Source organism: Lindgomyces ingoldianus (assembly GCF_010093535.1).
Source record: "Lindgomyces ingoldianus strain ATCC 200398 unplaced genomic scaffold BDR25scaffold_19, whole genome shotgun sequence".
Taxonomy (NCBI): domain Eukaryota; kingdom Fungi; phylum Ascomycota; class Dothideomycetes; order Pleosporales; family Lindgomycetaceae; genus Lindgomyces; species Lindgomyces ingoldianus.
The window spans coordinates 257,764-318,711 of NW_022985180.1; the positions used below are offsets into that span (position 1 = coordinate 257,764).

The 60,948-nt window shown below is 47.3% G+C and overlaps 21 protein-coding genes across 21 annotated transcripts in view; 10 read left to right on the forward strand and 11 right to left on the reverse strand.

Moving 5' to 3' along the window:
* Positions 1-1,235, reverse strand: part of BDR25DRAFT_343469 (uncharacterized protein) — a 1,327-nt gene extending 92 nt beyond the window's left edge. The window contains exon 1 of the mRNA XM_033693827.1: positions 1-1,235. This exon is cut by the window's left edge and continues 92 nt beyond it. Within this exon, the coding sequence (XP_033546608.1) occupies positions 94-1,197 (1,104 nt within the window). The 5' untranslated portion in view covers positions 1,198-1,235 and the 3' untranslated portion in view covers positions 1-93.
* A 563-nt stretch (positions 1,236-1,798) lies between these two features.
* BDR25DRAFT_343470 (uncharacterized protein) lies at positions 1,799-2,764 on the reverse strand. The gene is made up of 3 exons (XM_033693828.1): positions 2,516-2,764; positions 1,987-2,453; positions 1,799-1,934 (listed from the first exon to the last, which is right to left on the reverse strand). The coding sequence occupies exons 1-2, from the start codon at positions 2,737-2,739 to the stop codon at positions 1,988-1,990; spliced, it is 690 nt and encodes a 229-aa protein (XP_033546609.1). The 5' UTR covers positions 2,740-2,764; the 3' UTR covers positions 1,799-1,934; position 1,987.
* A 3,007-nt stretch (positions 2,765-5,771) lies between these two features.
* On the reverse strand, positions 5,772-6,682 carry BDR25DRAFT_227629 (Extradiol aromatic ring-opening dioxygenase; the record flags this gene model as incomplete). The annotated part of the gene is made up of 2 exons (XM_033685252.1): positions 5,772-6,244; positions 6,316-6,682. 2 exons carry the CDS (start codon positions 6,680-6,682, stop codon positions 5,772-5,774), a joined length of 840 nt encoding a protein of 279 aa, XP_033546610.1.
* Positions 6,683-7,323: 641 nt separating this feature from the next.
* BDR25DRAFT_181666 (uncharacterized protein) lies at positions 7,324-7,861 on the reverse strand (the record flags this gene model as incomplete). Its single annotated transcript, XM_033684218.1, has 2 exons — positions 7,324-7,683; positions 7,745-7,861. Coding segments are annotated over 2 exons (477 nt in total), but the record flags the coding sequence as incomplete, so codon positions are not given.
* A 2,324-nt stretch (positions 7,862-10,185) lies between these two features.
* On the forward strand, positions 10,186-11,884 carry BDR25DRAFT_304216 (orotidine-5'-phosphate decarboxylase). Its single transcript, XM_033690161.1, has one exon. It carries the CDS (start codon positions 10,198-10,200, stop codon positions 11,392-11,394), a length of 1,197 nt encoding a protein of 398 aa, XP_033546612.1. The 5' UTR covers positions 10,186-10,197; the 3' UTR covers positions 11,395-11,884.
* Positions 11,885-12,218: 334 nt separating this feature from the next.
* BDR25DRAFT_227380 (iron transport multicopper oxidase FET3 precursor) lies at positions 12,219-14,227 on the reverse strand (the record flags this gene model as incomplete). Its single annotated transcript, XM_033685245.1, has 5 exons — positions 12,219-12,732; positions 12,790-12,963; positions 13,012-13,232; positions 13,329-13,823; positions 13,883-14,227. 5 exons carry the CDS (start codon positions 14,225-14,227, stop codon positions 12,219-12,221), a joined length of 1,749 nt encoding a protein of 582 aa, XP_033546613.1.
* A 1,054-nt stretch (positions 14,228-15,281) lies between these two features.
* Positions 15,282-17,026, forward strand: BDR25DRAFT_304218 (plasma membrane iron permease). Its single transcript, XM_033690162.1, has 6 exons — positions 15,282-15,429; positions 15,500-15,624; positions 15,673-16,118; positions 16,168-16,279; positions 16,327-16,413; positions 16,465-17,026. Exons 1-6 carry the CDS (start codon positions 15,405-15,407, stop codon positions 16,753-16,755), a joined length of 1,086 nt encoding a protein of 361 aa, XP_033546614.1. The 5' UTR covers positions 15,282-15,404; the 3' UTR covers positions 16,756-17,026.
* A 207-nt stretch (positions 17,027-17,233) lies between these two features.
* Positions 17,234-18,969, forward strand: BDR25DRAFT_263143 (uncharacterized protein). Its single transcript, XM_033686804.1, has 2 exons — positions 17,234-18,010; positions 18,057-18,969. The coding sequence occupies exons 1-2, from the start codon at positions 17,341-17,343 to the stop codon at positions 18,710-18,712; spliced, it is 1,326 nt and encodes a 441-aa protein (XP_033546615.1). The 5' UTR covers positions 17,234-17,340; the 3' UTR covers positions 18,713-18,969.
* On the reverse strand, positions 18,795-19,605 carry BDR25DRAFT_356026 (uncharacterized protein; the record flags this gene model as incomplete). The annotated part of the gene is made up of 6 exons (XM_033695561.1): positions 18,795-18,894; positions 18,927-19,036; positions 19,100-19,258; positions 19,303-19,369; positions 19,401-19,514; positions 19,544-19,605. The coding sequence occupies 6 exons, from the start codon at positions 19,603-19,605 to the stop codon at positions 18,795-18,797; spliced, it is 612 nt and encodes a 203-aa protein (XP_033546616.1).
* Positions 19,606-19,822: 217 nt separating this feature from the next.
* On the forward strand, positions 19,823-20,826 carry BDR25DRAFT_325952 (uncharacterized protein; the record flags this gene model as incomplete). Its single annotated transcript, XM_033692243.1, has 2 exons — positions 19,823-19,982; positions 20,033-20,826. The coding sequence occupies 2 exons, from the start codon at positions 19,823-19,825 to the stop codon at positions 20,824-20,826; spliced, it is 954 nt and encodes a 317-aa protein (XP_033546617.1).
* A 29-nt stretch (positions 20,827-20,855) lies between these two features.
* BDR25DRAFT_356028 (uncharacterized protein) lies at positions 20,856-24,067 on the reverse strand (the record flags this gene model as incomplete). Its single annotated transcript, XM_033695562.1, has 22 exons — positions 20,856-20,930; positions 20,969-21,059; positions 21,165-21,260; positions 21,329-21,449; positions 21,485-21,658; positions 21,695-21,747; positions 21,771-21,856; positions 21,950-22,103; positions 22,162-22,181; positions 22,230-22,301; positions 22,363-22,448; positions 22,500-22,541; positions 22,770-22,855; positions 22,900-23,024; positions 23,111-23,133; positions 23,206-23,263; positions 23,308-23,443; positions 23,473-23,525; positions 23,628-23,683; positions 23,715-23,770; positions 23,854-23,897; positions 23,978-24,067. 22 exons carry the CDS (start codon positions 24,065-24,067, stop codon positions 20,856-20,858), a joined length of 1,797 nt encoding a protein of 598 aa, XP_033546618.1.
* Positions 24,068-24,092: 25 nt separating this feature from the next.
* Positions 24,093-25,173, forward strand: BDR25DRAFT_356029 (uncharacterized protein; the record flags this gene model as incomplete). Its single annotated transcript, XM_033695563.1, has 7 exons — positions 24,093-24,191; positions 24,229-24,255; positions 24,294-24,469; positions 24,499-24,562; positions 24,604-24,856; positions 24,895-24,986; positions 25,138-25,173. The coding sequence occupies 7 exons, from the start codon at positions 24,093-24,095 to the stop codon at positions 25,171-25,173; spliced, it is 747 nt and encodes a 248-aa protein (XP_033546619.1).
* Positions 25,174-28,510: 3,337 nt separating this feature from the next.
* On the reverse strand, positions 28,511-32,609 carry BDR25DRAFT_356030 (uncharacterized protein; the record flags this gene model as incomplete). Its single annotated transcript, XM_033695564.1, has 18 exons — positions 28,511-28,559; positions 28,618-28,779; positions 28,845-29,220; positions 29,313-29,356; positions 29,402-29,470; positions 29,524-29,626; positions 29,693-29,766; positions 29,798-29,881; positions 29,923-30,046; positions 30,111-30,667; positions 30,791-30,897; positions 30,928-31,047; positions 31,133-31,205; positions 31,246-31,602; positions 31,668-31,813; positions 31,865-31,905; positions 31,962-32,483; positions 32,531-32,609. 18 exons carry the CDS (start codon positions 32,607-32,609, stop codon positions 28,511-28,513), a joined length of 3,087 nt encoding a protein of 1,028 aa, XP_033546620.1.
* A 606-nt stretch (positions 32,610-33,215) lies between these two features.
* BDR25DRAFT_304220 (uncharacterized protein) lies at positions 33,216-35,074 on the forward strand. The gene has a single exon (XM_033690163.1). It carries the CDS (start codon positions 33,661-33,663, stop codon positions 34,648-34,650), a length of 990 nt encoding a protein of 329 aa, XP_033546621.1. The 5' UTR covers positions 33,216-33,660; the 3' UTR covers positions 34,651-35,074.
* Positions 35,075-35,354: 280 nt separating this feature from the next.
* Positions 35,355-36,185, reverse strand: BDR25DRAFT_370412 (uncharacterized protein; the record flags this gene model as incomplete). The annotated part of the gene is made up of 2 exons (XM_033697140.1): positions 35,355-36,041; positions 36,093-36,185. 2 exons carry the CDS (start codon positions 36,183-36,185, stop codon positions 35,355-35,357), a joined length of 780 nt encoding a protein of 259 aa, XP_033546622.1.
* A 1,183-nt stretch (positions 36,186-37,368) lies between these two features.
* Positions 37,369-38,994, reverse strand: BDR25DRAFT_263150 (3-isopropylmalate dehydrogenase). Its single transcript, XM_033686805.1, has 6 exons — positions 38,949-38,994; positions 38,866-38,885; positions 38,707-38,793; positions 38,554-38,649; positions 37,865-38,492; positions 37,369-37,817 (listed from the first exon to the last, which is right to left on the reverse strand). The coding sequence occupies exons 1-6, from the start codon at positions 38,977-38,979 to the stop codon at positions 37,582-37,584; spliced, it is 1,098 nt and encodes a 365-aa protein (XP_033546623.1). The 5' UTR covers positions 38,980-38,994; the 3' UTR covers positions 37,369-37,581.
* Positions 38,995-40,233: 1,239 nt separating this feature from the next.
* BDR25DRAFT_304222 (uncharacterized protein) lies at positions 40,234-42,771 on the forward strand. The gene has a single exon (XM_033690164.1). It carries the CDS (start codon positions 40,330-40,332, stop codon positions 42,652-42,654), a length of 2,325 nt encoding a protein of 774 aa, XP_033546624.1. The 5' UTR covers positions 40,234-40,329; the 3' UTR covers positions 42,655-42,771.
* Positions 42,772-44,790: 2,019 nt separating this feature from the next.
* BDR25DRAFT_356034 (uncharacterized protein) lies at positions 44,791-46,470 on the reverse strand (the record flags this gene model as incomplete). The annotated part of the gene is made up of 13 exons (XM_033695565.1): positions 44,791-44,916; positions 45,003-45,057; positions 45,122-45,236; positions 45,288-45,298; positions 45,376-45,392; positions 45,456-45,582; positions 45,625-45,720; positions 45,790-45,836; positions 45,900-46,038; positions 46,073-46,191; positions 46,227-46,269; positions 46,324-46,431; positions 46,460-46,470. 13 exons carry the CDS (start codon positions 46,468-46,470, stop codon positions 44,791-44,793), a joined length of 1,014 nt encoding a protein of 337 aa, XP_033546625.1.
* A 44-nt stretch (positions 46,471-46,514) lies between these two features.
* BDR25DRAFT_227832 (uncharacterized protein) lies at positions 46,515-47,252 on the forward strand (the record flags this gene model as incomplete). The annotated part of the gene is made up of 2 exons (XM_033685259.1): positions 46,515-46,916; positions 46,974-47,252. Coding segments are annotated over 2 exons (681 nt in total), but the record flags the coding sequence as incomplete, so codon positions are not given.
* A 1,057-nt stretch (positions 47,253-48,309) lies between these two features.
* Positions 48,310-50,846, forward strand: BDR25DRAFT_288189 (uncharacterized protein; the record flags this gene model as incomplete). The annotated part of the gene is made up of 3 exons (XM_033688375.1): positions 48,310-48,678; positions 48,766-49,285; positions 49,412-50,846. Coding segments are annotated over exons 1-3 (2,277 nt in total), but the record flags the coding sequence as incomplete, so codon positions are not given.
* Positions 50,847-56,293: 5,447 nt separating this feature from the next.
* BDR25DRAFT_356038 (uncharacterized protein) lies at positions 56,294-58,468 on the forward strand (the record flags this gene model as incomplete). Its single annotated transcript, XM_033695566.1, has 20 exons — positions 56,294-56,323; positions 56,358-56,410; positions 56,490-56,525; positions 56,557-56,575; positions 56,612-56,695; positions 56,770-56,815; positions 56,850-56,896; positions 56,920-56,932; positions 56,999-57,207; positions 57,242-57,344; positions 57,370-57,430; positions 57,487-57,553; positions 57,580-57,657; positions 57,729-57,786; positions 57,838-57,852; positions 57,898-57,928; positions 57,986-58,080; positions 58,141-58,283; positions 58,315-58,408; positions 58,458-58,468. 20 exons carry the CDS (start codon positions 56,294-56,296, stop codon positions 58,466-58,468), a joined length of 1,293 nt encoding a protein of 430 aa, XP_033546628.1.
* Positions 58,469-60,948: the final 2,480 nt, after the last annotated feature.

Sequence of the window (60,948 nt, forward strand, 5' to 3'; positions counted from 1 at the left end):
TTCATCCTTCTCTCCTACGCTCTTATCATCACCCTCGTCTTGTTCACCCCCGTTTGCTATTAGTTGCACTGCACTCGGGTAGTTGTCCTCCATTTATTGTTCATCCTCATCCACGTCCACCTGCGTGTCATCCAAGCCAAATCGGCGGTGATTAGGATACCGGCCCCAATTATCCTGCTCTTCCTTGTTGAAATAGAGGGGGTTTAGGATCTTCGGTTGTGGCCATTTGCAGAATCGGGGACAGTGCATGTAGTCGTTCACGGAACGCAGCTGTTTCACTAGGCCTGTTGGCAGAGTGCACAGAAATTGAAATATCTCTTTGTTTTCCCTTTCGGTATGGTTCTTAATCCTATAAACTTCGCCACCAATTTTGATCTTGACAAGGTTCTTGTGTTGTTCTGTTTCCAATTTGAAGGTTTGCTTCTCTTGAATACGGAAGTTAATAAGATGAACCTCACTCTTAGTCATTACCCGGATGCGCTTGGTCCTTTGAGTGGCAACCCTCATGGGTGTGGTCTGGGCTACTTTCGGGACAGAATCCTTGAATTGCTGAGTAGATTTCCCCGCTGGTTTCAGCCTACCCGCTTCTGGGACCAGCTGGTTAATTCCTTGAAGAGAATGGGAGTAGAAGGTGCCAGTCGCTTTGAAAACTTCCACGTTTGCGTGCTTAAAGCGCTTGCGAAGGCACTCGGGCGATTTATTTTCCCCGTGCAGCTCGTTCCATGTCTCTGCAATCTTGGTGAAGGGAAGCGGCGTACCCTTCCATGGCGCCCGCAAAATGTAAGCACCTTTGAGTTCGGCAGACATATTAGCGAGCTTAGTTACAGCCCAGTCAATGGGACATTCGTCTTGTTTTGAGGTTTGAACTAGGGTTGGCAAGGTCGGTGCCTCAGGCAGCGGAGTCAGTAATTGCTCTGGCTTGGGCACAGTCGCTGTTGTCGATGCTTGGGTTGGCGTTGGTAGGGTTGGGGTTGAAAGGGAAACAGGGGGTTTAGGGCTTTTGTGTAGCACCTCCTTGGACTCGTTGATCTTTTGGCGTTTCATTAGGGGCGCAGTGTGATTTTGGCCTTGATCGTCTTCTGATGCAACATCGTCTCCACGGTCTTTGCGCTTGAGCGATGGGCTTGGAGGCATGGTGGAAGGGGTCTGGCTGTCAGGGCCATGTTGAGATACTACACCTGGTTGCGTTTTTTCCATGTCGAATGATAAAAGGTTTCGTAGCGCACAGAGAGGGTGTGTCGTGGAGGGACTGAAGGAAGGAGGCTCTAAGTACTGGAACTGCGGGGAGCAGGCTCACGCGGTCTGATTCTCATCCCCTCCCTTTGTGTTATACTCATAATAGATTTGAATAGGCGGCTTGAACTAGAAATAAAGGTTCACTCGACTAGGTGAGGAGCCAAACCGTTAGGGTGATCTGTGCGCAATATTGTCTCTGTACATGACTGAGGCAAGAAGCGAATTAATGATGAACTATGCACCTCGCCTTGGTGGGAGTGGATCATTCACCTGAAAATTTCACAATAAGGACTGAATGGGATGGCTGGACAGTCAGTTGGGGGATCTCCCAACCGCCACACCGCCCTCCATCACGGACGAGAACGTGACGAACAAGACCTAGAATAGTGTCTGATTTCGCGAAGCGGAGACAGGAGGTGAAAGCGGCGATATACAGTAGCTGTAGGCAAATGCACTAGCCACCTGCTTCTTTCGTTAATTCATTTTCCACATTTGTGTCGCGTTAAATCAACGAAGCAATGTAGGCAAGGTGAAAAAATTAACGTTGAGAAGTTAAATACGTGTCTTACAAATGCGTAGCTAGTACGGTGGACTGCATATGTCCCGGGGCTTCTAAATATTGAGACTGGGTATCGAACGTAGTTGGAAACTGGCCCCCTAGGTGTCGAGAGCGACCTATCATCGAAAATTGAATCATTCTGGTGAAGTTTAGCGACAGCATGTGGGGTAGGACTTGTATCAATGTCGTACATTATGCAGGGAGTTCTTGCGGAGACTGGGGGGCAGGTATTGGCACAGTTGGCGCAGCTGGGTAGTTCTGCTTCCTTGTTGATTCTAATCTCCCAAATGGAGATTTCCAGCGGCTTCCAGGTTTTTGCGTGCCCACAAACTCGTTGCTTCGCACAGTGGGCAATTCAGCCACGAGGGGTGTTGACGGAGGTATGTTTAATTCTGAACTAGGATCTTGAATCTTCTTGCCTGCTCCTGCAGTTGGATCATCGACTCTTCGCTTTCGCCCTCGGTGTTTGCCGATGATGTAGGCGGAAATTGCACCTGCAATGGCAATGACACCTAGGGGTACACCGACTCCAATACCAATCTTTGTTCCGCTGGACAACCCTGATTGCTTGGATGCCGATGGCCTGGGGTCCTTCGTGCCGGTTGGTGTGCCGGAAGTGTGAGTTCTCGTTACGGTACTTAGAGTTGCCGCATTTGATCTGATTTATGTTAGCATGCACGACGAGTAGCGATGAGATGTTAAATATATGGTAAAACGCACCTAGCGCCTGTGGGCTTCGAAGTTGCCGTGGAGCTTGCCGTGGAGCTTTCGGTGGAGCTTTCGGTGGAGCTTTCGGTGGAGCTCGCCTTTGTAGTAGCCTTCTTTGTCGTCGTTTTCGTGGCCGAAGACGATGCAGAGTTTTGGCGATGAACAATATCCGCATTCACGGCAGCCACACTCCAAAAGCAAAGGCAGAGGGCTGAAAGGAGAGTAATGAATCGCATATTAATGGAGATAGATGGAATCGCGAATTCTCAGACATACAGTACGACGAGGGTGACTTGACCTTTCATACTATTAATGGCCCGTTTTCAAGGACAGCCTTAGAGCAGTGACGTGGGGCGTCCCAGAGCTGTGCACATACAAGAACCATTCACGTCGCAGCTACTGATGTCAGGCATGTCAGGCCTCCAGCGTTGCTGTAACGGCCCCCCCAAAATACAGAGGCAAAGCAACAATGATGGCTGTGAGGCACAAAAGTGGAGCAAAGCAGGAGACGGCTAAGTTGATGCTAAACTGTACAGGGTCAACCATACAAAATATACGTATTACTATGGGAACTTAGGGCGCGAAACGAGATATTTTTGGGAGAGGGCGGTGCACCTGTCGGCATCATGCTAAAACTATTTAATATTGCTGCACGCTAGAGTTTTAGGGTTAGCTCTCCAACCGCATTCTTCGACGTCCCCTGCCTGTCCAACAGAACCCCCAGCACATCAAAACTTCAAATGCACAGTTTGAGCCAAATTACTACTCTAAATGTAATCTTTCTCAACTCTCCACTTCTATCTTCCTGCTACCGGGTCTAGAGAACTAGGCTGGCCACCAGAAGTCCCGTGATTTCGCGACTGGGTGGTTCATCGAGCGCCTATGGAGATTACTTCCTCGGGGCAAGCCATGATACCACATACAACCTCTCTCTCACCTCTCATCTCCACTCTTCTTATCTCCCTTCTTTTCAAGTATACATTTCAGCGAGAAATGTAACGAAAATAATCGCTGTTCGAGCATGCTGTCCGACCCCATCCGCTTTTGTAACCACATTACCTTTATTCGCCCTTTCATGGATCAGATAAGTTACCATTCATTGGTCTACTACTAAGCCTTGCGACGAGACTAGAACTCGACCGTCCATCCTTAAGAGATAGATCGTACCCAGTGCTGCCTCGCCCACCACGCCATCCCAGACTTGGGCTATTCAACTGCAAGGCTCGGTCTATCGCTGCATATGAAATAACCCCGCATAAAAGTATATCATGCCCTCATCATTGTGGGCACCTTTCTTTTAAGGCCTGGCAAATAGAACTGACTCATCTTTGATTTAGATCCGAATCTTAACCTCTTGACGGGGTTAGGTTTGTTTCTAGCGGTTTGAAGGATACGGTACACGAATTCCAGGGCATGAACTAGTCTACTCCGAAGCCTCTCCAAGAGGACAAGGCCGAGTCCAGAGAATGAGCGAAAGTCTGCGTCTTTGCTCTGAGCTGCATGTCCAAAGAGTTGCAGCATTTCGAAAGGTCTAGTACGTCGAGTTCTCTTTCGACACTAGCTTCTACTCTTCGCTTAAACGTCGAGGTTCATCTTGTTATAATTGAGAGCTTTGCAGCCTTCCGATTGGCACGGAACGTTATGTAAACAATACATTTGGGCCTTTAAACAGATCGTTTTGGAGATATTCTATGAAGGAAATCCACAGCCCCGGACATCGAGTATCGCCGCGTTGGTTGGATGAGAATACCCAATATAGTATAAGTGCATTATCTCAACTCCAAAAGGCGCCGTGCAAGAGGAAGAAAGATAATTTCCAGAATATCGCGAAGAATGGGATAAGACGGCAAGGAGCCTGAAGAAAGGGATGGAAAAGCGTGGGAGACACTCTGGTGGGTCTTGGTTCGGAGCTATGGTTAGAACCTCTGCAATTAAGATCGGAAAGAAGTCAAAGAATGAGAGCCTGAACAGCTCGTAAAGACATCTCAGAGTATGACGGAAGCACGCATAGTTATCAGCCCGAGATATGCTTATTCTTTGCTCACCAAGAATGAGCGCTAATCTCAGTAGGAACAAACCCGAGTTCATTCAAGCGGCAACATTCATCGGCCGTGGAAACGTCGACCAGCATCTGCAATAATTCTAGCAAAATCTCCAGGATGGACATACTACTGTGGCTCAACTGATTGGTAAGGCGTCCGGAGAAATCAAGAGTATGGTACGCGAAGAAGCAAACAGAACAATTGCGTTTCTGCATACGCACCCCCAAAAAATCCAAAATGTCGTAGCTACCGAATCCCCAGATACAAGGTGCCACATCGACTCGGCCTCGAATCATGATAAATCTATGAATATGTTGGAAGCTCAAGCCTAGAGTATTTCGGACACGAACGCTCTTCCAACCTATCCATTTGTCAGTAAGAAGTCAGAAGGTTGCCTTTCATTGGATGTTTTAAAAGCAATTGCACGGTAGCAAAGCACAAGGGTGGAATATTTTCATTGAGTGGCTTAAGCTAAAAGCCAAGGTATATTAGAATTGCGGAAAGTCTAGCGGGAGAGAGAGAGCAGGCTGATAAGATTTTTGACAGCTGAACCCCAGACAGAATCGATTTTAGAGTAATGAAGGATACCTGTCGAAGTGCTCCCTGCATTCATATGGAACGCGGGCTCGTCCATGCTTGGGAATCAGAGGGGCATTCTTGAGACCTTACTCCAGCTGGTGCTGTTGACCAGTACCCAGGCAGCTCGACATCTGCTAGCAAGCACCACAGCGTCATCGAAAGGCTTAATCTCAGATTGGGCCTTGCTTGAGCTTCCCTTGCTTTGTTTAAGTGTTGAAGTTCCACCTAAACCTATTCATATCTTCATCGACGAACTGGGTTTTGGGTTGGCCGGATGAATAGTGTTGCCATATGACTGGTGTGGCCGGGTGACTTGTGGAACATGTTATTAGCAACGTCTCCTTTGAAAGCGCTCCGGATGTCGGTACGCTTGCAAAGGGGCTTGATGTTGCGCCGAGAGCGAAGTTTGTATCGCCAGAGAGTGTTATGAATAGCCAGCGTCTTGAACAGCTAAGAATATCTTCAGCACGAGGGCAAGAACACATTTTCTGTGCCGTAGTATCCTGAACCTCATCATCTCACCTTCTCTATCAGTAGCTCTGCAACACCACTGTGATAGTGTCATAATTGGTTCCAAACAAGAAGAGTGTCTAAGGAATTCAGACTTGATTCCTAAATCACCCATCTATCCCTCGAGATTAACCATCTTAGTCCCAATAATAACTCCACATATTCAACCCCGCAAACTCGTCCGCATAGGCCTTAGCCCTCCCCTCACCCCCCGCCCCCGCACACACCACCAAGGGCAGAAAATGCTCCGCTCCGCCTCTAGGATGCATCTCATACGCGCCCTGCCACTTCCTCCATCCCTCAAACTTGCCAGCCCTCTCAGATAAATCGGCCGTTTGTACGGCATCGGTGACTTGCCGACTCCACTCCTCATTCAGCGCTTTAAACGACGGCATGCGTGTCTGCCCCGAGAACATTGCGCGCAGGTTATGCAGCGACGCGAATCCCGAGCCGACGATCGCGATATTCTGGGCGCGGAGGGAGGAGAGCGCGCGGCCAAGGGCGAAGTGTGTGGATGGGGATTCGGAGGACAGGACTGAGAGTTGGATGATGGGGATGTTGGCGGAGGGGTTGATGAGCATCATCGGGATGAAGACGCCGTGGTCCCAGCCTAAATCCCCCCGGGTTTTGTTAGCTTCTAAAACCTGACCGTTGGTAGGGTAGCTGGGGGAATTAACGTACCTCTGCGATCATCCATCTTAGACTCCAAACCCCGCTCCTTCAAAACCCCTTCCACCAACCCCGCAACCTCCTTACTCCCTGGGGCATCATATTTCAACGCATATGCCTCATCCGGAAACCCGTAATAATCATACAACAACTCATGCTTCTCCGAACAACTAATCGTGGGTACTTTGGTACTCCAATGTGCGGTCACTAACACGATCGCCTGCGGCTGCTCCGGGGTCCCGAGTTTGAGGATCTCAGGGACTCGCGTTCGTAGCGATTTTACAATGGCGGCGTGCGAGGGATCGCCGAGAATGGGCATCGGGCCGCCGCCGTGGGAGATGGAGATTACGGGCGCGAGATGGGGAGAAGATGCTGACATGTTGGCGTTAGAAGTGGTGGGCTGGGTTGGGAGGAAGCCGGAGGGGTGGAAGGGGAATTGCTGGAGGCCGTGGAAAGGATTGAGCGTAAAGTTTGAGGGTCGTAATTGAGCGCACGTGAGGCGAGGTTGCAGAAAGCTGACGAGGGAGTGAGCGAGCACGAAAGATGACTTGGGGATTCTCATGACCCATCGAGAGGGATTGAACACGGACGTGTGGCCATTTTGAAGGCACTGCGTTGGTACATGGAGTGAGAGCTGTTCGACATGTTTGTAAGATGCATGAATGGGCGGAATTGATTCCATCTCGGCAATCTGAGGTGCTGACTTATCATGTCGGGATCGGAACAGGCGGTATCCGGTCACATGCTTCCGTCACTGTGATATGTCAACAAGGGAATTACGGATGTATGAGATGAATTTATGCCCAGGCGCATGTACCATGTGCTTAGCTAAAAATACAGCGAGGCTTCCCGCTACCCGAACTCCAGTCCAGAAATCCACTCCGAGAATACTCACTCTAGCATTGATTCTGACCAGTTCCTCAAAAGAAGGAGAGAATGAACCTCTCTTTAAATCTCTGGGCTCTCATCAGTCTCTATCCAACCTAAAACCGCCTGTTTGAATTTGTACTCACCTATTCCATCGCCGCCATCAGCCGAGTCATCTTCCCCAGCCTTCATTTCGATATTCTCCTCGTTGTCCTGCATGACCTTGGCCTTCTTGGACGCTCGACCCTTGCCTTTTCCAGAAACCTTCTGGGCTTTCGGCTCAGCGGGAGTCTCCGTGTCAGCGTCATTAGAGTCACCACGCTCAGCAGCTTCGGTGGACTCGGCCTTGCGTTTGCGAACGGTCTTTGGTTTGGCGGTCTTAGACACGTCGCCGCCGAGAAAGGCAGAGAATTTTGGATACGCTTCAGCTGCCTTGCGCTTGACGGGAGGGAATATCTTCTGGAGAGATCCAGGGGTATTACCAGTCAAGGTAGCCATCACGTTGTAGTCGTACTGTAAATATAGCTTGTCAGAACACTAAAACAGACGAGAGAGGGAAGACTAGACTGCTTACTTTGTCAGGGCCAGTCTGAGCGATATACGCCGCCGCAAGCATACGCGTCTCACGGGCGTCAAACCCAGCGATGCAACCGACATTGTCAAGGGAAGCAGAGTCCTTCTTGGGAGCCATCCTGAATAGAATTGGAACTTTGATGATAGCAAGGCCGCCAGTAAATACAGCCAGGAAGTAGTTTTCTTCGATTTGCAGGTGTGGAGAAGAAGAAATGGAGACAGATCCAAGGAAGGTTGCGAGGGACGACGGCTGTTTGTCACTAATAACGAATAAAGGGAGAGCTCTATTAGTGAGAACGTGTCGAGATAGCGGTGTCAGGTGACTTTCGATACATCGGGTATCGAGGTTGTGGTGAAAGAGCGCACCCAGATGAGGAAACTTGCTCAACTTTCATACACCGCCAATCCACCTCTGCCATGTTTGCGAGGATTGTGAAAGCTAGCAGGCGGGTAAGAAATGCAGCCTGAAGCTTCTGATCGTTGAAAGGAGAGGCTTAACTTACTCCAAAAAATTCTATGGAACATTGAGCGAAGGTAGCTTGTGCGGTTACACGTGTTGCTGAAACTGGGGAAAGGAGTGAATCGGAAATTATATTTTTCTCTCGAGGGCATCATGGAGACTGCAACATACAGAAAGCATGTTCCCGCCCATCGATATCCACGACTACGAAAATGGGAGATCAGAAATGACATAAATCATTTCAAAGAAATGCGACCTACCGTTCGAGTGTCAATAGTCAAGGTGGCTGAAGGTTGTGTGACGCACAGAGCTAGTCTCATGCAGCGACGGGTCGACGATTGCTCAATGGTCCCTAGCGGAAAGACTGCAGGAGCACCCTTGAGGCTGCCGTCGAGTTGAAAACAGAGTGTGAAAGACTTCTACCTGGCACTGTGAAATCCAATAGATACTGCAGATTAGTTGAGCTGAACGCCGCTGCATGTGTTTCCTTTCCGGGAACATTGCAGGAGAATCCGAGAGAAATCCGAGAGAAATAAATCCAATTGACATTCTCGCCAAGTTCTCCTAGTGAAGACTCTGTCATAGGAATCAACGTGCTGGGCCAAGCCAGAACGAAATATCTAGCTCTGCTGCCGGGCGACTTTCGCCTTGCTTGGCGGAAGAACCAGCTCAGCGTATACCGAATACTCGTTTTGAGTGCATTAGCAAGTGCAAATGATTGGCAGCCGGAATTGTTCCCGACCCGACGACAAACGCTCTCCACACTCGGAATCGAAGTCCCAAGTCCACGGAATCCAATACAAATGCTCGAATGATAGTGATCCGAACCGACTGCACCATTTGTCGCCAGGAATTCAGAGTGGTACGATGTTCCCCACTATGAGGACAGACCGGCACCAATAAGCAAAATGGCAATGCAAAGGAGCTGCACGAGTGGGGACTGGAGATGTTTTGGTTCAAAGAAGAGTGGGTTCCAGGGGCTGAGATGTTGCGGCACGGTTGAGGATTTTGCTGTGGTCCGCGGCGAGAGCGGATGCATGCTGGTGTTGGTGTTGGAAGTGAGCCTTTGTGGTGGGTGTCAGCTGTGTGACGGGATGGGAATGGCGCAAATGGTGCAGTGGGTAGGTCCACAGCATTATTGAGAGAGGAGATGAGATGTGGAAAGGGAATGGGGGAAGATATCCAAGGAGGGGCTAAGCTGTTGCATGTTGATGCACACGACAAGACATTACCAGGATTGGGGAATCACAACGCAGGAGGTCTCCTTCCGGCACCTTTTGGCGCGTGTTGCCACAACACGCGTTGACGCGCAGAACGAGGCAGACATTATGTTGTCTTGGATAGGTCCGGATTATGGAAGGAGGATTGCTTCTGCTGGGACCAAGGACGACTTTGTGGTTGACAGCTGTCGTTCAAGTTGCGGCTGCGGATATTGATTGCACATGGCGCACTGCAGCATCGCCGGTGCCGAGTCACTCCTGTGATGGGTTTGGTCAGTGCAGCGGGGCGTAAATACTCGCCCAGCCAGTCGTTGTTGGGAGCGCCGCAGCGACTGCTCATGCTAGGCTAATGGGTGGAAATTGAGGATTGATGGTGCGGGCGATCCAACGCGGCCGATGGCTTACTTTTGGACATCTTGGACGCGATGCAGAGGTCGAAACGGGATGGATCCGCGCGTCGCGGGCCGTCGTGGGGCGTCGTGGTCCCGCAGGGAGAAAGCAATTTGGGCATTCACCGCCAAGCCCATGGTCACACCCCCACGCCGAGCCCTGCATTCTTCAACCCTCGACTCCCGCGCAAAGAGGAGGAGCGCTCTGCCATCATAGCGCTCTCTGCTCCAGCGTAATCCGACTAAGCACAGTCGGAGAATTCCTTCTGCCCTTTCATCTACTCTGCGTCGAGCTTCGTTGAGCTTTTTTCGAGCTTTGTCGAGCTCTAACTGCCCCCACCACCACTCTTCATCCCGCACCTGCACCCGCACCCGCACCCTCAAAATGGCCGCCCGCCATTCTACCTGGACGCTGTCCTACCGCGAACGTGCCGCGCATCCATCCATTGGGCCCCTCGCCCAATACCTCCTCCGCCTCATCTCCATCAAGAAGACAAACTTGTGCCTCTCCGCCGACGTTGAGACCTCCGCGGAGCTCATTGCCCTCGCCGACGAGGTGGGCGACTCGATATGCATATTAAAGACTCACTGCGACATCGTCACCGACTGGACAGAGCGCACCGCCAAAGCACTACGCACCCTAGCCCAGAAAAAATACTTTGTGATATTCGAAGATCGTAAGTTTGCTGATATTGGAGGTACTGTCCAGAAACAGTACACCTCGGGCTACCACCGCATCGCAAACTGGGCCGAGATCACGAACGCACACATTCTCCCCGGCCCTGCCATCGTTACTGCCCTCCACCAAGCTGCCACCCAGACTATTCAGAAATACAACACTACCGTGCACACCGAGATCTCAGCCTCTCCTCCGCCCTCAATAGCTAATGGCGATGACGGTGACAACAACAACAACCACAACGGTGGCGACGACGACGGCGACGACAACGATGACCAGGTCGACAACGAGGTTGCTGTCGAATCACCCCCAGAGATGGAAGGTGCCGATGACAGACGCTTGAGCATCAAGCCCATGGACCGCAAGCATAGTGTCGTCAGCATCAGCACAACTATTTCCACGCGGACAGAGAGCATATCCCCGCGGCCACAGCCTGACTTCCACCCAGATGAGGTTTTTGCCCTCGACACCCCCACGCTTCTGTCCCGGCTTGGCGAGCCACCTTTCCTGCGCTCGCTCCTCCTACTTGCCGAAATGAGCTCCGCAGGCCACCTCTTGACACCCGAGTATTCGCGGAAGTGCGTAGACATCGCACGACAAAACCGCGAGTTCGTCATGGGTTTCATTGCTCAGCGGAGTCTCAACACCGAACCTGAGGACAACTTCTTGACCATGACTCCCGGATGCCAGTTGCCTCCGCCAGGCCAAGAGGGGAAGAAGCTAGGCGACGGATTGGGCCAGCAATACAACACACCGAAGAGCCTGATCTATGACAAGGGCTGCGACGTCATCATCGTCGGTCGCGGTATCGTGAACGCGCCGAATCGGCGAGCAGAGGCGGCGCGCTACCGCAGTGAGGGGTGGAAAGCATACGAGGAGCGGATTGGGGTTAAGAAGGGGTAGAGACTTCCCTCACCCTTATTCTTATCCCACGCACTTAGAGCCCAACCCATTGAACCTTAGAAACGGAGAGGCTTGCGCTGATTATGTGCAATCCTCAGGTTTCATTCAGCAGACTATGCGCTTTTGTCTCGCGCCCAAGGACATGCGACTCGCCCAATATCCCTCTCGTTACGTAAGATGAAGAACACCATCATGCAGTCGGAAAAGGAAAAGGAGAAGGAGAAGCAGAAGGAAAAGGAAAATGGTCAAGAAAAGGAAATTTTGCATTTTACGGCGTATGCGAATTGGCGTGGAATGATTTAGCACCATGTGGGGCTAGGCCTGGGCATTGGTAACGGGAACACGCCCGCCATGGAGAGCAGGTCATGTGCTCGAAAATCGGGCACAGTTGGCAATTAGGAGGGCCTTCGGGTAGTCTGGAGTTTTAGCCAGGGATCGATCGGGATGGTGGCGGGAGGAAATGTTGATGCATAGCTGGGTAGTTCTTGGCGTTTACTTTACCATAGTTCTAGCTTTCGAGTGTATATCAAGTTATAGCATGTTAGCGTATACCACGGAATACAACTAGAGTAGATTTAAGCTGTTAGGTATGAAGTAGTTCCATATCACAGAAACCGGAATTATTATTAGACAGATAATCCGATGCCCACTGATATCGCTCACTAGTAGGTATGTATATCTATACTCCTCTACCTGGGGAATCTGATATAATGGTGGGGTTAAGAATATCCTCAAAGAAACACTTATCCTCGCGCATGCATGCTTTTACTTCCCACAACACTCCGAACCAACCGCCCTCCCGGCCTTTTCAAACTGCTTGTCCTTCACCCCGTCTTCGCCTTCACAGGCGCCATCCCATACTGCCCAATGACCGCCATTCCTATGAAAGCCGCCAGACAACTGAACACCAATGCCACAATCCCCCTCGCCGTGAAACCCGCTGGAAGGGGGCTCGGACTCTTATTCTGGCCCGTTAGATCAAGTAGATTTTTCGTATTCCCTGCGGCATTGCCTTCACTGGGCGTGTTGCTATCCTTGCACGCTTGGAGGTGGTTGGCGGGGATTTTCCCGGCGAGTTGGGCTTGCAGGGTGAGAGGGTCTTCGATAATTGTGGCAACGAGGCCAGAGGCTACGTGCCATTCGATGTGGCAATGGAAGAGCCAGACACCGGGGTTGGTGGCTCGGAAGCGGAGGACAATGTGGCCGTTCGGTCGGACAAGGACTGTGTCACGCCGCATGGGAGTTGGTGGCATGGAGGAGTCGGAGATGTAGGCGCCGGCTTCGTCTTCGGAGCGAGATACTACTTGAAATTCGTGGCCGTGGAGATGGAAGGGGTGTCTGAATATCTGGTTAGGGAGCGGGAGAGAGATAGGGAGGTAGAATATGAATGCTTACTTTCCTGGATCATTATTATTTAGGATGATCTCGACGGTTTCATTGCCCTTTAGGAGGATTTGGTTGGTATTGCCGCCGTAGATGACGGGATTGGTGGCTTCAGATCCGCTTGTGAGGACTGTGTAAAGGGTTGGGACTTTGGCTCGGACGAAGGTAACATCGTTGAAGAAGGCACTGGGATGAGGTCAGTCGCGTGTCCTCCATAGAAGGTGATGGACTTACTAGTTTGCGCCATCCCCAAGATTATCCATCTTCATATCCAGAGTGACCGAATGATCCACCTTGTCAAGAATCCCCTGCTTATCCTCCGGGACGAGGGTGAAATCATCAAAAGGCTCAAAGGCATTGATTTCCTTGGCTGCAGGCTTCTCCTTCTTCTCATCATACACCAACCAGCCGGTCACATTTGGGTTGAGACCCGCTGGAACCACATCAAAGAGATCCTAGGCGTACGATCGTCAGCACTAATTCACGCTAAAAGTCTTGAGCATCTGCGCCGAGACGATGGCAAAGCTTGATACTAAGATGCAGATTCTTACCTGATCCATACTCCCCACAAACGCAAAGTTGGCGTCGGTACTGTTCTTCGCCGTGATGAGCACGCTGTAACGCTGGGCTGCTGTCATGTATAGCATGTTGGCTTCGGTCGGCTCGGTGTAGATGCCGTCGACTTCGACAATTTTCATCGTGTGACCTTCGAACCAGACGTACTGCGCCGCAAAAGCACCCATGTTCACCATCCGAACGAGGTAGGTTTTCCCAGGTTGAATGGAGACTGTAAGATTCTGCGTGTCGTTGACGAGGGCGGCATTGGGGACAGGCTCAGCGCCAGACGGGTTCCTGATGCTGATGAAGTCGGTAAGCAACGGGCCCATCATGCCATGGTACCAGTCAGAGAAGGATATGACAATTTCCTCGTCATAGAGATCTTTGTGAGGGGAGTCGGGGTCATGGACGATAAGTGGCGCACGTATGCCGTCTGGATATTGTCCCTTCGTGTGAGAGTGGTACCAGTAGGTCCCTGGTTGATCAATCTGTGTGTCAATTAGCACTCTTCGATGGGCTCCATACAACGCAATGGATCGATGCTTACCGTGAAATTGTACGTGAAGGAGCCTCCCGGAGGAATTGGACACTGTGTGACCTGAATTGGTCCATCCATGTGGTTGGTACCAAACTGAAATAACCCATGGAAGTGAAGGCTGGTCGTCTCGTTCCCAAGAGAATTTTTGACGTTGACAACGACACGATCCCCCTTGGTCGCAGTAATGGGAGGGAGCGGCCACTTGCCATTGACTCCAATCACCGGGCGATTATAGACGCCATCCGGATTTGCATAGACCCAGGAGACGTCAAAATCGTAGGTGACGGTGGCAGCGTACACTGCGGTCAAGAAGAAGGATATTGAAAGTAGAAAGCTGGACAGAGACATAGCCATGATAGTCACGACTAGGGAAATAATGAAATTCCCATTAACATAAGCAGGAAGAGGGAATCAGCAGCGCCGACCGGGTGAATTGCTCTCAAGATGTAACAGCAGCAGCGAGGTGTATGCGGGGCACCAGAAAGGGAAACTGATGGAAAAGATTAGATTGATAACGGAAACTGACGATGATCTGATAAATTAGCCACGCTTACCAAAAGCAACCACAAATCGTGGGAAAATCCGAGCTTCGGCAGCTTTATCTGATCAGCTGCTAATATGCCAAGCAGTTTTGAGAAGGTCGGCGACGTGAAAGGAAGGGTTCCCTGGAGTGTCCCTGTGGTGATTTGCCGCTTGGGTAAAACGGAAGCCGTGGTTGGAGCAATGGGGTGGGAGAATGCCAGTCTGAGCGACGGAAAAGGGTGCAGGGGCAATGCCGCTTGAACTCGGAGCGAAGGAAGTTTAGGCGAGGTTGGGAGGAATTGACGGCGGAAAAGCTGCACCACGCTCACGGGATGGCAATGGGCTTGTTTTATCAGATCAGACCATCTGATAACTTATGCGGCATTTTGTTGATGCTTTTGGGTTCATCTGCAGGCTAGCCAAATGAACGAGGTCCAGGACAGGCGAGCGCTAGAGCACCAGTGGTCGTGTGCGCAGGTCACACACAGGTCTTGAACGGGAGGGTTCTTGGCAAATACGATCGACTTTTTCAGTGTTCGAATTTTGTTCAGCACTGTGTAGAATGTAGGAGAGGACTCCGACCCTCGAGCAGACGATGATAGGTTCCGTGTTGCTGTTGTAGCCACGTGGATGCCGCACAGCATGTATCCGGGAGGAATGTCAATGTGAATCGTCGCTGGGGAGTTTATGTGCCATCAGCTGGCCCGCCGGGGCGCCAGATTTTCAGATGCCAGAAGCAATATCGATGGCTGCAGCCGAGAACTGCGATTCGTCTATGCGTCCCGAAATCGGCCCTGGATGCATGCATGATGCGGCACTTGTGGTGCGAGCAGTCATCTCACCTGCCGTCTGTCAATTCAGCAATTGTTATCTGATCCCCGCAACGGTCGCCTTTATCTGATCGCCCCTTTCCCACCACTGTCCTTCTGCATCAACCTTTGCCCGCTTGCCAAGACCCTTTGTAGTATCAGATCACGAGCTGCATGCTCGCCCTTGGAGTCTTCGGAAGATGCCTAACGTTTTCGCAGTCCCAGGTGAGACTTCCCATTACACACGCAGGCTGGTGTGTAGCGTTCCTCCTTCCAGAGTTGCTAACAACAGCAGTCTTTTTCATTTGTTTTCGAGAATGTCTAGAGACGAGCATCATTGTGTCTGTACTCTTGGCGTTCCTGAAGCAGTCGTTGGGGCCTGAGCATGATGCTGCAGTACGGAAAAGGCTGGTCAGGCAGGTGAGTGACCACGACCTACCTTCGATTGATCCATTCTGACCTAATTAGATTTGGCTTGGCGTTATATTGGGTCTATTCATATGTGTTGTCATCGGTGCTGGCCTAATTGGCGCCTTCTACAAGGCCGGGAAACAGGCCTTCGACGCGGCAGAGTTCTTATGGGAAGGTATTTTCGCCCTCATAGCGTCCATCATCATCACTTTGATGGGCGCCGCTCTGTTGCGCGTGAATAAGATGCAGGACAAGTGGCGCACCAAGATCGCCAAAGCCCTCGAGGACAAGGACTCGTCACCTTTGCCCTTAACTGGCCGCCTCAAGAGATGGTGCCAGAAATATGCGATGTTTCTGCTACCATTCGTTACCGTTCTGCGAGAGGGTATCGAAGCCGTGCTCTTCATTGGTGGTGTGGGGCTTGGGTTGCCCGCGACTTCCTTTCCCTTGGCAGTCATTTGCGGTCTGCTTGCTGGTGCGGTTATCGGTTACTTGATATATAAGTACGATGCACCCTTGTCGATAGGGAGCTCCGAAGCTGACCAGTCCCAGGGGAGGAAACCGTACCTCGTTGCAGATCTTTCTGATCATCTCAACTTGCTTCTTGTACCTCATCGCCGCCGGTCTGTTTTCCAAGGGCATCTGGGACTTCGAAGCACATGCCGTACGTACACCTCACGCGGGCATGGCAGATAAAGCTAACCGTTACAGTGGGGGAAGATTGCAGGCGAAGGTGCACTTGAAGCTGGCTCCGGGCCAGGCTCATACGATATCCGTAAAAGCGTCTGGCATGTAAACGTGAGTCTGATATCTACACATCCGACAGAATCCGTACTAAACGTTAGCCAGTGCTGCACCCCAGGATCCAAAGGCGACGGCGGCTGGGGGGTTTTTAACTCTCTTTTTGGTTGGCAAAATTCCGCCACTTATGGCTCTGTCATTTCATACAATCTATACTGGCTCGTCATCATCGCCGGCTTCCTTATGCTAGGATATAAGGAACGAAGCGGTCACTGGCCCCTTCAGAAGCCAGCTGCTGTTGCCGAAGACGTTCAAAGCCAGAGCGATGGGAGCAGTGGAGTGGGTGAGAAGAAGCAGGAGGGTGCGGCGACTTCGAACGTCCGCGAGATTCAGGCATGAGGGGGGTTTCGCAGGGGAAAGTGCATAAGATGAGAACAAGGTCCAGCAAGCATTCGACCAAGACTTAGAGCAGCGCCAGCAGTAGCTGAGGTCGGTAGTCAGACTCTTTGCCAGACTCTAGCATGTGGGGACGGATGAAGAAAAGCGGACTTGCCGTCATTCATACAAACTAATAGGAAGCATACCTTCGGATGGATACGAATAAAAACAAAACTCTTTTAATCTGCTGCACATAGCCTAGGAATCTAGAGGAATCTAGAGGAGATACTCAGGGGACTGTTTAGGGATTACTCAAGTGGAAAGTAGAGATCGTGATGATGTAATCGAAAGTGTGGTGTGTTTTCAGTTGGTGCAGGGCGTGGTGAAGCCGTTATTGGCTCTCTCTATTGGTCGGAAGGTGTGGCGGAGTGGCGTCGCTGAGGGAAGGCAGAATTCCTGACCTGGGGGCGACTGCGCCGCCACACCGCCTTCAACCTATTCTCCAACACAGCGTATCGCCTGCTACACTACTCGACATGGCTTGGCCATATCCGTGAACGAAAACGCCTCTTCCACACTTCTCTGACGCCGTTCTGCATTGCGAATATGCTGGAAGCGGAAGATCCGATGGACATCGCCCCTGGTGGGGACCTGATCCTCGAGGTCCGTCAGGATGAAGGAAGCGGCGCGTTTTCGTATCGCGTTGAGTCCAAGATGCTCCGGCAGAACTCGCGATATTTTGACAGTCTGCTGAGTGGCCGTTTCAGTGAGGGCCAACAACTGTCTGCAGCGCTTGAAGCTCTCAAGATAGACGGGCACCCCGAGATTGCACATGCTCCCGCAGATACCCTTCCTCGTATCCCTATTGTCAACGTTGGGAGGATATCTAAAGTGTCTACGATCCAGACTCTTACCGCAGATTTTCTTAGAGCTCTCCACGGGCACGACCTCGCTGTCACGAACCCTCCCGTAGCCAACCTAGCCAACCTCGCAGTTGTAGCCGATCGATTCGATGCCCATGCACATCTTGCAAGATACGTTCAACGGAAGAAATATCTGCATGCTATTGACGCCAAGACGAGAGGCAAACCTAGCACAGGCATGTCCGAGGAGAGGGTGCGGCAGAAGCTGCTGATCGGATTGCTGTTGGATCATCCACCATGGGTCACTCGGTACTCTAAGCAGCTCATGCTGCGCGATTCAGAGCAGTGGAAACCAGACTTTGAGGCGAACGACAAGACAGCTATGTGGTGGGACATGCCAGGTGCAGTGGAAGGTGCAGTGGCCGATCCACCTGGCGAAGCCAATATTGACGCGAGCAGACGAGATGATCCAGCGACGGGAGTATATCCTCGAAACCGTCAATTCCCTTCAGTCGCACTTTCTCAAACTCTACACTTCTGGGGAAAGGCAATGCAAGTTGGGCTATGACTCTTCGATTCAATGCGACTCCTTTCAGCTCGGGGAGATGGTTCGATTCTTCACCAAGCTGGGCACGCTTCGATTGCAGGGAACCATTTATGACCCTGCCGAACCCGATCATTACTCCGGGGATATCAACAGACTTTTGGAATCCCTCCGCCAATGCTCATCTTATCAGGTGGACCGAAACCATTCCCACTGTGGCCTGCGAGTTAGGCTTCTTCCTCTGCTCGACTTGATCCAAATTCACCTTAGCCTGGACACTGGAAGCTTAGATATCGGCATCTGTGGTGAATGTTGGAGTCGCAATAGGCCATCGTATGCCTGGTCGTTAGCAAAGCGACCGGTCTTGTGGACTCAGTCCAGGTCTTTGACCGGTAATCGCACCCTCGCTTCGCTGCCCAAAAAGAAAGTCCAGACAAGAGAGCATCAAGGAAGCCCGGGTAGCTGCCTCCCCAGGCATCTTATCGTAAGGGACATGTTCATGGCAGCCGAAAGAGATTGGACTGCTAGAGACGCCGACAGCATATTAGCGCCGACGACGGAGCCTAAATAGGAAAAATTGCACTGTCATATCTCTGTTAGGTGTAAGGAGAGTTAAGCGAATGCAAATTTGTGACATGAACTATGCAAGCATGTTATAGCAAGGGCGGAACTGAGGCTGACTCAAGGCCCCGATGAGAGGATGGGTCCAGGGTTGAGCTTTCTAGATAATGGTACCTGGAGCTGATTTGCAGCCTCCCCACGAGCGAGGCTGGTCTGTGCCTTACCATTCCTTTGGGGTCAGCCCCTCAACCCTACCGCTGAATGAAGGGAGGAATTCTACCTTTGGCCCCATAGACATTTGAAAAGACTCTGATATGTACAGTGGCCCTATGGCCTTTCCAATCCGATCCTGAATTAGACAAGTAAATCTGCCTCAATCTGCCTCAATCTGCCTCACAATGCCTTGAATGGCCATTGACCAGATCATTTGCACACTGAATGGAAAGGCATAATCAGAAGCAGCTGCTGAACATGGATCGAGAGTGGATCGCCATGGTAGCCCTTTGGCAGTGCTAACCGCTGTGCAGTAGTTCTTTTGCGGATGGAAGCGGTTTATCTAGCTCGGCAGCGGCAATGGCGACTAATCAACGTTTCTTCGACAGCGTCATTCGCCAACAAGGCGATCTTAAGGGAGCTCGTGATCGCTTGTGAAAGGCTATGGATGGGGCTGTGCACGGCTCCGCCACTACTCTTGGCACGCAAACTCCTTATTGAGATCACCGCGAGAAGCCCCCGTGAAGCGTTTGCGCCACGAGCCATATGCCTGTTCAGATGACACAGTACCTGTCTGAGCTCCTGTGTCTGAAAGCAGTCTGTGGCTGGTGTTTAGCAGAGGGCAGACCCAAGGCAGAAAGATGCCCCCTCGGCGAGCACCTCGCCCCAAGGCCAGGTAGTATAAATCATGAAGTCTAACCGCGGATGAATCGGCCTGTATGTCCTTGCGACTGTATAATAATCCGCTCAAATAAACTTTTCTTATCACGAGACTATTTGTGTTTGCTATTCTCAAGGCGATTTGCTCCTGCAGCTTACAATGTCTCTCACTACCCCAACACTTTTCAACCATCACAGTCCGCCCAGGGCTTCAGAACTTCGACACATTCCAGTCAGACAACCAAGCATGTTCGGCACGCTCAAGAAAGCGCTCTCACGAAGAGGGTCAAATCCACTTAGCTCCTCTAAGTCCGCAAATCTATCGCCGACTTCTCCAAGCGGCCATCTTGCCACCCCGCGCAGCAACAATCCCTTCAGTTCAAGATCTCCAGCTACTCGTCGACCAAGTCAGTATACGCTGCTTTTCGTTTTTATGGCCAAAATTGACGTTTTACAGATAGCAGCACGCCACTAAACGAACCCCCACCTGCCTATACAGCAGGCCCTGCTGCGCCGGCCAACCGTGAACCTCCAGTGACTTCCACAGTCGATGACCCATTCCATTTTCTCAGAACCTTCAACACCATCTTCCTTATCGATGACTCCGGTTCTATGGCCGGCCGTTCGTGGCGAGAGACAGGCAAGGCTCTGGAGCTCATCACCCCAATCTGCACCCAGCGCGACGCTGATGGTATTGACATCTACTTCCTGAATCACCCTGATTCGGATTACTATAAAAATGTCACGCTTCCGGGAACTGTGGTCGAGATCTTCCAAAATGTTCGACCCAGCGGCTCAACCCCAACTGGCCAGCGTCTCTACCAGATCCTTCGTCCATATCTTAACGAGTATGAAAAAGCTCGAGAGAACGAGAAGCCAAAACCCCTCAACATTATTGTTATCACTGATGGTGAGCCGTCCGACGATGTCGAGAGTCCCATCATCGAGGCTGCCGAGGAGCTTGATCAGTGGAAGGCACCAGCCTGGCAGGTCGGCATCCAATTCTTTCAAGTAGGCAAGGAGCCTGGTGCGCGTGAGCATCTCAAGCTACTCGATGACAAACTCCGAGAGTTTTCTGGCAATCCCAAGCTCAGGGATATTGTAGACACGGTACCATTCACCGGCAACGATCATGAGGAGCTCACTGCCGCCGGAATACTTAAGGCTGTGCTGGGTGCGGTAACCAGACGTCTAGACAGGAGATCGAAGGAGCTGCATCGGGCAAAAGATTATTCTTCTTCTTACGAGTAGAACGCCGCACTTCATCTCAACTAAGGCTTTCAACCCCGGGTAATAGGCTGTTCTACACTGTATCTCACTTCATCCTTTCCGATGAATTTCCCCTTTGCTTGTATCTACTAGGGCTATGGTTTGCGGGTTAGCTTTGGCGGACAACGTATGCTTTCACACGACGTAAAACGTATTCCAATTTCCTTCTGTTGAAAATTTGTTCAGCGGGCTGAGTAACCCAGGTTCTCTGCAAACTATACCGGAACTCACGTTCTAGTATATCTGCAAATCAAGAGCTAAAATTCAGCATCGCAGTAGAGAGTCAGGAAAGCAGCGGGTTCCGCTTGATTGTTTTTCACATAGTCATCACGCTCATACGGTCCACATAAATAGAGGAACCCTTATAGGTTGGCTTCGTACCTTTCGGCTTCAATTGATCTTCATTGCATCCAAAACTTTGCATTAAAGCCGGTGTCCTCTCTTAATTCGCTGTATTTCATACTGGAATAATATTCCTCAACACCGTGGAATGGCGTAATAAAGAGGGATCAGTAGCCAGTCAAGTACTGACAAGACTCCAGCTGAAAACGCCTCACAAGGCAGATTCTCAATCGTTTTATCTCCGTCGAGATCCGTTCTCAATTCTGTCCTCCCATTTCCCCTTTCTAATTTCCGGTACCCTCTCGGCAGTAATTGCATAAATTCTTTCTTAGGATTTCATGGTTTTTCGGGTTATCTTCCATAGAGGGGTTGGTGCCTCGTAAGGCAGACTGGAGACGCGCCAGCCGTATCATACTGATATTCCTTTTGCACCAATAACAAATAACCAAGCTTTTTGCCGGGGCTACTCTTACTATTAGGAGCACAGAGTCCCCAATTTGGCGTCAACCGGTGAATATGGCATGGCCGAAAGGATATGGATAGACCACGCCGGCGCTGACACTGCAGGTGGTCGACCACATCACATGCGCCTAGCGTCTCCTCGGATAGCACACCACTTGCAGCCACGAATGTCTAGTGGTGCGATATGGTGACAATGGTCATTCGAAACCTAGAAGGTATTGCATATGGTGAGAATGCCGCAATGAGTGCTTAGGACTGCAGAAGCAGAGAATTAGGCTTCTAGATTCTGCCTTGTACAAACTTTGAATAAAAATTCGCTACTACGCGTGAATGTAACGAAGGAAGAGGCGAAAACGCTGCAGCGCGTCGAATTTTCTGTTAGGCTGATCAATATGCATTGATACAATCGTGTCGCATGTGGCTTCTCGATCTTGAATTTCTTCTCCAAGGGCACTCTCCATATGTTGGGGTGGGGATTTTCCCAGTTGGACCACTACAGTCTAGCCGTCGCACTCCTCGATGGTTTCGATGGTCTGTTCAGACCTTCACCACTGCGTCTAGGTGAAAGAAATCTGGGAGACCACCAAAGCGTGCAGCGCTCCCCAACCGCCAAATCGTGCTCTCCATCTTTTACCACTAAAATTATTCAAGAACTTCTCATTCCGTACCCTGTATATTGAAAACAATTTTTAAAACCCTCTATAATAACTCAACTTGACGCCGGGATGGTTTGACGGGAAAGTCTACACCTTTCCAATGTTTCACACCATCTATCCGAGAAGGGAAATAACCCTTCCCTTCTTGAGTGCGCGAGTTCGAGTAGGTGTTGTTTGAGTGTAGGGTTCAATGACCGACAACAGAAAACCCTTCAAGGGTATATCTGGGCTCAATAACTGTTGAGTTTCTTTTTGCAAAATTTTCTTAACTATGTTTCATTATTACAAAGGATCTTTAAAGTTAGGGAAAAGTAATAGTCGAATGTAGGGGTTTTTTGGGCACTTTCTCTAGTGGTTGAACAAAGCGCAAACAGTGAAGGCGAGGGTAACTAAAATTGCAAACACTATATGTACCACAAATAAAAGATCCCTCGTGGGGACCCTTCCCCTGTTAATATTCCTGACGGCCAGCTTCACTAAGCTTAAAAGGTGCATAATGAATGTTAGGAGAAGAGTTCATATTTCTCCCCGGAGAAACGAAGTCTAGCAACCTAAGGGGCCCATTCACGAGCACATACATGGCCCCCCCCTCTACCGGTCAGGCAAAAAGTGGAGTTGGTGATACTGCGAAGTAAGCGTCAGCATTTCATATGTGCAGTCTGCCATGACTAAGATGAGCGCCCTCTCTGAGGATGAAACACTCTCCATAGGCTTGACGTGCTATGGGGGTTCTTCTCGCTTGAGGCAACCTATCCTACCGCATAGGTGTCTAGGTGTTACCACCACCATTATTAGACATTCCGAACATTAGTCGGCGTTGAATAGAGTGCTAAAGGGAAGGCGTCGTTGCACTGGGTCTCCATTCATGGATTTCCGTACCGAAGAGGTGGTCTTTATCTACGGCTTAAATGCTTGATGTAGCGCGGAAACCAATTAATGAGCAGACTGCGGTACCCGTGCTATTTGGGGCTGCTCGTCAGTCTCTGTACGCTCTTTTTGCCACTATACTGGGTGGATAGGCCCCGCTGGGGCTCAGCGAGTCCTGTCCCCAGCCGACAATAAACTGATTACAACCAGTTTGTCCGTAACTAATTTCCTCTGTGAGACGTGCATCTTGTGCCAGCGGGTTGACAGACCCCCTCAGACAGCCAGTTTTCTGTAAGCAAACTTCAGTGCATGGTCAGCACAATCACCGATTATCTTTGATATAGGTGGGCATCTCTGCGGGTTGCATCGGGACGGGACGGCTATGAATTAAAGGACCCTCCAGCTCTATAGTTTCTAGGCTTGCCAATGCAGATAGCTCTCATCTTTTTAGTGAACGGTAGGTATGGGGCCTGCGCCGAGAGTCTTGGGGTTATAAAGCCCAGCATCTGATTCTATACAGGGCCCATGTGTGTGGAGATCTACTGTCGAAAAAACCCCGCGGGTTACACAAGTGAAAGGCTAGAGCTCCGTACCACCCACTCCGCCACCACAACCAAAAAGGTACGAATAATCAACCAAGGGTCGATTCACGTGTAGGATAGTAACTATATATATGCCTTACAATAGTGAGTACGTGGCTGGACCATCCGATGACACGTTGTAATGCTCATGCAGAATGATATAGGAAGAACAGGTTAGCAGTGAGGCCGATCCCCAAGTTTTAGGGCGACAAAGTTAGATCTGACCTCCACAGCACGAAAATATTGAGCACAGCTTTGGGGTGGCTCTGGTATTGCTTGGAAAGTCCGAGAATGCACACCGTGTCGCTTCATCATCATGTGTGTGTGGCTGTATCTAGAAATGTCTGTATTTGACGGTCATGCCAACGCGCAGATGGCCGAAAAACAAGTTCACGCGGTCCAGATTGTCGGCCTCAGAAACATCGGCAAGGGCTCTAAGGTTGACTAACTCCGTCCGTCACCGGCAATCTAAACAGCTGCCTAAGTCTCGAGGACACCGTGAAGTCAGTACCTGTAAATGACAATCGAACTTAATAATCAGCGACAGGACTACATTCCTCCCCCTTCGTTCTGCCACGTCCGCATCACCCGAAATCAGGACCGACAATGGCATCAAAATCCGCAAGGAATCTCCAAGCTCAGCTTCCCGGAGAGGTTCGTCATATTTGCCGAAAGATTTTTTGGAGCCTCTCCCCACAAGACTATCCTAGAATTAACGTGGGGTTTTCTCGGTTCCTAATTCCTAGATCATGTCTGGAGATGCACCGGGACTCTGCTTATTCCCGCCCCTGCGTCTCTTTTGAAACCTTTGTATGAGACTCAATTAATTTTTGCGTTCGGTGCAATTCTAGGTCCTGCGGGGCTTGGAAAACTTCTCTCTTCTCATTCACCTCGCCCACCTCTTTCCAAGCCTCATGACTGACTTGTCATACTCTACCAGCACCTTCTATTGCGAAAGCCGTCATTTTCCACACGCGTATGAATCTAGGATTCGCCTTGACCTCCTCTTTAATGCTGTCGTATGCTTAATGTCGCTTGACATACCGTCGTCGAACTGGAATCTGCGGAAGCGTTTCCAAGGTCCACATTCCCCAAATTGGACATGTGCGCACGGTCCTCGTCTCTGCAGGATGCACCTAAAGCTCCGATGAATATCTATCTGGTGCAAAAATCGGTGGAATTCCTTGGCAACACAACGATTTTCCCTGCGCGCGTACAAACTCACATACAAACTGTGAATTTACTTATTTTATATAAGAATTATGCAACAACTATCTAATAATTGTTAGTAAAACTTAAGGCTATACAAATATGTGTAAAGGGGTATACTAACGCGTTTTTTAGAGTTATAGTTTTATGTTTTAAGCCTATAGCGTCTCTACAAGGCCTCTCACGCCCGCGCAGGCGCGTCGCGCTTCTAAGATCCCTAGAGAGCTTATAACTAAAGGCTGCAGCCTTAATCTACGCTGGAGAATTAAAATATATTGCTTTTTGCTGCTAGGCTAGCGTTACAACTCTATTGCTAGTCATGTTAGTGTGTTGCAGTTAGAGGTGTACGCAATTAAGCGCAACTTAAAGCTGCACAGCAGCACTTGCAAACTAAGTGATCTAAACGCTATACTTAGCCGCCTACGTAAAATAGGACCTAAAGATAAGTAAGCCTTATTTAATAAGCTCTATTAAAGCAGCTAGATGTATTATAACAAGATAGCTTACTAGTTATAGATAGAAAGAGGCGTTAAAGTACACTAGTTAATAGTTACTTAGCTACTTAATAATTACAGCTAGAGTAAGCAAGCGCTGCGTCCTATCTTTATACTTTGTAATAAAGAGCTTTATAAGAGCTATTGCTGCTGTATAAGGCAGTTTACTACTGCTAATCTAGTGTTTCTAGATAAGTCTATCTTTAGTAAGAAGACTAGTTAGCGGCACTACACCTACGCGCTAATAGGCTCCACAAACTGCTATATGTAGGACATTTAACAAGAGAAAACCTAGGCAGCCTTACCTGCGTTTACTATAAATAGGTACCTGCCTTGTACAGGCGTAAAAGAGGGCTATTTTAGCTATAAAGACTTTATAGATTAGATCTGCAAGTTGCTACTGCCTACCCTTTACATAGCGTACAGTAACAAGACTATAGTTGTAGTCCTTAACAACGTCTTAATTTATACAAACTAGGAGGTTGTAAGTAAGATTAAGCAAGCTAGCTATATTATTAGATATTTGCTGCTATACTTGCTAGACTATAACCTAATTAAGCTTACCTTTAGCGTCCTTAAAGCTTAGATTTGCAGGTACTATAGCTGCACACGTAGGTAATTTAACAACTTTAGCAACTTTCTAAGGGCAGCTATCTGCAAGAGTTAGTGTAATTAGTTTACAAAAAAGCACTTTAAGCACACTGCTAATAGCCTGTATAGGATAGAGAGCAAGGAGGCATTAATAGAGGCTAGGCACAAGATGTGGAGGTAGCAGTAGGGCAAGTAAGCAGTAGAGAGCATAAGGCAGAGAGAACAAGCGTTAATTATATAATAGGTATTATAGTATTAGTAACATAGTAACATTTTTCTAAAGCCTAACACCTGCAGTCCTGTCTCCTTAGTTTGTTACTCTACTACCTGCAGTGTTGTTATTACCTATGTTTATAAGTCTTATAGCAGCAGCAGTAGCAGCAGCAGCAGCTTAATAGTGCTGTTTAAACTTCCTAAGATTCTTTTAAAAGTGCCTAACTACTTTATCTTTTAGCTAGAAGCGCTTACTAACTACTACCTTATAGAGATCTTTACTAGAGTTTAATATCTCTTATAAATCTCTAACAGTCTACTGCTCTAAGATTGCTACATCTTACGCCTACTTATAGTCCTTATAATTGTCTTCTAGCTGCTAGGTAATAATCTACTTAAAAAACTCTTTTATAATTACTTTTATGTCCTCCTTGCTGCTTATAGGGCTTAAGCTTAGCACACAGGTAGAGAGCGCTGTTGCAGGTGTAATAGGACGCTAAGCAATTAGTAGCAGTAGTAACAGCAGTAAAGGCAAGTAAAGCTGCTGTAAATAAAGAGGATAAGTAGGCTAAGAGTAACTAGCAGCAGCAGCAGGGCTGTATAGATAGCCTATTAGTAGGCTAGGCTAGCTAAATCTAGGAAAGTTTAGCTGTAACCTTATATTTTTACGCTAGAGTTAAACTATCTTGCGCTGCTCCTCTTGCCACTAGGCATTGTCCTCTGCCTTTTGCCTAGCCTACTAACGCTTACGCTTTTTTAAAGTGCGCTAAAAATTGCGCTTAGAGTTGCTCTTACTAGCAGTAGAACTATAGCGCTTTTTGCTTTTACACCTGCTCTTTAGCTTTAGCTAGTTACTACTACTAGTAGGGCTTCTTTAGTAATTAATAAGCTAAATTAGAAGCGTAAGGAGCTCTACCTTACCTATAAGAATTACATTTGCCTAAGATTTTACATCTGCAGGCAAGACTTTATAGTGCTTAAAGTTAGCAGTAACCTAGCACTAGCACTTAAAGTTTAGGCACTCACTATTACTATAACGCTAGTGGCGGTGGAGTCTCTTCTTCTAGTCCTCCTGCGTGGCTATATCCTGCAATTGCTGTACCGCTCTTGCCTTGTTAAGCAGCTGCTAAGTACACCTTAGATTTTTTTTAAGTTGCAGCGTTAATAAGTTAGGTACATTAGACAAGGGCTTATTAGCATACTAATTACACTTAAAGGCTTTCTATAAAGCAAGCGCTTTAATAGTAACCTTAATGTTTACCTCTACTACTTAAGAAAGCAGCCCTTTACTAATTTAATAGTTAACCTGCTTAAAAAACTTCTCCTCCTTAGCTGCACTAAAATCTGCTAGTAAGTGCGTCACCTTTTGCGCCCTTAGGCCTACTTAAAAGTTAATTGTACGCTAAATAATCTTGTACTTATAGCCTTTAAGTTAAGCCTCTAGCATAGCTAGCAGCTTATTTACAACATTCTCTGCGTCCTCTAGCCACTATATAAAGTAATTGTGCTGCTCTAGTGCACAGTAAACAGCGCTCCTTCTATTAACAATTAGCTTATATTTAACCTTAAGATTGTACTCTAGTGCGTTTAACAGCAACAATAAGTTAGCAGAGCAAATAGGGGCAGCTGCTATAAGCGTAACACAGCCTGCTGTTAGCAAATTTAACTTAGTAGATAGATTAATAGTTACAGCCTTAGGCTATGTTTTAAGCGTTAGTAGCAGCAACAACAGTATAAAGTTACACTCTATTTACGTAGTAACAGGCGTAGTAACTTAAGCAGGGCTTGCCTAAGCAGCCGCTAGGCCCGCGTTAGCTGTTAAAGGCTCTATAAACCGCACCTAATTGCGCTATAAGCGCGTTGTCCGCCCTCTAGTACACTTTACAGCCTTTAGTTACGCCTTTATAGCTTTTTAACATAGTTTTGCTGCTTTCTTATGTGCTGCAATAGCTGCAGTAGCTGCAGCAGCAGCCGCTGCCTCTGCTGCAGTTACAGAGGGTATACGCGCCCTCTTTGGCCTCTCTATGAGCATATTAATAGACTACAACACTAAAAACGCGTTAGTATAGCTTCTATACACGTATTTGTATAGCCTTAAGTTGTACTAATAATTATTAGATAGTTATTACGCAATTCTTGCATAAAACAAGTAAATTCACAGTTTGTGTGTAAGTTTGTACGCGTGCAGGGAAAATTGTTGTGTTGCCAAGGAATTCCACCAATTTTTGCACCAGATAGATGTCGAATTCCGTTATTGTGCGTAGCGAATCGGAGAAAAGGCAAATGGTTTAACAAATAGTCTTGGCGACATGCTCAAGGGCTACCACGCTAGAATATCTCCTCAATTTGCCGTCTTACGTGGGAGACTCAATGGAAACTTTGGCTCGTTGAGTCTCTGGGCATCCATAGGCTCTCACGGTGCTAATTTCCTGACGAGAACTCTGGATCATGCACAGCTCCATTCGATACATCGATAGGCCCATAATCACGGCGTCAGCCTTGCTTTGATGTTGGTTATATCTTTGAAAAGGGTGACGAAATTTCTTTAGTCGATCGAAACCTAGAGTTACGGTCTTTTTTCTCACATGCGCATACCGAAAACTTTATAGGAGAGAGGGCCCGCCGTGCAGGAATGAGCTTCTTCCTCCTGTTCCCTTTCGAGTCGATTAAACTTCTTAATTTGACCGCGAGCTCCTGTCCTGAGTCGCTTTTGGCCGCCGCTGTCTCCCACTTCATGGCTTTCATTTCCAGAATCAAAGAAGGTATTTCCTCCGACTATTCCATCTAGCGTATTAGCCATGAATGCAAGAAAGCAAGCCGAACTGCTAGCATCATTCACACCCTGCTCGTAAACGTCCCTAAAGTCAAGGTCCCTACAATGGCGGTTGGCTTCTATGGCCCCTGACATTTCTCCAGAAAGCGACCCAGAGGTGTGGTAGGAAAAGAAAGGCGATTGGTATTCTCACTCTTGCTCGAAGCGCTGTCGTTCTAGTAATTTCGACCGGGCTATCGAATGCCCTAAATAACAACATCGATCTTAAGAAGAAACACACTGTTTTTGCTCTTGTCAATGTCGAATCGGGCGACATCACTGCTCCTCACTCATATGCTCTCAGCATTCTTGATCAAGAAAATCCTTCACCGGGCCATAACACCCTTCCTTGCTGCTTCAATAGGGCATCTTGCTATTGCTAGAGCTTCGGTTGGAAGACTAACTACGTCATCGATCAATCGCAAGAGCTCGTGTATCTCGGCTTGGCAAACTTCTTCAACTCCTGCTTTTTATCCATGGCGGTTGGAGGGGGGCTCTCGTGTACAGCCGTGATTTCCGGCACTGGTGTCAGATCCCCCGCATACGGTCTGATGCCTGGTGTATTTGTTCTTATCGCCATTTAAGTATGAGTCCAGCGTTATCTTAGTTTCCAAAGGTGACTCTGGCGGCAATAATGGTAGTGGTATATGGCAGATGATTGTGCCCCCAAAGGTATTCTATAGATACTGGAAGACCTTGGTCGACTTCACTGCGCAATGCTATCACTCTGGGTTACTATCTTCGCGGACACAGAGATGGGCATTTAATTGCGGTTGGCTTTCACGTCGCATACTGCATCCTTTTCTCCGCCTTCGCTCACGTCCAGAGAATTAAAGAGGTTCGCGAGAAACCTCAACGTCTTGACTCGGGTCAGCTTCGCCGCGCCAATGTGACTGACGTTCCTCCAGATTGTCAGGTATTCAAGTTCACCGAGCCAATACTTTTTGCGATTGCATACCATGTAAAAGGCCGATACTTTGACCTCATTTAAACATTTAACTCTCGACTTATAGAGTCTTATGAAGGTAAGAAAACAAACTGGGGCTGGAGCGTCTCCGGGGGAACGGAAACTCGGCCGACTCCGAGCTAAAGCCTAGACGGTAGATAAGCTTCCTCCGCTGCGGCTTTTGGTTTTGGATATGTCGATGGCTGGTCTCATTGATATGATAGGTCTCATTGCACTTGCGGATCTTAAAGCTGAAGTAGAAAACTTTGGTGGAAAGGGTGCCGACATCCGATTTGTGTCTATGAATCTGGAAGTTCGGGGTCGTTTTGAGAGATTCGGATGCTGATTTCATGATATGGGGGAATAAATTCAGGGAAATGGAGAACCCTTGAACGGAAATGTGGTGTATCCATGGGTTTCTAAAGCGCTGAGCAAGGGGGCTCGAGGCTTTGTCATCGAGGAAGATATTACATTCGGGAAAACAGAGAGTAGGCAGATTGAGAAGGTTTCTGTGGAGGAAACCGAGCAAGTTTGACGGAACATAGCGAGTGAGCTCAATCTTCTTGCCTACTTTGAGATCTGCTAGCTCTGCGAGCACGGCGGCTTTACCACGCAATGCCAGGCGATGGGGGGGAGGCAACGAGCTCTCTCTTTGCATGGGTTACACACAGATGAGCCTCGTCATTCTAGACCAACATATAAGGAGCGACTATGTTGAATATCCTGTTTTTCTGCATATTAGGCTTAATGTTCCGCCCTACTAACTGGGTGACTTGTAACGCTCACTCATCTCAATCTTGGACCGAATAATTGCCTTAAATCGCTGAGGTGAGTGGAGCGATGCCACAGCACTAGCAGCATCAGTTAACGCGCTGAGAAGCTCATTTGACAGAGCTTAAAACAGGGCAACCGATGCCCTCTTCGAAGGGAGATTGCGAAACGTATCAAGCATTGTGGGGAGCCGCACATCTACAAACAACCCGTGACGGCATATTTCCCTAAGTCCTCTAGGGAATTGGAGGATGCTTGCCTATGATAAATCTTGTCCGAACAGCTCGTTCCATAGGAGGCTAGGTTAGAATCTTGTATCGCAAGATACGACAACTGCTTAGGACTTTCCAGTCACTGATGTGATCTGCCACCGCGCTGGTCATGGAACACAAGGGTTGAGACTTTGTAGCACTGTGGCTAAAGATTGTCTAATTGTGGGCTCTCTTACTGTCTGCACTGGGACAAAGTCTTGGGTAGCTCCGTGCCTATACCCCTCACGGACCCTCCTCTAGAAACTTCATGGTCTGAATACTTGTAGGTTGTACTTGTTATTGTGACTGGCGCCTCAGGGTGGAAGGGGTTAGCCGAGTGGGACAGGAGTGGGTACTCTGGTGGGCGGTAGACCTTTGAGTAACGAAGTCGGATATGCACCTCCCCTAGTAGAGTATTATGGCCTTCCATGGTAAAAACTTTCTGAGCTCTCGGTGTCACCTGGGCGGATTCTGGAAGTTGGAAGACGCAGACTGCATGGTTGGTGCGACAAAGATGATCGGTGGCAAAATTCTGATTAGCAGGGTTGGAGAGACCTTTGAGGCTTTAGGTAGATATACATTGAATGACATAGTGCGAATTCACACGTTTTTCCTCCCGACTCTTCACCATTCGTGAGTTAACCTAGGCTCTGAATGTTCACGCGGTTCAGCGTGTCCACCAAATCGGTCTTCAATAGGTCGTCTTAACGAAATCGTTTTCATGACCCGGTGTTCCAAGTTATCTCCTCCAGCTTCTTCCTCTTCGTGAAGTTGCTATTGGCTGCTCCTGCTATGCATACAAGGTGCTGATGTTCTTTTCTGTACCATACAACACCCCTCAAACAGGATGAGAGCGACAAGATTCGCTAGACATAAGGGTAAAGAAAGGATGGGAATATCGGAAGGAAGTTTAGCTGGCCACGATACACACCCATGGGAGTTATCGATCTATTGAAAGAGTTGGAGGATATGTTTCTCGAAATAGTCAGTCCATAAAAGCTTGGCGCTTTCACTGGGCTTGAAGGTGATTCGAAGGCATTCTTAATAGGCTTCCGATTGGACACGAGCATGTCACTGTAATGGAAGCTACATGTGCTGTTGAAAGCGGGTCGGGTCCCGGCGTGAAATGTCCCATTGTGACAGACCCGAACCGCGGCCACGATTTTCACCTCCAACGAATGGGAAGGAATTACCTCAAGAAATTGAGAGCGGACAGGCGTGCAAGCGAAGGACCCGGAAGACTTACGACACCACGAACCTCCTGGGGCGTAGAGGACGAATCTCCGTCCTTCCTCATTACCTGTTCGCAAGACACAGCTTGAATGCAGAATCATTGATAATAGACGTCTGAACGCAGAAAGCATCGCTACGCCGCCAACAGAATGAGTGGAGAAGAACGATATGGCCAGACCTGTGAGATCTGTGCCGCCGCACTTGGAGCTGGCTGCAGATGAGGTGCAAATTAAGTTCAAAGAAGCGCGGAGTCCGGACAACGGCAAGTCGAGGCGATGTTGCGGCGGAACTCATTGGACGCATAATGACATGAGCCTTCCTGGTCTGGAAAGGACATTTGATGAAATGTGCGTTTTCAGGAATGGATAGAGTGTCAGAGACGTGCCATGCAGGCGTGACGAAGTTTCTGACGGAGAACTCAAATCATGCTTTTATCGATAAGGGGCATCTCACCAACCCGGCGCCTCGGCATCGCCTACCACAACCGGCAAAGAAAAAGAAACTCTGGGGTGGCCATATGCAGGAACTAAGCAGACCGTCTTCCAGAGTGCTCGTCTCTTAGGGGGAGGCGGCAAGACAAGAGGCTGACTGGTGGCTTTTCCCTCACGCCCCACCTCGGGAAGCGCCAATCTGGCCCAGCCAAGCGAAGCATGAAACACATTTCAACCAAGAGTCAATGAAACACCACCACCACTCGTTGGGAGAGAAAGTCAACTGGCGGCGGGCGCTCGCGAATCGCTGTTTCGAAACACAGCCGCTCCCCTCTCTTCCTGCAGATGGCCAGGTCGCTTACGCCGTGCTGCACGGAGATTGGCTGCGGCACAGTCAGGGGTCACAGCCAGATCCACGACCGCCCACTGGGAGCTTTATGGTAGTTTTCTTTAGTGGTGAAAGGCTGAAGACACGGTCATTCCAATCCGAAGGAAGGAAGCGGGGGCTTTCTGTGGATGAACCTAGAAACGCCCTGTAAGTCATGAGGAGGCGTAATAAATACTAGGGCAGTCGCACATCGTAGGGAGAGTATCACCTTCTGTAGCACGCTCTCTTTACGAAAGGCAAGCCCTGGTGTCAACATTCACTCATTTGTTACTACAATTCTTCAAACGCAGGATCGTTTCTTCTTTGAGCTTCACATTGTTACGACGGCCACACCTTCACTGCATCCCGCACCACAATTCTTCCTCTGACAACTGACCTCACCGGCCTCCTCCAACGTCGTTGCACAGAGCCCACTCCAGTCATTCATTTGTTGCTCTGCGGCTGTAAAGAGAACGCACACTCATTCTTTCCTTTCGAATTTTCCATACTCATCACTGGATAAAAAACCCCTTCTCAAAACTCACACATCATATTTGAAACCCCAAACCCCCCACAAGATATTTATCGAAATGTACGGAAAAGGTCTCGCGCTTCTCGCGCTGGTTACCGCCGCGCAGGCACACATGCACTTATTTTTCCCACCGACGCTTAAGGGTGATAACAATCCTTTCACCAAAGGCGATGCAGATCCCCTTCTCAATTACCCGTATGGTTGCTGTGGAAAGCCCAGTCCCGGGCCCTGCAAAGGCCATCTTGGACTCCTCGATACCGACGAAGGAAAGCCGGTCGTCACGTGGCAAGCCGGGCAGAAGGCCAACTTCTCCCTGTCAGGGTTGCAAATCAACACACCAACAGAAAATCCGTATGGAGGCAATCACTTCGGCGGGTCGTGTCAGGTGGGCCTAAGCTTGGATAAAGGCAAGACATTCAAGGTCGTCAGCACCTGGCAAGGTAACTGCCCTCTTCGTGAAGGCGGAGAGGACCCTGCCAACCAAGTGTTTGACTTTGTGGTGCCGGCAGACGTACCCGCAGGGAACGCAGTCTTTGCGTGGACGTGGGTGAATCGAGAAAAGGAGTTCAACATGAATTGCGCAAGCGTCGCAATCGCTGGCGGAAATGGCGAGAATCAACAGCAACCTGCTGCCTCCTCTAGCGCTCCAGCCCCTTCAAAGACCCAGTCCGCTCAGCATCCCGAATCGACCGGCGCGCAATACACGCTGAAGAGCTGCACCTGCGAGTGTCCGTCTCAGACCTACACCGACTCGTGTCAATGCACGTGCGAGTCCCCAGCTGTGAGCCGGCGGCTTGTTGAGCGTGAAGCTCTCACCCTGCATAAGCGCCGTCTGCAGCATGCTGAAAAAATGAAAGCACCCGTCCGACGTACAGAGGCCGTGGCCTTCAAGTCTCGACCTGACATGTTGATTAATATTGACTGGAAGGATAAGGAAGACGGCCAGTGCCACTCAGCGGGTAGTCCGTACGAACTCAAGTTCCCGGACCCGGGACCTACTGTTGTCCAAGGCGACGGCGAGTATCAGCTCAAGGAGCCTACTTGCTGAAAAGAATACATCTTTAAGACGAAGGGTGTTGAGCACCCTGCCTTATGAGCGGCTGCAATATCATGTCGCGGGCTCTTTATTCGGTGGAGTAGAATGGAGTGGAATGGTATATTTGACGCATTTTCTTGTTCAATACTTGTGTTCGCTTCTCACTTCCCTTTATGTCTGGGTTTCTAGTCTTATGTAAATGACTTGTACCCACTTGTACTGTTTCTGATTCCTTCCTTCATTAAATCTTGTTCTCGTTGTAAGTTAAGTGTTTAGGTGGAAATGACAAAAGTTATGGATGGGAACTACACTTCATGAAAGTCTCCTGTCTAAATTCTCTACATAAGGCACGATTTAACTTTCGCCCAAGTCGCCCTTAGTCCCTGTAGCTGTTCATCATCATTTTACAGGGGGTGTCAAGCAGAAAAACGCATCCTGGAAGGTGTCGTAGCGTATCAGCAAAGCTTTATGTACTATAGAGACTTCACCTCACTTATGTCCCAAACCACCACGATCTTAAAATTGGGTTAGAGTGCACCTTGACGTGTATTTGCTTCTTAAAGAAATCAAAGGGTGACCGCACAACGCCACGCTAATTGCAAACCAGAGTAAACGGAGCTAGAACCAGAACCAGATATTGCTTGTCAGCCATCTTCTCCCCGAACTTCGGTCGTTCTCTGCCTCATTACTCCTCCCTCCCACCTAATGCCTCACGCTCAAGCCCCAACAAACAAACCCCTAGGCCTGCCATCAAACCCACAAGCTGCAAACCTCCACCAGTCTCCCTTAACCCTCCCAAAAACATTCCTAAGCACCCACCCTACGGGCGTCGGAATCGGTGGGAAATGATGCACCCCACCCTCAAACGTAACGTCATGATTTAACAAAAATGCCGGCAACTGGGTGGTCTTCGACATGCTTCCCATCACCTTATCCGCCTCTTTCTGCGTGAGGGCCTTGAGATCGAGAGAGTCTCCAAATTGGGAGAGGGAGAGCAGAGAAGGAATTTCATCGACGAGATGGATGGATAGTGGGACGAGGAAGACGTCCATGAGTTGCACACACTTCTCGCCGCTAAATTTCTCCGTCCCCGTGCCGGAATTCAGCGCTTTCAGCCACTCGCCCCAAGCGTGGAAGCCCGAGTGAAACGCTTCGTGCTGCTTGACGTTACCGTCCATAAGTCCTTTAATCCCCGTCGCTTCCTCGATCGCGGGGAATAAATACGTTTCTTCCCCATGGTGATGCACTTCGAGTCCCTGGTAACAAGAATAGGAGTACGAGATGAAGGATGAGTAATCGGCAGGTTGGACGTATGGGGCCTGTTTGTAGATACTGTTGAAGGCGCGGGCGATGCAGTTGTGGACGAGGGCCATTTCGGAGGCGACAAAAGTATATTGGTCGGTCTGGAGAGTGATGTTAGTTGGGCGGGGAGAAGGGAGAGAGGGCTGACTTACAGCACCGGTTTTCGAGAACGGGGTCGAGATTAGTTGCATGGGGCCGTCTTCCCAGCCGTATTTGGGGGTTGAAGTGGAGGTTGTGGAGAACATTTTGGTATTATAGATTGGAACTGAGCTGGGAATGGAGACAGAGGATAATGAGATGATTGATATAAGAGACACCTAAGAAAGGAGATATGCTGAATTCTGTCTACCGAATGAGACTCTGCTGTATTTGATTGAGGTGGTCTCCTACTCCTCGACTCTCATCCCTCTTTATATAACTCTTCTTCATCCTCTATCCTTCAGCTATGAGCTCGGAAACCTCGACACGAAGTGTATCCTTTCTTTCTTCGTGTCTCTAGCCATTTGCAGAGCTCTTGAGTGGAAGTACATTCCAGATTGGGTCCCTATCCCACACCGTTTACGAAACGCACCTGCGGGATCTGTGAGGCGTTGGGGCTTTGCTCAGGTGGCATGGTTTCTCTGTAAAATGCGTTCATGGAGCGGTGACTCGGTCTCTGGTTAACGGCCGCAAGGCCCTTGAGGCTGGAGTTGAGGCTGGGCAGGCACAAGGCTGAGCAAGCTTCTCTTGGCAATGCCAATAACAGGCTGGTTAATACCGCGACAAGTTTCCAGAAGCATACGCCAAGATTGGTGCTAGCGTTGCTGCACCGACGCTTTAAGGATGGATATACCTTGTGGCGTCGAGCTGAGCGGTCAGCTGCAACATGTAACGCGCGTAAAAACATGCGAAATGGGTGGATTGTGATGCTGTTCGAAGGAGTTGGATTATTCTTGTGTATTTTTGGCTTACGAATGGTGATTCCCAGGAGAGGAATGAGGAATGAGGCATGAGGAGGGAGCAGGCACTACAGATCGCAATGTTGTAAGCTATTTAGTGTTTCCTCTATCCTAACAAAGTTAGTTGGTTTACTTTATGCGACGATACTTGGGGAACAATGTACGGAGCATGTCCCTCTGCTCTCCAACTCTGAAAATGCATTTGGCTCTTGTGCGCATTCTGTCCAGCCCTCGCGTTCAGTTCACTAAAGGGATTCGTTTCTAGCCTCGCTTGCAGCCTCGCTTGCGTAATGAGGAGCTTGTTAGCGAGAAGTTTGTGGCTGGTGGTATCGTGGTTTACCACGGCTGTAACCAAGGATCAGTCCGTGATGGCTTCCTTTGAGCTGAAATTCAAAGGAGTGAGAAATAAGGCTTGGGAAGGAGGGACCGCGACAATTTCATGCGCCATTATGGGAAGAAGTCTTCCGGACAACCAGGAGAAAGCTGATTGAATTAAAGTGAATGGTCCAAATTTATGCAGTTTCAGTATCTCGTTAACTCGCTAACTCGTCCACCACCACAACGGTGAGGGGTGGCCGCGCTTTCTACATACAGGCTTATGCCTTGGGTTTGTCCATATAGCGCAGATGATCCATTCGCTGTGACTCGGATTACGTCCATTAGTAACCTATTCGCCGGAATCTGTCCTGTCCAGAAGCGGACTCTATTGCTTGAGAAGCTTTTCGAGCTCAGCAGCAACCGCGTCACCAACTTCTGCCGTTTTTGAGGTTCCGCCAATGTCGGCTGTTCGGATACCGTTCTCGATAACGATCTTGGTAGCCTCGTCGATCTTTCGGGCGATATCTGGCTGGCAGAGGGAGTACTTGAGCATCATGCTCATTGAGAGAATAGTTGCGACGGGGTTGACGACGCCTTGGCCTGCGATGTCGGGAGCGGACCCTGTATAGAATGAGCACCTGGATAAAAGAGGAGCGAAATGTACGTACCGTGAATGGGCTCATAGATGCCATTGATCTTGGTCTTGCCGTCCGGGATGCCACCCAAGCTAGCACTGGGCAAGAGCCCCAGACTGCCTGGAATCACGCTGGCCTCGTCGCTGATGATGTCGCCGAACAGATTGCTGGTGACAACGACTCCATTCAGTGCATTTGGGCTCTTGATCATGAGCATGGCCGCCGAGTCGATGAGATGTGTACCACATTTGAGAGTTGGGAACTCGTCTTTCATGATGCGTTCGAAGGTCTTCCGCCATAGTCTCGACGTGGCCAGCACGTTAGCTTTATCCAAGCTCCATACCGGTACCGGCGGATCTTCCACTAAAGCAAGGCTGCCGGCTAACCGCACCACTCGTTCAACTTCTTCCACCGAGTACGGTTCGGTGTCGAGAGCCTTGCCGTCGCCGTCGTCCTCCTTCCTGTCGCCAAAGTATATGCCACCCGTCAGCTCGCGAACGATGGTGAAGTTGACGCCTCTGCAGATCTCGGCCTTGAGGGGTGATATATTGACGAGGGATTCCGAGGCGAAGAAGCAGGGTCGCAGATTCCCGAATGTGCCGAGTTCTTTGCGGAGACGGAGGATGCCTTGTTCGGGGCGGACTTTGCCGGTACCCCATTTCTGCACGCCATTGTCAGCGCTCGTGAAGGGGAAAAAGGATATCAAAGTGAGAAACACATACAGGCCCGCCCACGGCTCCGAGAATGATGGCGTCTGCTGACTTTGCTGCAGCGAGGGCGTCATCGGTCAGTGGGCTCCCGTGGGCGTCGATAGAACACTAGATTGCAGGTCAGAGGACGGGTTCGATGCTCCGATGGGCAGCCAATGGCCTTACTCCTCCAAAAAGGTGCTCCTGAAAGTTGAACTTGACATCCGAGTGGGTTGCAACGACGTTCAGGACCTTGACTGCTTCTGCAATGACCTAGGCCAAATGGTGAGCTTCTCGAAGAAAAACATTGCCTAAGAGAATTATTGGGACTAAAAAGTAATTTACCTCAGGACCAACGCCGTCACCTAGAGTCTATGTATCAGCAATGGCAGCGCACGAGGCAGCAGAAGCGGCGGGGGCATTCTCACCGCCAAAAACTACAATATTGAACGAAGGCATGGCCGTAAATGCGACATGAAGAATTGTAGAAGGAGGAGAGGGACATGTGCATCACGCCCCTCATACCCCGCCGGGAGCCGCCCTGCGCCGATGTCGGAGAGGGCTGAGCCGAGGCTTGGCGCGGCTCGATGCCAAGACGCAATTCTGCCAGGACATACCGCCTTTTGAAAAGTTCCGAGAAGCCTTCCTAGGTAGGTAGACCACTGGGTCAAGCTACCACGTCATATTAAGTCCCTGCCTTCACGGAATTTGCCTCTCTGACCATTCACTGATGCTGTGCATGTACACTCTGTCAAATTGGCTCCTATCCCAATCACCGCTTGGCGCCTCACCACATCTCTGAGCCCACTACAACACCAGCGAGCGCGCTCTCTCCGCACCTTCACGTCCACCGCTGCGAGCTCGGGCTACTGGGATGCAGTGTTGCGGGGGCTGAATAAGCTAGCCCGCAAAACTCGAGAACAGGTCCAGGTCCAGGTCCAGTACTCTCCACTCACACGGGTCCGTCCTTCTCGACGGTTGCCTAACCCCGCAACTCGAAGGCAAACCCAGGCATCTCCTCCATATCGAAGGTCACGTTGGCCGCGTACCCTACTACAGCCTCTTCGACCTAATCGACGACGTAGGGAACACGTCGACCCCAAGGAAATCGTCTCCGGCTACATCGATCCAATGGAGGCGTCCATTCAGATTATCACTACCCCCACGGCTGATACTCCAGGCACAACCATTGTCCTACACACCATCAAGAAACAGTACCTTTTTGGCAATGAATCGGAAGGTACGCAGCGGGCAGCTACCCAGATGGGAGTTCGGTTGCTTAAGGTTCAGGACTTTTTTATCACAGGTAGGACGGAATGGAGCAACATGGGTGGATTGATAGGGATGATCCTAACTCTGGCTGATTCAGCCAATTCGGCATACCAGACCCTGATGGACAATTATCGGGCCAAGGCTAAGACGGCAAAATCAATTGCTGAGCCTCAGCAGCAGGTGCTGAATCTCTACGGTCCCCCAAATATAAAACAGTTCCTCGCAACATGTAGAAGATTTATCTTCCGGAAGGGTATGCCCCTTACTGTGGAGGAATTCACGGACAAATCACCCGCCAAGGATGCAAAGGGCGAGATTTTGCCTACCTGGCAGGACAGCAATATCAAAGTATGGGCATTGCCGATTCGATCCTCGATCCAAACTCACGATTCTGAAGGCGAAGCCGCGCTTGCTTCGAGAAGGGAGATATTTGAGAAATACCTCAATAGTTTTGAGGACCAAAGAGCATCTGCTTTCGAGAGTGCCGAAGACCGAGAACTTAGATATGACCGGATTCGAACGACCGTCCTTAAACACATGTTCAACTCGGACTGGAAATTCGACACCTTGGTCGAGAAGCACATCTCGGAAGTCGAGATGCCGACTGCAATATACATTCGAAATCCAGATACCAAACAATTGGAGAATTATCGAGGACCGCGACCCGGTGGAGCTGATCCTCTCCCAGACCTCAAGGTATTGACGCGAACACCCTGGCCTGGTGCGTTGGTCCAAGGTCTACCTCCAACAGTACCCGCTTCAGAGTCTATGTCCTATATTGTTCGGACCCATCCAATGCGCGGAAAGTTCGATCCTAACCGCGCAAAAGAGCTTGGAGTCAAACCAGGTCGCGACTTCGCTACTCTTACGACAGGAGCAAGTGTACGAAATGCAAAGGGAGAGACAATCACCTCTGATATGGTTCTAGGTCCAGAGCGACCAGGACAAGGTTTTGCCGTGCTTGATGTTCCTTCCGTTGAGTATATCGAGCCTGTTGTCAATCGAGAGGAGTTGCTGTCATGTAGTGTCATGCAGGACGTTCAAGCTTGCATATGGATTCTTGGACCAGGCGTCTCGGGACATCCTATTCTTCAACAGTTTATGCAGAGGCTGGATCAAGTGAAGCACATCATCTCCTCCCTTGATACATGTCCGAACAGGTTGGCGCTAGAATCTGTAGCTGCTCAAACGATTCGCCTCGGGCAGGTCGATGCAGAGAGATACCACACACCATTCCACGACAACACAGCGGTTCCCCAGAAAAGCTTACATTCCATTGCTATCCATGATGTTGTGTCACCACCTAATGCTACGGCTGCCGATAAAGGCATGAAGATTCAATTAATGCCTAGATTCTATTTCCACGAAGAGCAGGTCGTACCACTCTTAGACATTCCTGCTGTTGAGCAGGCAACCCCTCCAGAGATCCTCGAACTGGCTAAAGCGGCTCGGAAGGCAATAGAACAAGACCATGATGCTCTTCAAGAATGGAGACAGAAAATCCCGCGTCCTAATACCGAGGTCATTACTCTCGGGACTGGATCTGCGCTCCCTTCAAAGTACCGCAACGTATCAGCGACGCTTGTTCGAGTACCGGGTGTTGGAAACTACCTCTTCGATTGTGGCGAAAATACTTTAGGCCAGCTTCAGCGAGTCTTTGATCCCGAGGAACTTGTTGATGTGCTTCGAAATCTACGACTGATATGGATTAGCCATCTTCATGCGGACCATCACTTGGGAACTACATCTGTCATTAAAGCTTGGTATGGAGTAGTGCATAGCAGTGTTCCTGTTAGAACGCCCCCAATTATAGCATCCATTCCGACCGTTACTCACATGTACGGATTGTCGGTAATTTCACATGAAGGCATGCTTGGATGGCTCCACGACTATTCGTCGGTAGAAGACTTTGGCTATAGCCGCATTCTGCCTCTTCAGATCTCTCCTGTGCTGTCTGGAACCGATTCAGGCTCCGTCCTCGAGTTGTGTCCGACTCTACGACACCCAACATATGACGGCGAACATATCCTCAGGCAACGAGATTACGAGACCGTTCTTGGGCTGTCAGATATCCAAGCCTGTCTAGTCGCCCACTGTCGAGGCGCCATGGCAGTTTCAATAACATTTCCGAAGCTACTTTCTGAACCTGATCCGCTCAAGATCTCTTATTCAGGAGACTGCAGGCCCAGCATGAAGTTCGTTGAAATCGGTCGCAACAGCACGGTCCTAATCCACGAAGCGACTTTCGATGACGAGCTCCTGGGCGACGCAAAGGCTAAGAAGCATTCTACAACATCAGAAGCTCTGGGCATCGGAGCGAAAATGAACGCTAAAGCGGTGGTCTTGACGCACTTCAGTCAACGGTACCAGAAGATTCCAGTACTAGAGACAGTTGATAATGGTGAGCAAGAGGATCCACTCCTAGGTCCAAATGGTGCAGAAGATGTGACAGAAGAGGCGGTGGTGGAGGAAGACGTTGATGTTGATGTTGGCTTGATGGCAGATAATATGGATATGGTGACCGCTAATGCTACTTCATCCGCTTCCGTACGCCAACACTCACATCCGCGTCCCCATCCCCATTCCCATTCGCAACATCAAGAAACGAATCAAGAGTCCAACGAACAAGTTATCAAAGTCCACTCTAAAGACATGAAAGTCGCAATCGCATTCGACTACATGCGCGTCAAAACCGGCGATATTGCGCAACTGGAGAAGTTTACGCATGCCCTAAGTAAGCTTTTTGCGAACCCCGAGGAAGAAAAGGGTGAGAGTGATGAGAGTGAGAGGAATGGGAATGGGAAGAAGACGAGTCTGGATGGGCAGAGCGGGAAGAAAAAAAAGGCGAAAAGGAATAATTAGGAGGCAGGGATTTGGATTTGTATGATAGTGCTGCTGTAAGGATATGTATATGATATAGAATTGGATGCGTTCTTGGTGTGTCGGAGGCGGAGATTTGTGGCATTTGATAGAGTCAGCATATGATAACAAGTCAATGAGGATTATGCCGTAAATACAAGAGGTATTAAATATCATTCCAGCATCAGCCGTGTTATTGTCTACATTATTAATGGTAGCAGCACTTAGTTTCGAGAGCTCAAATACCTTCTCGTTCCCTTCCAAGGCTTGTCAATACAAGGATTCCGCCTCTTAAGACTTTGCCTGCGGCTGCTTACGACGGTATCTCCCACACCTATCGTACGTTGAACAAACCAGTTACGAATGAACGCTGAATCGGACAATGTCGTTAGAGTCAATTACTATAAAACTTGTTCTCGGAACGTTTTCGATTCGACCGGTTCAGGCCCATATGAACCTTCCGGTTCGACTCAAAACTGTTTGTCGCCACCCGTAGTCCCAGCCGATCCTTTTGGCTGTGCCTCCAATCCACTGCCTTGCCATGCTCCTGTTAGCAGTGCATTAGACGGAGCATCTTCATCTCTTACCAGCAGTCCAAACCCATACTGGGGCCTCAGCCTCTTGATCATGCAATTGCTTCGGGGTCGCGGGAGGTGGATCCATGACCAGCGCCGATGCTACTACAATGTTTAGAGGCACGTAAAGAAGAGGCATGAAGTTATAGTTGGATTATGGACTAGGAGAGTGTGAAGGTTGGTCAGCCCGCTCCAGGGTGGTTGGGGAGCAAGGCGGTTGAGATCTTCTAGCAGTCCTTACTGAGCTGCTGCTGCCGTGTCATGCAGCCTTGCTCAGCCCACCCCGCCGCAGCTCTCTTCCTACCCTCATTTTCTCTCATTAGCCTTGTACCCTCACGGAACAGGAGGCTCACTTGCTACACTGAGGCTTCCAAGGAATCGACAGGCTGATTCAGGCTCACTGCATACCTCCAGCGCTTCCAACCGTACGTAATACGATTCGACTTGACCAAATCCGGGACGTTATGTCTGACTTTCTTAGTACGTTTCTACTATACAATTAACATAAGGACCACTTACAAGTCTTAACTATAACAATTAAGAATCCTTATACAGCTTAACAACTTAGCAGAAGTTACAACGTAACGCTAGAACAAATATAATCTGTGTTAAATAGGCTCTTTTAGCTAGCTGCTTATAGTATAAGCACTTAAGTAGCAAGAGTAAGAGTAGTGTACAGTGTGCACAGCGTACAAAGTAGGTAGAGTGGGGGCAACATGTTTCTAGTTCTATTGCTCTGTCTTTTCCTTTGTACAGAGGAAAAGGGGAATATCTAGATGTTCGCGCACAGAGGTTCGCGCACAAGCATTATGTGACATAGATACGTGATCCTGCTTGTGCGCGATAGCTTGTATCTAGGCTGTAACGCTGCTACTGCGTACAGACAATCTAAGAGAGCTAAGAGCTTAGAGTAAATTACCCTCTAGCAGAGCTAGTTCTTCTGCAATTAAAGAGCCTTAATTATCTCTCTAAAAAGGCAGTTCCTGTTAAGGTAGCAAGTCCTTCTCCTACTAGAGAAGGCTCTCTCGCAGTCACAGGACGTACACAGAATAAAGAGGAAATTAAGGGCAATTTTAAAGAGCGTAGGGTAGGAGAAACATCTTACTTTTGTCTACTATGTAAAAGGATCTGTAAACAAGGGGCTGTTATTCTTAGCTATAGTAAAGTCCTCCTAATAAGAGTTATAATATTACTACAACTCTAAGGTTTTCTGCTGCCTTTTGTATAAGCAATTGCTAGTAAGAGAGAATAGCAAATTATAACTTAAAGATAATATTAAGGGCAAAAAGTTAACTATTTGCATAAAATCTAATACCCTAGCCCCCCCCCCCTCTCTAACGCGTTCTTGCTTATTGTACACTATAGAGTTTTCACTAATTGTTACTTAAAAACACCCCCTTAAACGCCCTCCTAACGCTTGCCTATAGATGTCTAATTAGGTTCTATATTACTAGGAAAAATTAACTTTCTGAGACGTATTACAGACTATAAGGGGACCTCTCTTAGTTGTACGTTACAATTGACAGTCCTCTTACGTTTGTACGGCTCACGTGACCGTAACTATTCACTTTTCTGAGTCGTAGTACGTACGGTTGGAAGCGCTGCATACCTCCCAGGCTTCGATTGAGGTTTTGCAACTGTTACTTCCTTTGCAATCTAGTGCAACTTCCTCACGGTAGGGGCTATGGGGCTATTTGAGCGATAGACCCATTATCTATGTCAGCCAGCATCCTTACCCTCCTTACTGCTACTGATGGCTCCTGGAAATTTCTCTACAATTTCATACTTGAAGTCACAGAGGCCGCGGTCGAAGTCCGATTCTTCCACATCGCTTATAAGATCTTTAGGAAACCCCTTCTAGATGTAAAACAATAAGCTACATCATTATTGCTCACTCAATCTCGGCCATCTCCTGAATGCCATGGGTGTCCAGGACCTGGCTTAGAATATTAGAAGACATACAAAAGGTGCGGCGCTCAGAGATGCAGTATCTCAATGTATATATCTCATCTGCAGGAGTAATATCGCCTCCTTCCAAGTATCTAACAAGCTACCTTCTACTCGTATCTGAACTGATGGATTATCGACTCAAGCACTAGTTTAAAATCAATCTAGAAGCTTTAGTCCTCTCCTTGAGCAGTATGTTCACCACAGTGCGGAGTTACTCTAACACCAGATTGTGTGGGCCAAACGGCCCTTTATTATGCTATAGAAAGCTAATGTGTGCACACTATCGACTTCCTTTTGGGGGCTGGTTTCGACATCAATGCAATCGGTTACAAAGGCGGCACAGTAATTAACCACGCAGCATACCAGGGCAACATTGCCACTGTTAAGAGGCGCATTGAAATTAGGGCTGTGACCCGTGGAGTATAGTGCAACAGGGTTGGTGGATTACATGTTGTCATTTTGTCGAAGCCAACGTTTGAAATGGCCGATCGATAAGAGCGAAAAAGAAATGATTGTGGAATTGAGGGGAAGCGCACTTACAAATCTGAGCTAGGTAGGTCAGCAGTTGCTTGTTTGGTCGTTGGTGTATTGTTCCAGTCATCGCACCGTTTACTTCATATCCGTTTCACAACCAATATTCATTTCATCTATCCCTAGGCCCTATAGTTTGTTCCTAGCCGGTTCAGAGAGCTCTTTCATAGGCAATTCCATATTCTTTTTGACTTGATAACTATAAAGAACCCCTCTCCCTGTTATTGGGCGGATGCTGTGATAATTGATAATACAACTCCGGCCTCTCCAAGACCCATTCTGCTTATTTTCGCCTAATTCTTCCGCAATAAAATCACCGGCTAGGTCTATGCTTCATGCTAGAGCCCATGGGAGAGTGTTGTGACCAATGGCACTGACGCCTCCGTGCCGAAGATAGGTCCAAGGTAGCAAGGCCAGTTCTAAAGCTAACCCACTTAAGCTCAAAAGCGCTTAGCATAGGCCAAATTTCAACCTCGATCTCGATCTCGAAAAAGCGGCCAGTCAACGGCACTTCCTCACTCTAGAAAGAATTAAGTAATTCTTATCGTTGTTCAGCTCGTGGCTTTGGACCCCACCCACAACCTGCATGAAACTAACTCAAAATCCAAAATCTCACCGTTCCACAGCAGCATCCTCAAACTCCCGGAGAGTTGGGTGGGTTAAGAAATGCCCCAAGTATTTAAACAAGCATGACGCCCAATTGAAGTTTGAAATCAATTTGGTGCTTCCATCAATTTTATGTGGTCACGGACCGTGGACTCATGGATGAAAGAGATTCTACGTTACCTGCGCCAGTCCTTGGTGTTGATGACCACCCAATCTTTTGGGACGCAGACAGTGTCCCTTTACAGAGCAGTGGAGAATTTGACAGCCTCATTCATCGTGAGCATTCGCCTTTATCTTCTTGTTGGCGTTTTTAAACCGTATGCAGGTAAACGTAGCCAAAAGCGTGATTACTTCGAGCCTACACTTGAGAATTGTAGTACTTGGAATGAGCCACCGAACCCAGAGACGTGGGCTTCATTTGGAGATCACGGGGTTACGGCAAGTGTCAACACCTATGGGGATATGATACAATTCGGGAGATACCTTGGCGCGGGAAGAAGCGGGATGTTTTCAGCGGACCATTCTACCACAGCGGAGCCGTATTGTGTATTGGCGAGAGCTAGACACTTGCAGAGCTTATGTCGGGATAAAGAACGACGAGATGTCACCTACGGTCTGCAATTTCCTCATATCGAATTTGAACATCAACCGCAATTGAAGTATGTCCACGATACGTGGCCGCGGTATGAATACAAAACAAAGAAGGTCAAAGTCTCTATTCAATGGATGGTCCGAGAGGAAATAGTCTTACAGCAATACATTGTCACGAATCTGGAGGCCAAGGAAATAGATATTCCGTTTGAATTTGCTGACGACATGAGGATCCGAGACTTAGAATATCTGGACTCCAGTTATAAGTTCAATGAGGAAAACATGGAACTAGAGGATTACGAGAAGTCCGACGGGCCCAATCACTTTGGGTGGACTTTGGTGCACAAACTTCCAACAGTAGTGAAAGGTCCGCAAGAGGCCAATTCATCAGAAATAGGGGAAGAATCACAGCCACAGGGAACCGAACGCTCTGCACAAAATGTGGAGAAGTCACCCGAGGAAGAAAATGGTCCCGAATTGCCAGGTTTAAAGACCCATTTGACAGCAACTAGAGGTGATACATCACAAAACGAACATCAAGAGACGACAGGACTACAACAAGATGCAATGGTGCAGTTAGCAGAACCACAGACCGAGCAAGACGCGGTTGCAGTTATTGTGTCCATCTACCTTGACGGCAGAGCCGTGCAATGGAACAAGACGAAAAGCTGGCATCGGACACTTGGGGTCAGCTCTATGCCCAGAAGTGATAAAATCGAGAGCATTGACGCAGTTTCTGATACAATGGAGGTCGTCACCGCCTACAGGATGATACTCTTACCGAAGTCAAAGGCGCATTGGCGGAACTTTGTAATCCCAGCAGCCTCAACGGATGTACACAAATTTCTCAGGGAAGCTCCATTCACACGCTTTTGTCTTTCTGGGATTGATATTTCCACCAATCCTGTTCCAGATTCCGTCTCGAATAATGTCTCATCGAAAGACAGTAAGGACCCTTCCGGGATACCACGTGATGGGCCGTCTAATCACATCGAGTTCGTCATACGTCGAAAACTTGAACATATACTCTCTGTATGCGCTATTCCTGTAACACGACCACTTCTGGATGAAGGCAAAAACGGCCAGAAGCCTCAGAGCTTTTCAGATATAGAGCCAGTGGCTTTGACATGTGGTGACATATCAGCGCACCGAGTCTGCACCTCAGCCAGCTAGTATGTTTTTACATGAAATTCAAGGGTGAAGCTAATAAAATTTGTGTGAAGCTTTGCGTTTCGGCTGCTCCTCGATGCTGCGAGACGGCTGGGTCGAATTAAATCCAATGACTTATATATAGATTCCCTTCGCCAGAGAATCCACAGAGTTTGCAAGGGCCATCTACTGTGGTTATTGAATGTAGCAGAGAGGAAGACAGTAGAAGGGTTAATGGAATGGTCGGCCCAAAAGTCAAAGTTTGGATGCTTTGCAGCCAACTACTGGGTAACTGGGAAGATCATGGATCGTTCCTCCTTCTCATGGACGCCGAATGACTCCTTAACCGATACACCATTTCAAATCATCAAAGCAGCTGAATTTGCCAGCTTATACCCACATCCAGAAGATCAAGCCCTCGCATGGAACACGGTATTGAGCGTATGTGAGCCATGGCTCAGAGCCCTGGAGAAATTGGATAAGCATGCTCGCTTCGCTTGGCCTCACGCCCAGGAAGAAGGTATAAACATCTTTCGGTTAGACGATCACGTCTGGATTTGGAAAGCCTTAAGGTCAATAGAAGAGCTTGACATATGGGGACACCTTCTTCAAGATCCTGAAACCAGTAACAAAACCGAGGAAGAGGCGGAAAGAAAGCGAAAATTGAAAGATGAAATTGAGCAGTTCTCAAGAAAATTCGGTTCTGATCAAGTTCGACGGGAGGTTCTCGCCCGTTTTACAATTGAATATGACGTTTCGAGGAGACGAATGCTGGCGGTAACCCGATCTCCTCGAGAAACTCGATTCTTGCTTCATGCAAGAGACACTGCTCTATTCTATGGAGTCGTCTGGGGTTTCATTTTACAACAGGAATTTTTCGAGGTTTGGAAGAACACGCTAGACGCGCAAGTGCACCACCCCGACAACCAAGAAACCCGCTGGGATAATTCTATTCGTTACGCCCTCGCCATCTTGATGGGTACTATGGGGAAGAGCATCAATAAGCAGTCACCAAACAAACTACTCGTGTCTTCAATGAAGCTTCTATTCCAAGCCACTAGCCCTAATGGTTTCTTTCCGGGGCAACTGGACCAAAGTACTAAAAAGCCGACATTATTCTATGAAGAGGAGGACAGGGATTTTTATTTCCATGCATGCTTCGAGATTCCGTTCATCCTCCTGAATCGTGCCTCTCGAATTAACGCGGTATATCGTCGTGGATCTGATTTGATGTCGGATTCGGAGTGGGTGGTCGAGGCAAGCTTAGTGGACGACGAAGGCAATCCGGATACTCTCAAGCGAAAACGGAAATCCCAATCAAAGCATCGACCATTTCCAGGAGATCATCTCCTTCAAAGCTTGGATGGGTTCGACATAATCTCTGATCTTGAAAGAAGACTAGCACCGAATGTTTCGAGGGCAGCTCACAAAGCCTTGAAGATGAAGAAAAGCATACCTTTCAATAGTCTGATCGATACAAGCAGTATTGTGGATATCGAGGAAGAGTGGCTGTATAATTACCCCGCATTCCTGCTGGGTGGTAAAGGGATGAAACCTGGAGACGTAATGAAGCAGGCACTAGAACTTTCAAAACAGGATGAAAGCAGCGGCGTCGGAGTAATAGTAAACAAAGCAGCCATTGCATATGTAGAGGCTGTCACTTGCACAACTCGGAATACGTCTGACTATAGCGTGGCTGGAAGCGATAACGATGGGGCCTTCGTGTTTACTTGGCACGAGTCTACCTATATCGTCGATACTCCAAAGAAAAAGCACCTTGGGAAGGAAGATAAGCGAAGCAGTTTTCAACTTGAACCCATCATCCTCTCAAATCGTGGACTGTGGGCTACACTAAATAAGCCTCGCACGGCCGCCGATGCAAAAAAAAGATTTATTTGGTTACCAAAGGCTAGTCCAGAGACTGCGCTGGTTTGCTATCTCACCAGCTCTGACACGGAGAAACTAGCTATTTCTTTGTTTTTTGATCGGCATGCAAACTTCGAAAATTATTTTATCGATGATGCAGCCATGGTCGAAAATACGTGGGATAGTGAATTCCACCTAAGCTTCTTCCAGTTAATGGACTCCGACCAAACCGCCTTTCGCCATAATGGGATACCGGAGCCAAGTGACGACACCTTTCCGGGCTATTCCAAAAGTAAAATCACACGGGCTTCGATGGGATTTCGCTTTAATGGAGACTTCTTCGACAGATATTGGACCTGCCATTTCATTGAGTATGTTCCGGCCAATCCTCCCAAAGATGAATGGGACTCAGCGGTGTTTGAAATCAATGGCTCGCGTAAACACCGGTCCTGGACGCAACGAAAAGTCCTCGAGCTGCAGCTCTTCGACCGGATACTAACGGAGCTAGTTAAGAGTACTAGGAAAATATGGAACGAGATCCGTAATGAACTTGGTGTAAAACAAGGTGCCCTCTCCTTCTCGATCCTCAGCAGCGATGACTACTTCTCGTCAAGCGCACAGTGGCAGAAATCCCAGCATATCCTCCAAGATGTCGAGGAGGAGCTGTCATCCGCCCTCGCCGCCATCTCCAAATGGGAGTCTCGCGAGAAAGACAGAGAACAACAGAAGCCGCGGTGGACGCGAAATGATGAGCGAAAGTACCGCGGCGACATCAACAAATTGCTCGGATTAAACAAGCGCAAAATTCGGGACCTCCAAAGCCTTCGTGACAAAGTGCTCTCACTCAAGGACACCCTTGTCAGCAGTCAAGATCAGATCCGAGACGACCTCGGGCTGAAGGGTGCTGAAAACATCCGCTACTTTACCTACGTCACTGTCGTCTTCCTCCCCCTCGGCTTTGCCGCCAGCGTTTTCAGTATGAATGGGAGACCTGCCACACACGTCCTTACTAGCATGATTGCCTGCGCCGTGGTAGCACTTGTCCTCACCATCATAGCACTTCTCAACGCAAAGACACTCAACATCATTCTTGAAGAGATGACTTACTCCGTTGACAACTACTCTCGCGCAAAAATGCAGAGCAGTTCGTTCATGGAGCAAATTAAGACACGAAAGGAGAAGCATAATGAAATGCTGCGAAATCGGAAGGAGAAGCTGCAGCGATATGAGCCGACCGAGCACAGCCATGATGAGGCTGCACGAGCAAGTAGGAGCGCCAGCAAGCAGCACACTATTACAAGACGTAGAACGCCGAAGATCGAGAGCAAATGGCATTTGTGGTTTTGGCTTACCTATGTGCTCATAGAGTTACCAGCGAAGAGGGTGCTACAAGCATTTTTCTCCTTGAAAGAACACCGCCTGACGTGGACAGCTGGCATCCGTGTTGTATTGGGTTTGGCGCTCCTGCCGATTTTTATCGTATGCTGGCTCATCCAAATCCTGGTTTACAACGTAATCGACCTTTTTGCACTTCTTTGGGGTAGGCGTTATCGATCTCTCTTCCTCCTTGTCCTTAACTTACTCATAACTCTGTTGAAGTTCTTATTGCTAACCGGGAGGACGAATAGGATGGACTATCTTCCACTTCTCCATGTCGCCGTTCCCTGAGAGTGGTAATTTCAAGAAAAGTATTGGTAGGCTGACTTATCCCCCTAAATGGTATCGTCCGATTAAAATGCTTGACGTGATGATAACGATCGAGAGAGAGAAAGTGAAGAGCCCTCGTCGAGGGAGCAAGGAAGACAGTCGCAAGGGCTTCGATGAGATGGAGAACCCAAAGGCAGAGAATGACTCGCCTGTGTAATAGGATCTAAGGGATATTCCCAAAGGTAGTATCTCGTGCTTTTCTTACTAGTGGAAGACAATTACGGCCGCATAAATATACTAGGGTAGAATTTTGGGACGTTTGAGTATCTTGTGCTGCGAAAAGCTCCTTATTGTAGTCGCCGGTACTCACACCCATACAAGTGTTTCCACCACCATCATTTCAAGAGCGCCGAAGATGAGATATGGTTTCGTGCTAGGAAAGGGCAGTTTCAGTAAGGTGGGAGCTGGAAATATTAGTCAGGAGAGATTATATAATTCCTTGTAGTGCCCAGCTGGCCGAATAGGACCTCCACCCGATCCTATTATGCCTATTGAAGGGTCATTATCTAGTCTCAATGCTAGGTTATGAGCGTATCACTAAGCCCTCAAACTTCTAGTTAATCGAACATGCTATAATGGTTGTCCACGTAGCGTTAAAATCGTCCGCTGAACGTCGTCATCAAAGCTGAAGAATAGCTATCATCGAAAAAAAGAGAGGTCTGCAGATAGGCAGAGTGGGATGAAAAAGAAAAGACAAAGGTACGATTAGAAGACATGGTTTTAGATTCGTACGACCTTATTGATATATGACAATATATGGATATGGATATGGAGAGAAATAGCGGCATTTTTAGTACTACAATGGCAGCAATGGTGGCATTCGAATCGCTAGAAATTTATGTCTCTATTCTAGACCATTCGAGCTTATAATATCGTGCTGTATAAACATGTATATATATAAGTTATTGTATGCTTTTTAGAGAGATTTTATAGAAATTTAGAATTAACTATTTTGTAGCTACTATAGTCTATAGGAATAATAGGTTAGGTTAATTAAAGTGCACCTTTAATAACTAACACTCTGTTAAGAAATTCCATGTTAGGTAGATTTAGGTTCTCTTTAAGTATAGTAGAGAACCCTACTTGTGATCGTCTCTGTTGATGGGACGAAGCGAAGTAGAAAATAAAATGGAAAGAGAATAGGCAGACAGGACAGGCTGTATTTTAGCTGTGCTGTTCGCGTGGATGCAGGCGGCTCAGCCACGGTGTTCAATAGAGCGTAGTACTATTCCTACTGTTCCTGATAGTAGCAATCTCTTAGCAGTTAGAACAAAAGTAAATTGCCTTCTATTATTGTACAGTTAACAAAGCTATAGTTACTGCAGTAACTGCCTATACTAATTAATTTCTTAGTGTTTTGGTAGCGCGTTCGCGGAGGACGTTTTCGCGCGTAGTATTATAAGGGCTGCTGTGGAACAGGAGGCACGCCTGGCAAACAAGCTGCAGCAGTACAATAATACTGCTTAATCTAATCTTGTTGCAGCTAAAGACGATATAATCTATAGAGATCTACCTACTTAATGGCATTAAATTAGGCGTAAGCACTATCTAACACTGTACAAGATAGCTCTTAACTTCCTATTTATCCCTGCTACAAGCTGTAAGTGCAAGAGGTGCTTTAATCAAGGCTCTACAGCCACAACGCAACTAGATTGCCAGAGGACTTGTTTACTTAGAGTTAAACAATCTCTGCAACTAGCCCTCTAGAGCCTCTAGAAACACTTGTTACTGCAGTAACTGCACTTAACAGTAGCTTTACAATTAATTAACTTAGCAGTAATTGCTACTGCCTGTAAGGCTGTTTTAATTTACTCTCTCTGTAAGAACCAAACTCTATTACCTCTAGGAACGTCTTAAAAACACTACTGACAGTAACAGTTACGTTCTCTGAAACACCATGGGCTCAGCGCACCCGGCCTTGATTGGAAGGTGGGGTTTGGGGCTTTCTCTCTATTTACAGCAAAAATTAGCAGGCCTGAAAAGTACAGTATTCACTGCGGATCTCCTTCCTACTGCCTCGCCTCGATATGATTTACAGGAGCGTCCAGAGGTCAGCCAGACCTACCCTCATCAACCTCAACATCATTGACAACACCTTTCAATTCATCAGCCGAGAGTATCATGTGGGAGGGGAGGTGTCAGTGAATAGCGGTCCTGCTGAGTGCAGTCTCTTGGCATTGAGCCCCAGCGTTTCGCATCTATTATATGCAAAAATCGGGGCATTTCTTGGCACTGCCATCTAGAATTTTTTCCCCCTACTAAAATTGTATGTAAGATTGAAATTTTAACAGGATCTACTATATATTAATAAAAACCTAATAGAACTGCCCTAGGTAAGTTAAAGCTTTTAGTTTGCATAGAGAAGCGCGTATACTAACCTTTTTAAGAGTAACAGCGCGTTAGGTTATAATGTATCGCGCCTATGGCATCTCTAGCGTATCAGGCTTAGGACAACAGACAGGAACCACAGAAACAGCTTCTTGCTATGCTAGAGTAGAAGGAGCAGATTTTTTAGTAGCTTTTACTACTTTCTTAGAGGGAGGCTTACTCTTTGTAGGCGCTAGGATATAGTAAGCTTCTCTTACTTGCTCTTATTACTAGATTAACTAACAACGCGCTAGCTTCTGTTTATTACTACTAGCAGGCTCCTTAGGCTTCTCTAACGGGCCCTGCGCCCTCACCTGCGTAGAATAGGCTAGTGGGTTGCTCTCTAGGGGGCTAGGGCTGCTCTGGCCCTCTAATTAGGCCTATTGTTGTCCTATTACTCTAAAAAAAGCGCTAAGAACAGTATCTTTATATAAACTTAAGGCTTTAACCTACTAATAATGTTCCTAGGAAGAATTTGTTAATATATCTAAAATTCTGTTAAAATTTAATTACCCTATAACGTACTTTATAGGCGAGTTGCTCACACACTTGAGTTGCTTACTTTTGCTAAGACCCTACTACACTACTCTTCCTACACTAATGCATTTCTAACAACACTACTTAAACACGTTAAAGGAATGTTAGATGTAGCTTACGCTTTAGGCTTTTAAACAAGACGCAACACTTTTTAACTAACGCGCTGCAGCTATCTATAGGGTCCCTTAAAAGATAATAAGTAACTAACGCGCTAGACAACCTTCTTAAGCTAATTATACAGCTAACTTATAAAAGCTAGATAATAACAAGGAGCAGGTAATTATTTAGCATATACTTAAGCTAGATGCGCAAGGATTTCCCCCCTAGCTAGCAGCTGTGGCTAATATAGCTAATTCTTTGCGCGCTAAGCATAATATAGGCTATATTAGCATAAACTAGCTTAATACATTTGTTAAGTGTTACCTAGAGCTTAAAGTAAAGTTTAAGCGCAAGTATAACTATAAAAGAGCTTTTTATAAGGATCCTGCAGTAATTTAAGGCTAGTTTAACCTTATAGAGAATATTAAAGCTAAGTATAGCATCTAAGATAATAACACGTACAACTTTAACAAGACAGGGTTTATAATAGGCTAAATATCTACTAGAGCAGTTGTTATAGGTTTAGAGAGATAAGGACAGCTAAAAGCAGTCTAGCTAGGCAACTAGAAGTAGACAACAGCCATCTAGGGCATTAATGCTAAAGGGTGGGCTATTCTGCCCTTTATTATTTTCTAGGGTGGCAACTACCTTTTAAACTAGTATAAAAAGGAAAATCTACTTTAGGATTAAGTTATTATAATTTTTAAGCACAGCTAGACTACTAATTAGCTTAGTCTAGACTAGTTAAAGCACTTTAACGTGCATATAAAGAAGTGTACTGTTAGCAGCTACTATCTGCTAGTTATTAACAGCTATAAAAGCCACAACTTGCTTTATTTCTAGTAATACTGTAAAGATAATAAGATTATTACTATCTACATGCCTTCTTACTTATTGCACCTTTTATAGCTACTTAATGTGGGTTATTTTACTCTTTTAAAAAAGGTGTATAAGCGCTAAGCTAAAAACCTTATGCGTAACTAGATTACTTATATTATAAAGATAAAGTTCTTACTATGCTTTAAAGCAGCTTATAATGCTGTAATTACTTTTAGTAATATCTAAGAAAGGTTCTAAAGCGCTAGATTAGTTCCTTTTAACTTATAATAGGTTATAATAGGCCTTAATGTAAAGTTGCGCACTTTATTACTACTACTACCTGTATACAACAAGCCCTAGTAGTTGTAAACCCTAAGTAATACCTTAAAACTTAGGTTATAATTAATGCTTATAAAGATAAAGATTTAAAAGCATATAAATAGTTTACTAACTTCTATAGTTAAGGCATTTAAGAAGGTTTTAAAGGGGGCAGTAATAATTGCGTATAAGCTAGTGTTAGTGTAACAGGAAATTACTAAGCTTTAAGCAGCTAATAAAGCTGCTACGCAACATAAATTATATAAAAAAAAGCAAATTAAGGCAGAAGAGACTTTAATAATTTAGAAAGGCCTGCGCTTAACAGCTTTAAAGGAGTTTAAGGCGCGCAGTAATAGAAAGAAGGCAAAGAAGCAGGTGTAAGCTAAAGTAGGTAAGCTATCCTAAAGGCGCTGCAGACAGTGTAATTAGACTAGGCATAACACGCAAACGTGTAAGCAAGAAGTAGAAGTAGTATCTAAATAATATTCTAGGCTGTACTGTACTATATAGTGCCAGAGCGGGTTGTTATGGGCCATAATAGAGTTTGTTGGGGTGGGGTCTTGGCAAAAGTGAGCGACTCGGGTGTGTGAGCGACTCGCCCATGAAGTACGTTACAATTTTAGTAGGGGAAAAAAAGATCTGAGGTACGCCAAGAAATGCCCTGATTTTTGCATACAATAGATGCATCCAAGGCTGAGGCTTGTGACCACTAAAAATCTCTAGGTCAGTGACCAGGCTCAGGGCAATCATGTCATTTTTGTCCTATAGATAACAGCTAACGCCGCCAAAGATATGCGAGTTCACACTCCGTTTTCAGAGATGTTTATTGCAGGTGGTGGCCATAGGCTGTCGAGTGGTTCACCGGTAGGAGTCTGAATAGTCCACCTAGTACCCTTTTTTCCTTTGCTGTTGACCATTTTTTAATCTTTGTGACCGCCAATATTAATTATTAGCGGTTCATACACTCTCTGCCTCTTCCAGAGTACCCAATCGATTGAGTTAGATTACTTTGGCTGATCAAACCAAAAGCCATATGTTATTTGGCATCTGTCTGTCCTTGTGGGTGTGTCGGTCTGTTGTTAGACTTGCTTAATCGACTGGTAACAGCCATACAAATAGGAATACGAAGAGTCTGATTAGCTAGTTGCTCGAGGTTTCCAAGATTCGTAAGTATTAAGAACTTAGGGCATAAATATCATCAGCCTTGACGCTCCCATTCGCCTCATTGCCAGTAATCAAGATTCAATACCGACATCTACACCTCAGGAGTTGCTTGCAAATTCCGTATCTCAGTGGTTACCCACAAAATCCGAACCTTGGGAGTTATCTTCTCAACCCATACCTCAGGGGCCACCTATCCGTCCTGATCACTAGGAGTTACCTACAAAATCCGAACCTCGGGGGTTATCCTCTCGACCAAAACCCCGGGGGTCACCCATTCGTACCAATCACCAGCAGTTAACCACCCAACCTAGTGCAGATTCCAAAAAAATATTCCCCATGGATTAGATGACGCCCAATCTGAACAGCGTTTTGGAAACGATGGTGAGGATGGCAAGGATATATGTGACGACAATGGTGAAAGTAGTGGTGATTTGACGAGGAAGATCTGTCGATGGCGTAAATGCCGGACATGGTACTATCGCTAGCTTTGCAAGCCTTGGGTCTGGTGTTTTCTAGGACTGATGCATTATTTATACTCCTACGCGTTAGCACTTAGAGCTATTGGTATTATCTTCCGCCCCAAAGCACGTTCAACAATAAAATTCATAACGAAATCTGGAAAGGTAGCTATAGACTTCAATGATGGAAGCTCGGATATTACATTGTTCTACCAGAATGGGGCAGGGTGATTGGAAGAGTGGCTCTTCGGCGGCCAAGCATTGATGCCGTATGTCTCCACTAGTTTTAATTTGCACTCCTTTCTCGTGTACCCTAGAGGACAACCTGTACGCATATTAGAAGATTCGCTATCGCGTAACGGAACACCTCTCATGGAGCCATGGTATTCACTTCCCGGGTCCCAGGAGTTTGTTGTAAGCATTAAAAGAATATGCACTCTCATTCTCAGCTGACATTGGGAGCGGTATGTGTTTATATTGATGGTTATAATATGATCCGGGACTTGAAGCATTCAAACATAACCGATCAGAGGTCCCCAAGTGAGCCTGATTGCCATTGATTGCCTTTGTGCAACGTATCATCTAATACTTAAACAGGCCTCTTGGTTCTCACTATTTTGCAGCATCAACGAGTAATACGACTAGTCTTCCAGCGCGTGCATCGGCACAGTACGATGACCCGATAGGAATCCGTCTCTTTTTATTCTGCAACCAAAAAGCTATTTAGAAATTAATTTAGTCTCCACTTGGAGATTCTTGGTCTCTTGGTTTTACTTTCGAAGATTCCGATCTAGATGCAGGTGTTAATTTAAGTTCTCTACACTCTACTCACTATTTTGAACAAATAGCTGATATTGACAGGTACTCGCCACGGAACAAGTATCACGAATTTATGGTATCTTAGGCTACGGAGAACGCTTCAACAGCACTGGCACGACTTCAACGTTAGCACAAATTCTACATATCCAGTACAAACTTTGATTGCCGGAAATGTCACATACGAGCCCATCGTTCCCAATAGTCGGTCCGACTGTTAGTTACTGTTACTGACAGTCAGATTCCTGGGCAGTTGGTCAGTAAGAGGACCTCCCTCTGTAACTAACTAATAGATGAGGCTGTAGTTACTGCAGTAACTAGCCTATACAGAGATTTTATTAGTGTTAAGGCTAGAAATAAAACCTGCTAAGGGCGCTTATAATAAGCTGTAGAGATTAGATGCTAGATTTATTAAATCTTTATAATAAACTTAACTTTCTCTATCTTCTAGCTATAGCCTAACACCTATTAATATGAGGTCCTTCTTGACGTCCTAGAATTGTACGCTTCGCCACCTGACGTTGTCGTCAGCTGGCCCTAGTACCTAGGCTGCAGCCACCCACTTTGCGTTGTCCTGCTGTCTTAAGAAGGTAAGAGTAACTTTACTAACACCCTCTATGTTCTTATCTATTATATTATTAGGCCTAACGCTTTTAACACCTAAGGCTCTAGCTAAGTTGCTCTTAAAGGCTTTTCTCTATAAAGTAGGCTAGAACAACAGTGTTAAGTTTCTAGTAGACTAGAATAATATACACTACACTAATAAGCCCCTAGTAGCGTTGCGGGTGGGATATTAGGTACAGGACCTGCGCTAGATCTCTAGCAATGCTAAGTTATTAAATATCTAGCGTTACAGCGTAGACCTAGTCTATATTAACGCTATTAGTAAGCGCATAAGGCTCTAGCTTTATAAGACCTGCTACCTAAAAAAGTTAATAATAGCTTATAAAGCTATTAATTTTACTGCGCATATTACTACCTATCTCTAGAAAAAGCACTCTATTAGTGTTGTAAGTAGCTAGCTGTTCCTGACAGGGCGCCTAGGGCCCCTAGATCCATGGGCAGCGTCGCGGGCAGCAGGTAGTGCTTTTAGGGGGAGCCATACACTATAGCAGGAGACGTTGTTGTTAAGGGCGTATGTAGACTAGGTAATACTGTAAGATGTAAGTTTTAACTTAGCTACCTTAGCTAAAGTCTAAAGTCTTATTACATAGAATTAGCTTAACTTTTTTAAAGCTTTACTATTATTAACAACTACTTTTTTTAGCTATATAGTAGATAGTTTAAAAGCGCGCAAAGTAGAGGTTTAATTAATACTAAATTTAGCTGTTAGTAGGGTAGTGTTAAGTATAAATATATAGACTTCTCTAAACTACTTTTTATTTCTAGCAGTAGTTGCCTACTTTATTAGTATGCTAAGCCTTTAGTGTGTTGTCTAAGGTCCTCTTAAACTTTATAATATCTTTATAAATTACTATATTTTAATAACTTATAGATATAAATAACTAACCTTAGAATTTACTTATTAGCTTTAAGAACCTTCTTAGGGACTATATAGGCGCTAATTAGGCTATTACTATCCTTTTTGTTATTAACAACTATAATATCGCCCTCTAGTTTAGCTGCTTTATAGGTAATAATGTAATAAATAATAACACTAAGCTTATTATAAGCTTTAACTTTTACCCTAATATTTCTATCACCTTTAAGCACTATATACACTGCGTGGGCTATATAATTAACCTTGTTGTTAAGGCCCTAATATATAGCAACAGCATTAGTAAGTTTAAAGAAAAGTTAGCTTAGGCTGCGCCCTAGAATTAATTTTAACTATATAGAAAGCATAAAGTTATTAAAAAGCTTTATAACTTTATAAACACTATTTTTGCATTTTATAAATGCTATAAGCTGTTTAGGACTATATAAACTAAGCTAAGTAATAAGGACCTCCTCTAGCAATTTAGCAGTCTCTATTTAATACAGGACAGCAGGATTAGGTAGCACTCTGTGTATTGTATGCTCTTACGCTGTTATAAGCTTTAAGACCTAATCTCTAGGTTCACGCGTTAGTAAAGAGCTCTATTAAGCGCTAACAACATTACTGCTAACAAAGCTAACAAGAACAGTAATAAGGTTAATAAAAAGGACAAAAATAAGCTAGACTATAACTTATTAGCTAACACCTTCTTAGGTAATAAGTAAGATAAGGTTAAAAAGCTTACTAACTTTTTTAAGCCCTTTTATTAAATAACTTTAAGGCTTAAAGGCAACATTAGCACCTTTAGGTACAAAAGTCTTTAGCAGACGCTTGTTAACTTACAACACCTCTAGCAGAGACTTTATAAAGTTAAGGACGCTGTTGCTTATAAGCCTAACTACTCCTACATTAAAAATGCTACTAAGTTTATAATACAGAAGCTTACATTATATTTTATTAAGCTTATAATAGATTAGCTGTCTTTACTATACTGCGTTATAACTGCTCTTAACTTGCAGCTTTAGCTACTCTAGTTTTAAGGGTAGTAGTTAGCTTACTTAGCTTAGTACAAGAAAGCTAAGAAATCTCTAAAAGACATTTTTTAACAGTATGTTAATGCAAAGAAGGAGGAGGTAATTAAGCTTAACGCCTCTGCCTTCTATTATTATAAAACGCTAGGTAGTAAATATTATAATAAGGAGTTTAAGAAGACTATAGCTATTAACCTTTACTTATAGACTAGCTCTTAGGCCTATAAAAAGGCCTA

Bases quoted from the DNA above. Each gene is read 5' to 3' on its own strand.
- BDR25DRAFT_304222 (XM_033690164.1), top strand. From the start codon at position 40,330: ATGTTCAACTCGGACTGGAAATTCGACACCTTGGTCGAGAAGCACATC.
- BDR25DRAFT_304216 (XM_033690161.1), top strand. From the start codon at position 10,198: ATGGCCGCCCGCCATTCTACCTGGACGCTGTCCTACCGCGAACGTGCC.
- BDR25DRAFT_263143 (XM_033686804.1), top strand. From the start codon at position 17,341: ATGCTGGAAGCGGAAGATCCGATGGACATCGCCCCTGGTGGGGACCTG. The intron at 18,011-18,056 runs GTGCAGTGGCCG...TGACGCGAGCAG, and splicing joins CATGCCAGGTGCAGTGGAAG to ACGAGATGATCCAGCGACGG.
- BDR25DRAFT_263150 (XM_033686805.1), bottom strand. From the start codon at position 38,979: ATGCCTTCGTTCAATATTGTAGTTTTTGGCG. The intron at 38,886-38,948 runs GTGAGAATGCCC...CATAGACTCTAG, and splicing joins CAATATTGTAGTTTTTGGCG to GTGACGGCGTTGGTCCTGAG. The intron at 38,493-38,553 runs GTATGTGTTTCT...AATGGCGTGCAG, and splicing joins TCGGAGCCGTGGGCGGGCCT to AAATGGGGTACCGGCAAAGT.
- BDR25DRAFT_304218 (XM_033690162.1), top strand. From the start codon at position 15,405: ATGCCTAACGTTTTCGCAGTCCCAG. The intron at 15,430-15,499 runs GTGAGACTTCCC...TAACAACAGCAG, and splicing joins TAACGTTTTCGCAGTCCCAG to TCTTTTTCATTTGTTTTCGA. The intron at 15,625-15,672 runs GTGAGTGACCAC...TGACCTAATTAG, and splicing joins GGAAAAGGCTGGTCAGGCAG to ATTTGGCTTGGCGTTATATT.
- BDR25DRAFT_343470 (XM_033693828.1), bottom strand. From the start codon at position 2,739: ATGCGATTCATTACTCTCCTTTCAGCCCTCTGCCTTTGCTTTTGGAGT. The intron at 2,454-2,515 runs GTGCGTTTTACC...AACATAAATCAG, and splicing joins TCGAAGCCCACAGGCGCTAG to ATCAAATGCGGCAACTCTAA.
- BDR25DRAFT_304220 (XM_033690163.1), top strand. From the start codon at position 33,661: ATGTACGGAAAAGGTCTCGCGCTTCTCGCGCTGGTTACCGCCGCGCAG.